Consider the following 70,455-nt stretch of genomic DNA (forward strand, 5'->3'; position numbering starts at 1 on the left):
GTGTAGATCAGGCTGCTTTAGCTCTTCAGGAAGCAGCATTTCTGGGGGAAAGGGAAGAAGCATAAATCACATATTTAGAAGCAGTGAATGAGCAGCATGACTTTGGTTCGTCAAGTCAAGCTTCGTGTGCTCCTTCTGTTCGTGCTTATGATTTTGAACCTTTAATGCAGATGTATTTCTAAACTGTATTTAGTGATGTGCCATTCAGTGAGGCTTCTTTGCTTTTGTTATTTTCCTTGGAAAACTCTCAGCATTTAGTACTTCAGAAGACAGTAACAGTCCTGCTGACTCATAGGAAGCTCTATGGGGTATCAGAGATGTGGCTGGACCTGTAATTTCTTCTGGTTTTCCAGGGCTTTTTGGCTGGTGTTTACAGCTAAAAGTGCAATGGGGAGGATAAAAGTAAGTGAGAGAGAGCGAGCATACCCACAACAGCAGTGTGCCTGATGACATTTCGTTTCCTTCTTTTATTTTATGACCCATGCTGTGAGTTGGCAATCACTTTCTTTTTATTCTACAGCCATCAGGAGCAAGATTTCCCTGAGGGGAAAGGCGGACATAGCGATACCTGTCTTAAAGTTAAGAGATGCCCATGTGCTGCTAAGTGTTTTAGAATCAGCCTCTGTGATGAAGTTAGTTTGTTAGTCTGGTAAAGTGGGTCTGTAGTGTGCTCATGTGAGGATAAATGGAATTCAGAGCTGTAAAGTTACAAGTGTAATCCTTGTGGGTTTGCAGGTCAGTTACAGTATCAGGCCTGGAATATTTGATGTCTCTGGCAATCAAAATATGAACTTTAAACTAAAATCAGTTTATAAAGTACATCTGGGGGTATTTTCTATGCTATCTTCAACTGGCAGCGAGCTGCAGAGTAGCAGTTGTGTCTGCATGCTGTTACCTGACGTGCTCAAGCTTCTTGGAACACTTGAGCCTTTTCTGCCTCTGGTGTTGGGTCTTTGCTTTGTCTTCTGCTTGTGTCCTGATGTTCAAAAGACAAATGAGAGGCAGAGCCTGGCCCATATAGCGAAGTTTCCTGCATTGCAATGTTTAGTTTTGTCTTTTCTTGAGGGCTGCTGCTGTTTCCCTCTGTATGAAATAATTATGAACGCTTTTTCCTTCCCTCAGCAGTAAAGCAGGTGTATTGGAAGGGAATCATCCCCCCCGATGGATTGCATTAATGATAAACCCATTGGTCTCAGGAGGATCTCCCTTTTGCTCGCTCTTCTCCCCTCTTCCAAACCATATATATGCTGTGCTCCTGTATCTTCTGCAAGATGCTCTTTCTCCATATGGTAGACTCTGGCTTTTCCACCAGGCTTGAAGTGAACTTCTTCCTTCTCCAGACCTGTCATTTTCTAGCATTGTTCATCAAGTATTCTGAGTCCTGCTCTTAGCTGAGCCAGGGCCAGCCTGCAGACTCAGACATTGCTGTTTTCAAAAGCTTTCTGTGTCATGAAAAGCCTTTGTTACACTCAGGGAACAGTAAGTTTCTGAAGTGCCATGGAAAGAAGTGTGTAATTTGCATGTTGTGCCAGGTGAGCAAGGTTCTTCTGAGGATGTCCAGTGAGGCAAGAATAGAAACCCATTTCAATAGGCTTATGTCCTAAGTACTCAGCTCAGTAGCTTAAGAGTTGGGAGAGGGATTATGCCACTTTAACCTTTTGTTATTTCCTGTTGCTTTCCCACACTGTTGCCTACTATCCAGCACAATCAGGGAATAGAGGGGCTTTTGGAAAGATTCTCTTTGTGATCATTCTTAGGAGGCCTGGAGGATGGATTGATAGTGCTAAGTAAAAGGACTTAAATTAACCTTCTCTAGGTGGGATTTGGGTTACAGATCTATGTTTAACTTGAACACTGAACTAGTTCTTCTTTTCTGGTGCTATAAATCACTGACATTTCTCCTTCCTTGAATAAAACCAAATCCACATTCAAAGTCCTCCTTATGCAGAATTCTAGTTCTGAACTGTGAAATTAATACCTTGGGCAGTGCTGTAATAGGAGTTAGATTTCACTCTTTTTCTCCTCCTTCCCTTTATCCCCAGGTTGGCAGCACATAAATGGTTAATGCAGAATCTAGGATGTCTTCACAGAATCCATTTTTGAATTGTAAAAGGAGTGCCTTTGGTGCCCAGCACACAGCGTGCCAGCTGCTGAGATTTTGGTGCATGTACAACCTGGGAGACTGCAAGTAATTGTCCTGATTAGTGTTTCAAGAGGAAACAAAAGGGAGCTAAACCACCACAATACTTCTGGTTTATTGCAAACCTCTGCCTTAACTCTGTTGCCTTTAAGTTTAGTGGTATCTCCTCCCTTATCAGGTATAACAATGTCATCCTTCCCATTTAAGATGTTCTTTCTATAGCATGGCAATTACCCATAAAGAAGTTTACTGATGTATCTAAGAAATCCAGAGCATGCAGTAGAGCAGGCAATGAAGCTCACGTTTCTCAGGTCTCGTTCTGGCCCATGCTAGGTCTTGCTTCACCAGACAGAAGGATTAGGATTTTCAGAACAGTACTCAATGGGTTCTTGCCTTCTGTGGAGCAGTTTTGTGTTGTACGAATATGTGTTTCTTTACAGAAGAAGTTGTTCCTTCTCTGATGACAATTAGTTTGCGGTCATCTCAGTAAATTACTCTGCCTTAGGACAGGGGAAGGCTACTCCTGAACTGTTTGAATAAATAGCAAAATGCGACAAGAGTGCACGCAGCATTATTGCCACCACTGACCCTTAGCACAGACCCAGTTTGGGTTTGCTTTGGAAAATTGGTTCAGTTCTGAGTCCAGCCTAACAGAAGAACTCTGGGCAGAGGTGGTGAAATAAACAACACTGAGAGTGCATCATCTCTAGAATTAACTACTCTAAAGCTTTTTCAAACTGAAAGGAGGAGTAGGAAGCACTTAATGAATGTGTTCTTAAACGGGCAATTTGCGTTTAGCTCATCAAGCTAGAAGCATATTAGGCTCCTTGTATGGATCACAGATGGCAAAAGCAATTGTATATTGTACTTGCAACTTGATGTAGATTAAGAGTTGCGATAACATAAATGACAGATTTCTGTGTTTGAAGTTTAATGGATGCATTTCAAATGGAATGAGGCAGTGACTTACAGCTTTTTAAAGATTAATCCTTGCCTGCTTTTATCTCTGTCATATTTTGAGCACCCTCTGCACTCCCGGTCTCTGTGTGCAGTATTTGTTCTGTACAGGGAGTTGCCTGGATGTGTCCTAAGCAAGCATCTTCTGTGGGGTTGTGTCAGTTTGCAAAGACCTTCCTAAATGGGCTGAGAGATGGAAAGATGCTGCCAACAGAGGTGAAGAAGAAAGCACTTTTTTTAAACCTCCTTTTTTTTCCCTACAGCTGTAACATGTCACTTAAATCCCTTGACTGGATAGGGCAGAACCCCAGCTTTAGGATTAGTGCGTATGATGGATTTAGGATTTGAAGCAAACATGTGTTGCTGTGTTTGCATCGTATCTAGTTTTTACTGCCTAGAGAGAAAGATTCTGTCTTTTAGCAGGCATGTCCATTAAAATACTGAGGAGAACCTTATGAGAGAAGATGAAGACTGATACAGGGAGATTTTGAAGAGCTGTAAGGGAAGAAAATGTGATTCTTTTTATTCAGACCTGGAAAGAGACTGAAGAACTTCAGCCCCCAGACAGATTCACAGTGAAAGGCAAGGGTGGCTTAGGAGGGCAGGGAGAGGAATGGATTGTGCTACTAACTTTGCACTTCCTTACTGCAGTGGATATTGTTGCTTGGTTTTGACGAGCAAGCAGAGCCCTCAGCAAGAGTGGGACTTGCAAATCTGTTAGTAATCGTGTAAAAGAGGTACTTCTATGTTGGAAGGAGGAAGCAGCATGGAAAAGCCAACAACTGTAAATTGGTGTGATGTCTTGGTGGATGCTCAGCAGCTGGTAAAGTAGCAACAGACAAAGGATATCATGGGGCAGCCTTTCTGTCCAGAAATGGATTCATTTACCTGTCAGACTGCCTCATGTGCCATCACGTGTCTTCTTGAAAATACTGAACTGAAACCCACCGAGTCCTCGAAAATAAACACATAGAGAATAAAAAGGACTTTGTTAGGATTTTAATATTCTAACTCTGGACCTAAATCTGGAAGAAGACCTAAATTTACTGTGAAACATCTCTTTAACAAGCTGAAAATACCACTGGATTTTGGAAATCACCGATTAGCTTGGATTTTCCTGCTAATATTTTTATGCTGTTACACTGAAAATGTGTCCTGAAGAATCTTAATATCTACTAAGGCCGTCGGTGCTTGCATGCATTCAGTTCTGAAGCTGCTCTTTGTCTCAGATATGGATGCCTCAAAAACTCCCTTGCTTCAGAATAAGTTCTCAGTGGCACGCCTGGCTGAAGAGTTTTTCTGGGTTGGTGGCAGCATCGTAGCTTCTCCAAGATGGAAAATGGGCCATATTGGTAAGATGCAGGCTGGATACCTGCCACTGCACTGAGCGTGATGCTATCACCTTGAAAGCTGTTGTGTTGAACCCTTATTTAGTGACAGCTTTGTCCAGCAGTAGTGTGGGGGGCAGAAAAGAAGGAAGAACTTGAGCCACAGCCCTAGTCCTTGGTCTTCAAGAGCTTCTCAGTTATTACTGATTTCTTTACATTATTCTGGAAAAGCAAATGCAAAGCTGTACACTTTGACATGTACAGATCTTTAGACATGTTCTATTGCAGAAATAGAATCAATCTCCCTCTCCGTGCCATCAGTAAGAAAGCCTTGCTATCTGCCTGGACTTGTACACCTCTTACCTTTTTGATTTTTCATGCAGTATTTGTAGTTTTCACTCTGAAATGAGCATATAGAAGCATCTCTGATGTCTTCTTCCACAACAGGTCACTGGACTCTTGAGAGGTTGTTTTCTAAATAATGATATACAATGGCAAAGTTCTAAAGCTTCACCAGCCAGCTGAGCAGGGTCCCTTTTTGCTTTGTAGCAGGCTTGTTTTTAAGCAGGTAATAAGCCCAACAAACCTAGTTGGAGTTTGCTATAAAAATGAGATGTTTCCTGTTCTATTAACTGCATTTTAATAGCAGGCTTCCTGAGCCACTCATGTCCAGTGAGGAAACCTGCAGCGGCCTTGGCCAGAATCACCTGCTGCCTTGTAAGGACTTTTTTGTCCTATTCACATTATCTTTTGGGTGCCATTGCTGGCAGAATTAAACAGACATTTTCTTTTTCAAAGAACAAGGAACAAACCCAAGGTGCTGTAGCCAGCAGTTAATGTAAAAGCTTTGTAATAAGACCCTTACTTGAGTGGATGTCTTCAGGGTCAGAAGTGGCACTTTGGGAGCCCTTATTAAGTGCTCCCATGAGCTGCTGTGGAGATTCCCTGAGCTCCCAGGCATCAGCTGAATTTTCAGAATATCTTCTGATTTCAAGACCTCTCATTTGAACAGGATTCCCACAACTCTACTGGATGGATTGTAGAGAGGCAACGTGTTGTGTATGCTGTTGTTATATGTTGATTTTTAAAAGGATTTGATGCCTCCTCTCTAAACTGAAATTGATCTTTAAGGCTTCTTCCAACCTAAACCATTCTATGAGTCTATGATATTCCATGTACAAACCATTCTATGATTCATAATGTTCCCGGCAGGAATACTTGGAGCCAGTCAGTTCTTTGCTTTACCTATTGATGAGCCACTTATAGCCACAAAACCATTTCCAGTGAGACTTTTAAAACCCGTAGCAAGTATTTCTCTTCAATGGATTGGCAGTGCTGGATGCAGGATAAGTGTGGGAGTCCTGGTCTGCATGGGGGAAAGCTGTTGTGGTTTGGTGGTATTTTAAGGGAACAGCTTGCCCTTACAGCGCACATGTGCTGGAGGGCTTTCAACAAACATGTTGTGTCTTCTGGAGGCCCTGGAGAGAAATAAGCCTCTGAAATCTCTTTCTCTCTCCTCACAGTGTTTGAAGAGGGGTTGTTTTGAAGTGCACAGTCAGGATGCATCTTTGTCAGGGTCTGTTATCAGTTCAGAGCTGAGCCTGACTTCTCCAAAGAGGCTGGGGAGGGTCAGTGTGGTACAACATAACCTGGAGCTGTGCTGAACCTAGGACGTGAAGCTTTTGACAAAGCTGGTCCCTGTATAAAAATACTCTGTGACTCAGTCCTTCTAACTTCTTCTCATCCCCGCATGCTAAAATACTCCCACTCCTTCACACATATACATCAATCCCAGAAACTCCTAAAGGACAATAGTGCTGCTGAGCCAGAAATCATTAATTAACAGGCACTAGAACATCTTTCTAACAATGAGCAGGAAATTGGGCTCTTATTTTTCATTCCTGTAGCAGGACAAGTTGTAGGGATTTATGATTCGCATAGTTTTGTTATTTATCGTTACTTTCAAACTTTTAATAGAAACTGTAAATGTTACTATGAGCCGTGAAACATCACTTTGAGCCTTTTCACTGTGGCAGTCCAGTGTCACTTTGTAAGAACACAAGCGCAGAACTGAGTGTTCTTTGCTCCTCTCTCCTGCTCTGCTCTGACACTGCTTTTTGCCGCAGTACAGAGATCCATCTGCTCTCCATGACTCTGTTTTGTCCAGATGCAGATTGAGGCGACTCATTAGATCAGAAGAGAGCTGAACTTCAGCTGAATTCTGCAAAAAGGTTCTGTTGAAGTGCAAAATGTTATGTAAGCACGAAGAAAACTCCAGCCTGAAGTTAGCAGCTATTTCTTCAAAAACATGATTCATTGTAAGATTGAGGGGTTTTTGTTTGATGTATAGAAATGAATCCTTAAAGCAGGTACCTGAACAATGGTAGGTAGCAGTTAGGCTTGTCTTCCCATCAGTGTGCTCTGCTCATTTCCATGCGGTGAAAAACCTCAGAACCAAAAGGTTTACTTTTTTCTTTGATGGAAGTACCACTGAGTTCTTCCTGCAGGTTTTCCTGCCCCTCTCTAGTGCTGTAAGCCTCCAGTCACACAGACAAGCCAGGGTGCGTGTTTCAGCGCACATACATGTGCAGACATTGTGCCCAAATCTGGTTTCCTTTTGCAGGAGTACTGCCGATCAACTAAGGTGTTACCAATCAACTAAGGTGTTACCAATCAACTTAGGAATATTGTCTGAATTTCCTTGTGCTTATACTGGTAACTGATACTTGACAGTAGCTTGATTTAGAGTGTGATCAGAAGGTGGATCTTACTCATTCAGCTAAATCCCCCCAAATAAGTGTGTTGCTAATAGTTTGACTTACTGATATCACTTTATTTCTCTCTTCAGTGGAAAGATGTATGAGTTCCATGCAAACTGGTACCCAAATGATCAAACTCCGTGGCAGTTCCAAAGGGTTGGTCCGCTTCTATTACCTGGATGAGCACAAGTCGTGTATTCGCTGGAGACCCTCTCGGAAGAATGAGAAAGCCAAAAGTGAGTTTGAGCCCCAGAACTTCTGATTCCTCCTAGGGTCTTGCCCTCCTACAACCAAACAAGCATGAAGGATTTAGCTCATTGATAGATGACCAAGAAGAATGTTGTATTTGAATTTAAAGGGTAGTAAATGATTTTATGATTAATACTTTATGAAGATGAAGTGGTTGTTGTCAGCTCTGGGGGTTGCGATACTGTAATAGTAGTAGTACTGAGTTGCAGGCAAAGCCTGTGTGAGTTGAGGACTTTGCAGTGTGTGGTTTGGGCCCTTTCTCTGCAGGATTTCTCTACAGGATGAACACACCCTGTGGCCTAGGGCTGGCACACAGTCATTGATGAAATACACGCTTTTGTCATTCTAGTTTCCATCGACTCTATTCAGGAGGTTTGCGAGGGGAAGCAGTCAGAGATCTTTCAGCGCTATGCCGATGGCAGTTTTGATCCCAACTGCTGCTTCAGTATCTACTATGGAGACCATATGGAATCTCTTGACCTGGTATCTTCTAGTGGAGAGGAAGCACGCACCTGGATCACAGGGCTAAAATACCTGATGGCAGGGATCAGTGATGAAGACAGCCTCTCAAAACGCCAAAGGACCAGAGACCAATATCCTTCTTAATGCTATCTGAGAGCAATTCCTGGAGGTGTAGAGTTATCAATAGCATAGGAATTCCTTCAAGTATTTGTTTTGCTAAAAGTAAGTACTAGGCTCAAAGCTTCAAAGTGGTTCCCATTATATTCCCTGTTTCCAGAGACAGAGGAGTCCTTGAAGAGGATTGTTCTGGGCAAGACTTGGAAGTGAATGACTGGAGCGGACTGAAAACCCTACAGGTATATTCTTTCATCCGTTACTCCCTGTGTAAAGGTGTCTGTTTCATTTGGTTCTACAGGACAAAGTGTGATGCAGCTTTGCAGCTCTCTCAGAAGTTAGTTCTTCTGTGCTATATAGTATGGGTAAATAGCATGTGTTGCGTGTTGAGCATAGCAAGTCTAGAAACTTACTGAAATAGCATGAGTAGAGTTCTGTATTACTGTAAACTCTTTCATCCCCAATATAATACCCAGTCTTTCCTAACATGGAAAATATCATATATACATAATATCCTTTACTATTATTATATCAGTAATGGCCGTTACTATTCCATGCTGTTCCTTAACTCCTGTTCAATGTGGTTGAAGCAGACATTTGATGAGGCAGATAAGAATGGTGATGGCAGTCTGAGTATTAATGAAGTGCTTCAGCTAATGCACAAACTGAATGTGAACCTACCCCGACAGAAAGTCAAGCAAATGTTTAAGGTAAGAAATAAAAATGTATTGTTTTCTAAAAGAACAAGGATGCAGTTGCTGGAGATTTCACGTTGAACCTAATAGGAGAGATTGTAAATACTTCAGCAGCTGTTTTGTTTCCACTCTGCTGAAAGATACTACACTAGTCCATTTAGTAAATTGAAAAGAGCTCAAGAAACACATCATAGATAAATGTTATTCATATAAAAAGTCATTACACCAGGTACCTTCTGGTGTTGCATAACATTGAGACGCACAGTACAGAGATTGGTTCTTTGCTAAACTTCTTGATCTGAATCTCAGTCATGTTTCCTCCTCTGATTACCTTCTCTCTAGTAAATATCATCTAATAAAGTATCTAGAATCCTCCAGTAACTGGCACCTGTAAAATATCCAGCATGGAGACTTCTGTATTTATCATGGGGTTTGCCCTGCTATCAGCTGTTTGATTGCCATTGCATTCTGCTGACCTTTACTGGGCAGCTGAACCATGGAGATGTGTGTGCTTTTGTAACCCAAAAGTCTGTTGTGTGAAGAACCTAAGCAGAAGTTGAATCAACAGTTCTGAGCGTAGGGTTAAGCCTTGAGTTTTGCACTACCCTGAGTCAGGGACATCTCAGCACTGCTTCATGTTTTCTGTAAAGTCATGCCTGGGAATCACTGGATTTTCAGTAATTCAGTTCTGGGACAGATTCCAGGCTCAAACCCCTTGGGGAATCGTGCATGTACAGCCAGAGAATTCTGAGGGGTTCACTCATCACTTCTTTTTCTCTTTATCTTTTTCTTTCATACCAGAAAACACTGAACTTATGAATGCTCAGTAATTCAGTGAAGAACTGAATTTAAAAACTCATTAAAATGAGTAGATTAAAGTGACTCTTTCCAGGATGAGCCATTAGGTTTGATGCAAACTGGATAAAAGAGACTGGGGAAGTATTTCCTGGGGAAAAAAATTGCACTTACTGTATGCTGTGTTCTGGTTTTACTGCTTGTAATCAACTACCATTACTACACATAGGGGTGCTTTAGAAATGCTATTAACAGAGAAGAATAGGTTTCTTTTTTCCACATGCAATCCATAATTGAAACTGAGCTGGCCTCAACTGAAAATACAATTGCTATTTGATAGCTTAGAATATTAAGCAGCCTTGAAATTAAAAATCAAATCTCTTGGTTAATGAAACAGCTACACCAAGTATTTTAAGATATAATAGAGTAGATTAGATGTAGGTCTTGAAGAAAGTTTCCTTGACTGTTAATTAAAGTAGGGAGCAATCGTGGGGAACAAGGGAAGAGGAGGCTGTTTGTGTAAGGCTTTAACAATCCCTGAGGTTGCGTTAGACTACATTGGAGAGTTGGGGCAGTACTTTGGTCTTGGGCAAGTAACTGAATGGATGTCAGCTTGCCAGATCAGAAGTACTTTGTGAAGGCAGTTCATGCTGTCCATGGTTAGGGGAGTTTATTTTCCTCAGCTGATACAAGTGCATGTGCATGGCAGTATGCGAAGGAAATTCAGTGGTGAAAACTTGTCTAATTTATTTATTTTTCAATGTGTGGCCTTAAATGTGCTTAAACTTGTTCACAGTGAAGGTGAGCAAAGCAATAAACTGACCACTCTTTTACTCAGAACAAAGTAGGGAGTGCTGGATAAGCTTTTTTACATGAAACAGTGCAGCTTTCCTTTTTCGTACTTCCCCCTGGCCGAATTTTTCATTCATTTTTTCATGGTTTTAGGAACAGGGTTTTAGGAAACACAGTAATTCCATAATCTCTTCTCCAGATAGTTGTATCATTGAGTAGAGCTCATCGTGATCAGACAATCACAAGATTTTGTGGAAGAAATTCTTTCTCCACCGTGTGCAAACACAGTAGCACTAAGTAACACTGCTGATACAACTGAGAGTGGTTCAGGTCACAGGCTGAGGCACCTAGCTCAAAAAGTAAAGAACCAAGAAACATGCATATTATAGGGGGTAGATATACTAGAGGATATTGTGTCATTCACTGATGATTATTTCTTTACTTGCAAACTTAGTATTCTTGCAGATCTTACTAGTTTATGGCCATGGATTTAAGAGGGAGCCTCCCAAATCCTGGATATAAAATTAATTTCAAGATGACTTGAGTTGTAATGATCTTTTCAAGAAAATATGAGTGGGTAATTCTGCCAGGCGTATGCACATTCTTTCTATGCTGTCTTACTTTGTTGCCATAGGTAGAAGAAATCTTTCAAGCAGAGTTCCCAGTGGAACAATAAAAGTTGTTTCTTGGCTCATGCACTAATGCATACATTCAAGAGGTTCAAAGGAGAAAGCTGTGCAAAGCATTCACATGGCAAAGCATCAGCCTGGTAAATCAGTCTGTTCTAGGAGGTCATACAGAGAGTGGCTGGGTCAGGTGCTATCATCCTGCATTTAATTTCCATGTTGCTTTATTCCCGTGCAGGAGTTTGTTTATTTAAGGTTTGTTCTGGCTATTGCTGGGATCTCATTGCCTTACTGTTGTGCAATGCAGGAGGCTGACACAGATGATAACCAGGGCACTCTGGGTTTCGATGAGTTCTGCGCCTTCTATAAGATGATGTCGACGCGCCGTGATCTCTACCTGCTGATGCTCACCTACAGTAACCACAAGGACCACCTAGATGCAGATGACCTGAGACGCTTTCTGGAGACTGAACAGAAGGTAGGGCCAAGCCAGGAGAACCCCTGCAGCCCTTATGCCTTCCTGCTTGCCCTTGCGGATGCATCACCTTCTAAAGGGTGGGAGCTTTGTTGTCATCCATGTGACAAATAGACAGCTGGATGCCTCTTGATTTTCATCTTGCAGGCTGGCATGACTACTTCTTGAATCTGCTTGCTCTCACTACCTCTTCTTTTCTGTAGGCTCTTTTGTTGTGCTACTGAATATAGTCTCTACAGTTTCTTTCTTTTTCATGTGTTATTTTAGGACAATTCTATCCATATCTGTTTTTTCCCAGTATTCAGTACTTTGGTGTTTCTGGCTCTGCTTTTGACTCACTGCAGTCCATGATAAGACATTGAATTGCTTTGTCACACTACCTCAGTTTGTAAAGTGTAAGATTATTTTTTAAATAGCTGTTGGGAGGATTATTAATGTCTGGGACAGTTTTCTGGGGATCTGTAGTAGCACATGTTCCCTTGTCTCGTAGTGCTTTAGCTCCATTGCTGGAGAGGGTCTTAAATACTGTTTTTGCTGTAAGCTACCTGATGTGACCTTGTCATTGACCCTGCCTGGGGCAGGATTTTGAGCTGAATGACTTCCTGGGGTCCCTGAATGATCCTAATATCTTTCATCTAGAAACTTGTGGAAGGCTCTGAAGTGAGAAAAAATGATTGGGCAGCAAGATGCAGTCAGTGCAGGAACAAATGCATTGAGTTGTCTTTGCCTTTTTCCTCTCACAACCTCTTTTGAAGCTGCATGTCTCTAAGTCATGAATCTCCATCAGTTTCAAGTTGTCTAAAAAATGAATGAATAAAAAAGCCACCTCTCTGGCAATTATGGTATTAGATTAGTGGGGTATGTTTCCATTTCATTGGTCAAGTGATCCTCCAGATGGTGAGACGAAAATGAACACACCACAGTGGGATTGGCTAATCACTGATGTGGACAACTCAGGCCTGTGGGGCTTCTCTCTCTCATCTAGTGCTGCCGTTACTCATACAATATGTACATGGAAAACAAATGTTCATTCTGTGCTTTGAAGCTCGATGAGAAAGCTTTCTGTTGTTCCAGAGTTTTAACTTCTGCACTCAGCAAACCAATAACGTATGGGCAAAGACAGGGCTAGGATTTTTTCTTCCTCTTATTTCACTTGTATTTATTAGGTTGTAAATGACCCCCAGAAAAGGCATTGATCTGGTAGCAGAGATGCTGGTGGTTTCATTTCCCCCTGGGCAAAGATTCTGTCTTTCCAAAACAGTCATTGACTTGGTCACTTTATTGGCAATCCCCTCTGATGACAAGGGCTGTATTTTCATGTGTCATGTACAGCATTTCACGGAAAAGATTTGCTGGACCACTGAGGATAGGAATATTAAATAATAGCAGGGATAATAATTATAGGATAAATCAACAGTAAATAGGAATATTAAATAATAGTGTTAAAACTGAACTATGGAAAACTTGCAAGGTAAAAAAAGCTACAGTGTATCATAAATGGCCCTTTTTTAATAAGTGACAGCACTTGCAAACATATATTTCCATTTGTACTCTGTCATTTTCAGTTGAGAATGCGAAACAACATTGAAGTTAGCAGATTTCCTCATAGAGCTTTCTGATTCTCTGTTACCCTGCCACTAACTGATTTTTCTGTCTGCTGCATAGAGATGAGCCATTTTCTTGTTTATTTCAAAGTAAAAACCCCTTGATAATGCAAACTAATCCTTTAATCCTACAAGAGAAGAAATCCTATTGGTTTGGGACAAAGCTCATTCTGTTTGGATGCCCTGGGTGCCTAATAATACTGTAACCAGATTTGACCTACAAAGCAGAACTCTGTATTGGCCGAGATCAGGCAGCTGCCAATAGGGTGAAAACATTCCCCAGAGCAGACTAGTTCTTATCTGACCTGACACTGATTGACAGGAGTGAGAATCACACTGGGTAACTGGAAATCCCTACTACCACTGTGTGTAATCTGGTCAGCTGCTGAGCTGTATACATAGACAAGAGCCCAGCGAAGCTGTGATTTCCAGTTAACACCATTTTTGCTACTTTTATAGATGACGAATGTGACTAAAGAGCACTGCCTGGAGATCATCAACAAGTTTGAACCATGCCTGGAGAACAAGAAGGAGGGAGCTCTGGGAATTGATGGTAAGCAGGCTGGCATAGCTTTTATAGGGAAGAGGCAACTGTTTAATGCCTATGAGAATATTGCATCCATTTGCAGAATATATAGTCATAGAATTCTGTCAGGTTGTACAGAGTATGCTGTTCAGTACCTTGTTAAGTGCCTATTGTTTGCTGAGGAACCTAAAGGGAAATGGCTGCTCTTTGAAAGACTTGTTTTTAAAGGTACATATCATGAAGCAGCACAGCAGTCATTAAAGGTGAGCTGGAGCCAGATGTGTCTGTATTTGTGCTTTTGGAAAATACAATAGAATTGAGTTACATCATTCCTGCAGGTATTTTTGGAAACCCTTTAGGTTTTAATCAGAGCAGTGATCTGATCCAGAATAAACATGTGAAGTGAGATGATAGATGAAATTTGTCCTGAAGCATGCTTTCATGACCTCTGCTGCTAGAGCCTTCACTCTGAATACAATGATGCTGTGCCATAGTGATGGTAGCTGTTATTCCGAGCACTGATTCTAAATCCTTTCCCCTAAGTAGCAAACCATCTGCTAGATCTTATCGACTCCAAGGGCAGAGTACATGCCTCAGGAATTTCATACTGTGCAAAAGTTGTCTTATCCATTTCTGTGAGTGTGTGGTCACAGAGAAAGGTGGCAAAATATAAGTTCAGTTTGGTTTACTGCATAAGGAAGTGGATAGTTTCTCTTACACTGTGTGAGAGTATAAGAACTGTCATGCAATGAGGGTTGCTTAGGATGGGTTCAGGTCTTTTCTACTTTCAGACTAAATTTTCTATTTATTTTAAAGCTTATTCCAATGTCAAGTGAGTGTAGCAGTTGACATATTCATGCTTTTATTTTCTGGTGCTCTACACTCAGTGGCAGTCACATAAATAATGAATAGTCAGGTTCATTATCTTGCCTTCCTCATAGCTGGAAAAGCAAGGCTAGGCTTCAAACAGTTGTAGCTTCCCATACTGGAAAGAAAACCTTTTAAAAACTAGCCTGATCTAAGAATGGGTAATAAAACAGGGGAGAGTTTATGAGTTAGGATTAGAGAGCAGCCCAGCTCTCTAACGGATGACATTCTGCTGGGTGTCAGCTACAGGTCTCTTGGTCAGGAGGAGGTAGGAGATGAGGTTGTTTTGAGACAGCTGGAAAAAGCTTCCCGTTAACAGGCTCTGCTCCTTGCATGGAAGACTTTAACCACTTCAGTATCTTGCGGAAGCGCAACAGAACAGAACATACCTAGTCTAGAGCTCAACTAATGCAGTGTATGATGACAACATCTGAACAGAGGTGACTGGGGAGCTGACTTTAGATGCCTCTGGTGTTCTAAATCAAGTGTTACCTGGGGAGGCTGAAATACAACAGCTATGGAAACTGAAGCTCTGTGTTTATTCCTTACATTAGTAGAGCCCAGACAGGAGCATCCTGGCCACACATAGCAGCACTTCACTAGTAGTAAAGTAATAGTACAGTGTTCTTGACCCATTCGTATCTATTCATGTGTCTGTATTGCCTTGCTTCCTCGCCTATGATGGCTTTTGTCATGAAGCGCCTTGGACTGGCCTGTGTCAATTCACTCACTCAACATAGTCCTGCAAAACCCCTCTTACCTTCCTCTGTTGATCAGAACAGACCACTGTGTCTGTGTGCTTTTCCTGAGTGTGGGAATACCAGAGATCTACAGTTCACACTGCCAAGAATACCTTGATTCATTCATGTTTCTTCATCCAAAGTCTGATAGATCCAGTTACTGTGAACTCAAATATCAATTTTGGTATTATATCTTCACAAGTGCTTAAAGCAAACACTGGTGTTGTTTCAGGGGCATTAACAGTGCTGTGTGGAATTAGTCTTGTAGCAGCTGATGGTTTGTAGTGAGATGAAATGACTAATTTGCCAAGAGTGATCAGCCATATGTGTGCTGCCACACACTGTGCTGCGTCCATTTTTCATGGTGTCTGCTCTGACTTGGTTACTCTTGTTTCTATTCTAGCTATATAACAGGTTTGCTAGTTGATATGTGCCTCCAGAGACCCAAATACTGTTCAAAAAGTTTTGGCTGCTCTTTGTATTTATCATCTCTTTTCCTTTAATAAAACTTTCATCACCATGAAATATAAAGCCTGTAAGAACCATCATAAAGGACATTTTATCTTAGACTCTACTGAAGCTCAATTTCCCTTTGCTCTGTAGACCAGACTGATTTTGAGGACTGGAGTTCTTTTGCCTTTAGTGAAACAAAGCACCAGTCTGTCACAGTCACAGAAAGGGCGTTAAGACCTTTAGAAGTTTGGCAGAATTTTTATAAAGGCACTGTTATTTATGGAATAATGAGTGAAATGTCAGGAGAATTAGAAGTCTTGAAGCAAAGACCTTTTGAATAAGGTATCATCACTGTCAGTAGCTGTTACAGCCAGGATCTGGGTGGAAATCTTAGTCTTTCATTGGTGGCAAGTTAAAAGGATTTTAGGCAGACTTGAAATGGAAGTTACAGTTTTTAATGTTTGTCTTGTGAAGGTGTCTGTGAATATGTGCACAAATGTATGCTGGTGATCCGAGAGCAGCAATTTCATACAAAGATAAAAACCAGTACTTGCTAACACTTTCCTTCCGAACAAGGGCAATGATTGCAATACAGAAGTACAGGGGATGTTGTCTGCATTCCACTACTTCAGCAAACAAATTCTTCTGGTAGCATCACTCAAGTACTACGGAAAATTTATCTTTTGGTGTAAGTCTGGAGTGAACCTCAGCCTCACAGAGTGGCAGGGATGCAGCACTGCAGATCTCTGCCATCCATGTACATGTTTGTGCATGTGGTGTCATATCAGCAGTAGAAACTGTTGCTTGCACAAGCCGGTGTGTGTTGACATTCTTCTGATATTTTCAGGAGAAATAGAGGAGAGGAAAGTATCTCCCTTGCTTCAGACTGTATTGTGCCACTAGAAAGTATCTCTAGGCAGTGCAACACCGTGTATCTTCCAACTCATTTCACTGAGGAGCAATGGCAGGATGTGACTGCAGCTCTCTGGAGGCTTTTATATACCATGCGACTTAATGTCCCAGCAGAGTCTTTTGACAAAAATTATAAGCCTCAAATGTCAGCTTTGGATTAAACAGACATATTTATTTCAGGGAAGGCAGAGGAGGGAAAGGTACAAAGCAACTAGAAGTTTCTTGAAAGCAATAATTGCAATTGGTCGTTGTGACAGTGGGGATGTTTTATTTATTTATCTTACATGTTCATGACTGTGTTGGTGAATGTAGGATGTGTTTTTTGGCTGTTTTCAGGAAGGCCATAGCAACAAAAAGGACAAAACTGTATTATTTATAGTATTGTTTGTTTACAGGTTTCACCAATTACATGCGGAGTCCATCAGGGGACATATTCAACCCGGAACACTACCAAGTGAATCAGGACATGAGTTATCCATTGAGTCACTATTTCATTACCTCTTCACATAATACCTACCTCATGGGAGATCAGCTGATGTCCCAGTCTAGGGTGGACATGTATGCATGGGTGCTGCAGTCTGGCTGTCGGTGTGTAGAGGGTAAGTATCAAAAAGGAATCATCAGTAGCCTCCATAGTTTTGTTTCTTCTCTGTAAAGGAAGACTCATGACTTCTGCAGAAGACGTGGTAATTGGGTAGAAGAAAAAGCCAAGTAAAATGGAACAACAAAATAATTTTACCATATAATCAACAAATTTTCTTGATTGTGGCATATTTTGTAGACTGAGTACTAACGTTCAGGAGACTCTCTTGGTGTCTGTACTTTCTAGGCAAGTGTATGACAACCAAACTGGTAAACACAGCAGAATTCCTGCTACACATGAGAGGAAAGCTGATATTTCTGATTGGGAAAGTAAAGAAAGTGTCTGATGGGTGTCATTGTTTCTGTTCTACAGTTGACTGCTGGGATGGGCCAGATGGTGAACCAATTGTCCACCATGGATACACTTTGACTTCCAAAATTCTCTTCAAAGATGTGATTGAAACTATCAACAAATATGCCTTTATCAAGAATGAGTATGTATACAGTGTGCCAACTTGAGAGTCTGAGAACTGTGAACTGAAGTGTTCCCTGGCATCCTCCTAAAGGCAGATGGCGAAAGTCTGACCTGTTCCTGCATGTGCCAGGCAGAATTCTGAGTAGTTTATTGTGGGGAGAAGGCTTTCAGAAAGGAGTAACCAAGGCGCAACTGACTGAGTAGGGACATTCTGTACGCAGGTGTAGGGCTGTCTTTATCCCGTTTGTAGACCGGAGGATCAACAGGTTTTGACAGTGAATGATGCAGTGAATGGCTGACAGTTTAACCGCATCTCTCTCTGCATGTGCACCGAAATGATGCCAAGGTTACACTAGGTTGCTTCAGGGACAGGGAGTAAGTCGGAGAGTAAATGAATACAAAGGGACAGGAGCCCAACTGTGGAGAAAGCAGACTGTTCAACAGAAATAGGTTATTTTCCCTACCTGTATATTGCTGAAGAAATCAGAGAATTATGCAATGGGAAGCTTGATGTACCTTGGCAGTACTGCCCTCCTCCTCCTCAGAGTCAAAATAGGGATGTCAAACTAGTTGGTTATAATTTTTTAAGATAAATGAATTTATGTGTGTAAAAGCTTCCCCAGAGCAGAGCAGCCCATCTGTCTTCATTAATAAAGCTGAGCTTGCTCTGAAATTTCACCCTGGGTAAACTTCATGTGAGCCTGAAATTTTTGGAGTTTGCCTGGACAGATGGTAAAAAAAGGGCAGGAAAGCTGGCGAGTGGAACACATGAACTTCTGGAATGGTTGCAGTTCTGAAAAGCTTTACAGAAAGGTCCAATGGGAAGATGTTACAACTTAACTATTTGTGGTGGGATTTTTTCTGTATGGGTATTGATGCTCAGTCAGAGTTTAGTACTGAATGAAATATACACGAGACCTGCAGATGTTTGCTTTCCCAGGCTAGGCTGGGGGCATAGCCGTTGGTAGGCTGCACGTTCAGCTCAGGAGCTGTCTTCAGGCAGAGCTAGGAATTTAACCATAGTCATCAGCTGGGAAGCTGTGTCCTGCAGGCGTTGTCTGGCTGGAAGCCTCTTTCTTCCTGATGAGGAGCTAATGGGAGGCAGATGTCAGGACAGACATCTTTTATTCGTAATCAGTTTTTGGTTAATGAATCCCTCATAATTCAGCCCTACAAGCTGCAGTGTATGCTGACTTTTGTGCTCATCCTAGAAGTACATCATCTCTAAACAGAAATCCATCTTCAGTGTGCTTTTATATGACACCAACCACACTGGAATCAATGTTCAACAATTCCTATCTTGATGCCTTTCAAACAACCAGGCATTGTTATTTTTTAGCCTCAGGCTTGGAGAATCAATAATAAATGGCAATGATAAAACTAGACCTAGAAATAATACTTCCTGTCTTTTAGAAGAGGCTTTATTGCAGGCTTGTTTGTATGGCACTGCTCTGCTGCCAGCTAGAGAAGTTTTCAGGCAAGAGCTAACAGAGGGTTTATCACTTGGTTTTTGGAAGTGGGAAGGGAAGGACAAAGCCCCTTTGGGTTCAGTCCTTGGGGTCTTTATTTACTTTTACCTGTGAGAGTACAAAAGGGCTGAAGCGTGGATGGGAAGGGGAGTTGAAGGCACTGGCTGTTTAGGTTTTCCTCATGAATGGCATAATTGGTGGTGATGCCTGTTACAGAAATGGCTCAGACAGTAATAACCCTTATCATTTTAATGCTATAAAAGCTAAATTTGCAGTTGATGATACTTGCTTATGTCTCTGCCAGGTACCCTGTTATTTTGTCAATTGAGAACCATTGCAGTGTCATTCAGCAGAAGAAGATGGCTCAGTATCTTACAGAAATCCTCGGAGACAAACTGGATCTGTCTTCTGTGCATAATGATGATTCTACCACTCTCCCTTCACCAGCAAGTCTTAAAGGAAAGATACTGGTTAAGGTAAAAACCTGCTTCATTTGTTCCATCCCTCTTTTTGTTTGTGATGATTATTGTTTCTGCTTGCTTTTGCTTATACCCTAACATAAATCAGTTTACAAAAAGCAGTCTTTAAGGACCTGGTGCTTAAGGTCCTGAACAAATGCTTTCTCAATCAATAAGAGCCTGGTTGCATGCTTGGAATACTTTTTCTTTTCTTGTGTGCTAGCAAGAGCTGCACACTAACCTGCCTGTGTAATCACTATCTTGTAGGGGAAGAAACTTCCAGCCAGCATCAGTGATGATGCAGAGGAGGGTGAAGTTTCTGATGAGGACAGTGCTGATGAGATTGACGATGACTGTAAACTGATGAATGGAGATGTAAGTTAAGTGACCCTTTGAATGTAAATATAAGTCAGGTTTTCCCATCGCAATGAGGAGAAACCTTGTATGAACTCCATGGAATGTGGATGTGGTCTAATCCTTGGGATTCATTGCCAAGTCTTTTAGGTTCTAAACCTTCATGAGGTTCTTCTTCCACTTAAATGCAAAAAACAGAGGAAAAAGTTCTTCTTACGCCAAATTATGGTCATTGTTGCAGAGCACCCCTTTGCTTTGCTGAATGCTGGGTTTGATTGATTTTCACTGCAAGGAGATAAAAAGGAGAACGTTAATCTCTGCTTGCCTCCATCTGAAAATGCCTTCTTTTTCATCCATTTAACAGGTTAAATATTTTGTCACTTTAATCTTCTGGCAAGTGACATTGCATCTCACAGAAACAATATCAAATGCACAACAAAACCATTTAATAGCTGAACCAGATTGCCTTGGAGCAAGATTGCTTTTTCAGTCCGTAGGGCCTTCCCTCATTTTGTATTATGGATTTTCATCTAAAACTGAAAAAGAAACTTCTTTGTGAATAAGTCTACCAAAGGGGAAAACTAATTTGTTTGGGGTTTTTAAAATGTTAGATTAGAACTGTACTAATTAGTCTTACTCTCTCATCACTTCAGATAATCTGTTTAGATCTAACATCTACTTCAGGGCCTCCTATGCTTCCATACCTTGCATTAAGTCTGATACCAACCTGCAGGTACCTGCTTCACGTTATGCATGTGAAGAACCCCTTTTTTTAATCCTCTTTTTTTTCTTGTGTGCAACATTTTAGCTTGCATTAATCCTGGCTGGAATTGCGAAGACTTTCTTCATCACTACTTAATTTTATGATTCTGTTTTGTTTATAGGCATCTACTAACAGGAAAAGAGTGGAGAATATAGCAAAGAAAAAGCTTGACTCGCTGATAAAAGAATCCAAAATCCGTGACTGTGAAGACCCAAACAATTTTACAGTTACCACTCTACCATCGGGAAAGACTGGCCTAAAATCAGACAGTAAGAAGGTGAACATGTTTTATTGTACTTCAGTGGACCTGATCATTGTTCTGTTTGTCTCTGTAGCTATATGGTGTTATTATTTCATAACAATAATGCTTGTTCTTTCATAGGTGAATGTCTGCAGTTGGGCTTTAAATCTGTTTTGGGACTCCCTGGTAAAGATAGCTCAGTTTACCTATCTGCAGCTCTGAACTAGAACTAATGAAACTAAAGAATGCTCAGCATTTCCCTGAATGCATGATAGTGTGAGTCCCACAATGATTTTTGTGGAGTCTGTTTGCCGTTAGGACCCCTTTAGGTCAACTCGGATAATGCAACATGACCAGATGGCCAAAATGTTTTCCAGGGATGTGGGAAATCCAGGTCCATGTCCCCAGTCAGACTTACGCAGAACTGGGATTTTGAAGCTATGTTTTCCATTCTTGGATGCCTGCCCTGACCATAGCTTGTTTGGCTATTTCAATATGTGAGAAAACACGTTCCCTTCTTTAATATTTTCTGTAATATTTTGTCCTGACATCTTATTAACACCTTGTGTTGCTTACAGAAGCTATGGTATAAGGAAGAATACTTTTTACACTTATGTCCACATAGCGGAAGCTTCTTTTTCATTTGCTGATCATGAGATTTTAATTTCAGCTGGTTTTATGATTCACACTTGATGCAAAGGGGTACTCTGTTGTTGCAGATGAATAATGGAATATGGCAGTCGTTCAAGATACAAACTAAAATCCAAACTGCAATAACTTTCAGTAGTGACTTGAGAGAAAGAGGTGTTTAACATTTCCATTTGTTGTGTTTTATTAGCTTACTAAATAAATCCTATATTGCTGACTTGGGATTCACAGCTGAATTCATTCTGTTACTGCTGATGCCAGGTGAACATCACTGTCAGATACACAAAGCTTTTTTTCTTGCTCACACAGCAATTGAAGCATGAAATGTGCACATGAAATGACTTCTCAACAGGAAGAGGTTTATTTTCCATTACAAAAAGTGCACAGGGAAGTTGGGCTTTCCCCCCTCAGTTCTCTATGTTCTGTGCATTTACATGTGCATTTTAATTTTACACTAATGCTTATTTACAAAAATGTGCTCAGCCCACAGGTCCACTTCAGGAACTTGAGGCTTTGTCATCTTAGAATTTGTAATGAGCCCTAAAAAGCTTAGGAAAAATGTTGCATGCAAATGAAAAACATTGGAGATCTGTCAAAAATAAGCAGAGGTACTAACTAGGGATTAAAACTAGATGAGAACTAAAACCAGCCTCCTAAAACTTTCTATGGCATGAGTTCTGTAGCTACTTTCAAGCATAATGATTCACATGAGGCTGTTATTCGTGTAAGACGCACTTCAAGAATCCTTTTGTGTAGGTGTTAACCAGAACAGTCTGTGTTGTATTAGTCTAGAAAGCAATGAAACTGCCAGGTTGTATTAAAAACTAGGGGCACCAGGGACGTATATACATTTTTAGGGATTATGAGAGTATTTCTTATTTCTTACCATGGAGTATCCTACTGAAACTGTAATTGGCAGCAGTAAGTCCTGTTAAACTATGCTTTCCAAATGTTAAGCTACAAACCAGTTGGCTGTCAGTGGTTGTATGTGATATGGGGGCATTCAGGCTCTGCCTGGATGAAAATGAATTTGTGTGATTTCTGTCTGCTCTGGAAGTTCTCATGGATGAAAATGATGGCAGTTATTGCTGGGATAAAAAGTCCTGTACTCAGCTTGTGTTCAAAACTAAAGGCTGCATCAGCCTGATCCAGTTCTGTTGTTCAGATATGCTGTCTGTGGCACTCTCTTTGTTCTGCTGTGCTATTCTTTCTGTTTGATTGCTTTAGACTAAACTTGAGGATGATGTGGAATCTGGGGAAGATTTTAGCATCAGTAAGAGGCATGGCCGGTCGTTGATGGGCAGCTTTTCCAAGCGCAAGGTGAGCCACTTGGTACTTTTGGTCTGCACTAAATGTTATATTCTTGGATGGGTTTTTTCTTTGCACACAGGGGTAGAAAGCAGCATTGTAATTGCGTTGTCCGGGGAGGCTTGCTATCAGACTGTTCACTGAATAGAGAGGCTGGATAACTGCCTCTGGTTATAACTCTGCATAGCAGATTCTTCAGACAGTTATGACATGATGGTTTTATTTCCTTGTGGCACAGAAAAAAGGAAGCAAATTGAAAAAGGCAGCAAGTCTGGAAGAGGGGGAAGATGATTTGGATTCTCAAGGAACTGTAGCCAGGAGCTCTGTACATTACAGCAGGTTTGTTAACAAGTGATTTGACAATTTTGCGTCTAAAGAAGATAACTACATAATTGTACCCACTAAATAGATATCGTGCCTAGAAGCCAGCTTGCTGAAGGCTGAAGGCACATGAAGGGAATCTGGTATAAAGATGGCTGCCACTAGATCATCAGTATGATCTCCTGATGCCATTCAGACTAATTAACAAAGTACACTGGACCTTGTATATGTTTTGAGCTCTTACCATCTCATCCAGTTGACATACATGCCACTTGACTGGTGGCCCAGTGCATCCATTAAGATGATTTGGATTTGCAGAGTATCTGGTCCCCACCTGAAGTTTTTAGTTGTTTTAGAATTTGCTAAATGAAGTTGCACCAACATTCAGGTGATTATTTTGATTTTTCTTTTGAAATTGCCTCTTCAAAACCCTGACATCAAAGATCCTTTGCAGAATGATTGCTTAAGCTTTAGGCTTTAAAAGTATGAAATTAGATCAAGCAGTTCTCTAGGATACTTTGGAGTTTTCTTTGGGAGGCTAGTAGATATGCTGTTAGTGAAGACCTGAAGCAAATGAGGAGCAGAGCATGAGATTCATATTGTTTCTTTGGGATTTAAAAAGTTTCTTTGCTAGCACTTGACAAGTAAATGTATACGTGAATAGCTATTCCACCCTTTGGTCAAAGCAACTGAGAGTAATCCCCATCAGATTTCGGTAGTGTCTCCCACCTTCTTGTATGTCTTTATGCTGACTGATTTTTAAGTAGGAAAGATAAAATTTACTCCTTAATTAATGGGAAATGAATTTGTTTTATCTTTCTAGGATAAACCGACAGAAGAAAACAATGAAGTTGTCCAGGGCACTCTCTGACCTGGTGAAATACACAAAGTCTGTTGGCATCCACGATGTTGAAACTGAAAGTAGGTTGAACTGAAAGTCTGCTGAAAATAATTGTTATACAAAGAAAAGGAAAGGTTTCTGTTCCTACCTCTCTTCTTATGTCCCAAAAACCTTGGATCATTTTTCAAAACTTTTTAATGAAATTCAGGTCATTCCAGGTCATTCATTGTATCCAGCTTCGTTCCCAGCCATAACTCCTCCAATAAGAACAGTGATTTTGCTGTACTATTAGAAAAGTGTAGTTCCTTCTGGGTGGGTTCTATTCAAATGATGCTTGATACTTATAAGGAACTGGTGCTCTGTAGGCTTGAATGCTTTATCTAAATAATAAGGAGATTACTTCTAATCTCTTCTTTGTAGTCTCTTCCAGCTGGCAGGTTTCATCTTTCAGTGAAACAAAAGCCCACCAGATACTGCAGCAAAAGCCAGCACAGTATCTGCATTTCAACCAGCATCAGTTGTCCCGCATCTATCCATCTTCCTACCGTGTGGACTCTAGTAACTACAACCCCCAGCCATTCTGGAATGCTGGCTGCCAACTTGGTGAGCAGAAAGGAAACCTGTTTATTTTTGTTATATTTTGGGAGGGATGTTTTAGTTGGAGCTCTGGAATCACCCCTTAGAACACTGAGTTCTCTGCTCATCCAACTTTACTGATAATTGAGTTCTCCTCGTTACTGTCTATGTTATTACCTAGACAGATAACCTCAAACATGTGTCTTGCATGCAGGTAGTTGTCTGATAAATGGAAATAAATGAACTTCTGAAATGCAAGAGGACTTCAGAGTTCAGGCTCTTTCGGAGAGCCGCTCTCCCTGAAGCTATGGTATATAGAAGAATTCTTTTTCATAAAATACTTGAGGTTTTGCATCCAAGAAGTCAAACGTGGAAGTGTGTCTAGGTGTCCTTCCTTTAACTTGGTTCTACAAAACAGAACGTTGTTGTACTCAGTAAGTAATATCACCAGGTTTTGTGTTGTTTTTTTTAACTAGTTGCACTAAACTACCAGTCAGAGGGGAGAATGCTGCAACTGAACCGGGCCAAATTTAGTGCCAATGGGAATTGTGGCTATGTCCTCAAACCAAGCTGCATGTGTCAAGGTAAGAAAAATGAGCAAAATGAGTGGATCACTTATTGCATGAGAAGAGTGGGTATGGATCCTTACTACAGTTTGTTTAAAAATGCATTTCTGATGCTCAAAGCAAACAGACCAGAAGGTATCTACAGCTGAAGACATGCCCCAGATTGCACTTCTTTCACATTATGTGACTTCTCCTTACAGGTGTGTTTAATCCAAATTCTGAAGACCCGCTGCCTGGTCAATTGAAGAAACAGCTAGTTCTAAGAATTATCAGTGGTCAACAACTCCCTAAACCACGTGATTCTATGTTGGGAGACAGAGGAGAGGTATGGCACAATCCGTGATTGTTCTTGCATGTTGGAGAAGGTTTATTTCCATATTGGCTGGGCTAAGGATGAGGATTTAACTTCCTGCAGTTAATCTGTCAGGAGACATAGTGTATGACTAAATCAGGTCATTAATATCCTGGACCTTTAGGTGATTTTCTTCACTTCTAAGCATCACATGATGTGATGCTTTTCCTCCAGTTGTCAATACAGTGCCTCCAGCAGGAGCAAAAAGGGGCCACTAAGCTCATCATAGTGAGCTTCTACTCACCATGGCATTCTAAATTTCCTCCTTCCTCCAGAACACCGTTGCCAACAGAGCCAGATGTGGTACCCTGTGGCAACTTTTTAGAGGCTTTCTTCTTCATTTCTTGTGCTGTTTGTTGGTGTCATGATGTCACCCACATGACTTTATTGAAGAATATTCTTTAATGAATGCTAGGATGAAGTTGCACCAGAATTAAAATTCCCTTTTAGCCTTTTGCAACTAGAATCAAACCTCTCAAGCAAGTTCTTACAAGCCTGATTCTTATATGAATGTTGCAATCATCTTCTAGTTACTCTTTCTGTACAGAAAGAACAGAGAAATGATCCATAGAATAGAACAGAAAAATGATCACAAATGCATACAATGTGACAATTCCAAATTATGCTTTACATGATTTAGCCATAGATCATCATATCATAGATCATAGATCATCAGCATAATAATGCTTTACAGAAAGGCTCAGGACCAATAATTATTAAGACAATAACATACAATGCCCACACTATAAAAACCACTTGCTGGAATTTCAGCTTTGTCACTCTTTCTTTTCAGTATTTGCTACTTTCTGTTTTCCAGATCATTGATCCATTTGTGGAAGTAGAAGTCATAGGCTTACCTGTCGACTGCTTCAAAGAACAAACTAGAGTAGTTGATGATAATGGTAAGATTATGTGGGGCTTAGTTTTCTTATGGCTGAAACATCCTCCTTCTAGATGAAATTTGATGCCTATTATGACAAAGCACTGAAAAATTGATTTGAGCATTCTTGATGTTCATCAGACTTGGGTCTTGAATTGTTCTCCTGAGTTGGTATAATGTTGTGAAGGTCTTGGTGTGAAACAAGGCATTTGTCTGACTTCTCATTGTGTACGAGAAGGGTGTTTTGAGCTTGCTGTGGTCAAAAGCAAGCAGCTTGTCCAAACACCTGCTGAAAGCATGGCCAAATGTAAGTCAGATCCAACTCTGTTTCTTGCAGATTCTTGTGCTGTTGTGTCTCCTGCTGAAGTCAGTGGGAGTACTGGATTTTCCAAGAACAATGATCACAGTATTAGGAAAACCAGAATGGCGTTGCACTTTAGGCATTCCTTATGTAGGCAGTCCTGTTTCGGTTTGCATCTTGTGAAAGAAATATCTAAAAGCTGATTCCTTCATTCCAAGGTTTTAACCCCATGTGGGAGGAGACGTTGGTGTTCACAGTGCACATGCCAGAGATCGCACTGATTCGGTTCCTCGTGTGGGATCATGATCCAATTGGGCGTGATTTCATTGGACAGAGGACAATAGCTTTCAGCAGCATGATGCCAGGTAAGACTGAAGTGGTGAAATCCTCTTCTGTGATAACTGAAACTGCAAAATGCTGGGTTCATGTGTGCGCTGTGGGAATTTCTAGTTCGAACAAGAGACTGGGAATTTGGACCCTGAGTTCTCTCCCTTGGTTCAATCCTGACTTACATAATGCTCAAGAGTAAATCAACTCTATAGGACTAGGTTTACAAAAAATGGGTAAGATCGTTAAGCAGGATGGCTGAATCTTGTGCATTTGGAAGACTATCATAGAGAATCTTTACCACTGTTACCACATACTGCTTTTTCCCTCCATTTTCTGTACACGAGTGTTTGAGAGTCACTGGACCTTTGACTGGCCTTATTACAATCAGTAATATTTTAACATAGAACCACTAGTTACCCATTCTAATGATGGGATCCAGGTTATTAAAAGCCATTTTCTGCCAGTTTCCTAGTTCTGTTTTCAATTCAATCTTCTTTCACATTAAAGCTTCTTCTATGTATATTTTGCTTTTCTTTCAAAGTAAAGAAAATAGTTTCTGTTTAAGATTGAAAACAAACAGCCAAAAAATCAAACATCTCAAGGAAATGAACTTGGTTGAAATGTTTGCAGTATTAATGATAGACTGTAAGTCCCCAAGATAGTTTGTCACACACTGTAAGTCCCTGTAGTCCAGTTTAAGTCAGGATCTGACAGCAGCAATAATGGACACTGGAGAACACAGGACATGGCTTTTTCTAAACATACAGGGAGAAGAAGAGGTGGCAGTGAGGTTTGTGAGTGCTGTGGCTCCTGGGTAACTGAGTGTGGCTGGGTGATGCACAAGACTGGATGCTTATTGCATGGAGGAACTGGGAATAAAATGGTGCATTTCTTTTACTCTTTACAAAAGCAGAGTCTCTAGATCCTATCATCTGTTTCAGGTTACCGGCATGTGTACTTGGAGGGTATAGAAGAAGCATCCATCTTTGTTCATGTGGCAATTAATGACATCTGTGGTAAGGTGAGTGCCTTCAGTGGGATAGAATATGTACATAAGTGAACTGACAGGATTTTGTATCACAGTGGGGAAGCCCAGTGATTGAAGGTCCAAGCTAGTTTGTTCAACCAGAGTAAACTCCGTCTCTGTGATTATCAGGGTAGCCTGAGATCTTTCTGAATATACATGGAGATAAAGGCAAATCATAGGGGAAGCTGTAAAAAGAGATTTTTGCAGTGCATTTTGTGGGAGCCAGGGGGGAAGGTTATTTCATTGCAGCTTGCACACGTTTGTATGATGATTGTATCCAACACAATAAGTGCACCTTGCTGAACAAAGGGTTACACACCTGAACCCTGACTGCTTGTTGCATGGAAAGCTTATTCTGTAAAGGCTCTGCCTGCCTAGTGCTTTCACACTTCAATTAACTTCTCAAGGGTTAAACTATCTGGGTGCTGTATCTAAATTCACATGAATAACTCCAAGCTGAAAGTAAAGTCCTAACTTCAGACTTTTCCTAGGCCACCTGAGAATGAGCTAGCTTCTTTCCTCGCAGTGCACTAGATTTAGTTTCTTTCGTGGTATTAATTTCAATAAAATTCGGGAAGCTGAGTATCTCACAGTGCTGTGGCAGTTTGTATCCACGCCTAAGGACAGGCTGTTTTGTGGTACCACACTGCAATATCAGCATTCTGACAGCAGAGGGCAGCATTGAACAGGCCGGGAATCCCGAGTTCCTGTTCTAGTGCTGCTGTTCAAGTGAGAGGAATGAAAACAATTCTTTAAAAGGAAAGCAGCTTTTTAAACTGCTCGATTTTAATCCAGACTTTTGTGGGATGAAACAGAGATAAATACCGGGAAAGCCTCGGTTTGTATTTATGGGAAGAAGGGCTGTTTCAGGAAAGAATGTCTCCTTAGACATTTTAGCTCAGTTCCTGCTTTTTTTATTTGATGTCTAATGCCAAACCTTTAGGCAGGTGTAGCTTCATCTTGACAGGATAGGAGTCCTGCCTGGAACTCCCTGTGGTGGCACCATGGATCAGTTTGAGTTTAGCTCTGTTCAGTGAAGAGACATTAGGAGATTAAGGTGAAAGAGAGGTAGTTGGTGTTGGTATGAGCAGGACAATGCAGATGAGCAGTGTTTAATTCTGGGCTGTAGGGCCTGTCACAGGCACCCAGGTCATGGACAATGGTCATTTAGTCCCAGGCTTCAGGGAAAAGTGGTGCAGGCTGAACATTTCAATGCTAAGATCTTTCCTGACTGTATTTTGGGGTTGAAGGGAGCTGTATAGGATGTAAGTTGTGCCTGTTTTGATGTGGGTGGGGATGCCATTGTCTCAGGAGCCTTACAGACACTTGCTGAGTGCTTCCATCAGCACCCATTCAACCAGCTTTAAATTTTGTCATGAACTTCTTTGGAGTTCCTGTGAGACAGCTCAGCCTTGGGCATGAGGCCAGAGGGATGAAATTCGTCTGATCCGTGCCTGCATCCCTCACCTATGTTCTTTAATGAAAGCAGGCATCGATTTGCTGTATGCATCCATCAGGGAAGGTGGCTGCCCTGGCCAGCCCTACTCATCCTTTTGTCAATTCTTCCTTTCTGTTCTGTTCTTATTCAAAATTATGCAGAATAAGCAGATTTTCCTCCTTCTCCCTGTGTTGTGTGCATTCATGATCCTCCAGTTGTTTGCTACTTTCAGGTGATGTCCTTTGCACTGCTCTTGCAGTACTATTGTAAGGATAGCAAATGTTTCAGGATCCTTCATTGGAAGTCCAGTTCTTTAACTCAGTACCCACTGCAAATGGGATTTTTAACTGAAAGCTGAGCTGAGCCTGCCTGCCTTAATCACAGACTAGTAACTTCATCAGCTGCCAAGTCACTGCTCTCGATAGCAGGGTTTCATGAAGAGACAATGTTCACAGTCTGTGTGAATGTTTTAAGAGTTTTCACCTCAAATCTTCTTTGGCAACATTGCACAGCATTATCTCCCTTTAAATCCTTACTTTACCCAGCCTTTCATAAGCATTTGCTCTTATTGGCTGTTTCATGAGTAACTGCCTGGTGACAGTTATAATTTGCCATAGTGCAATGTCCATTTAAACTTTGGCAGCTATTTTGAGGACTTCAGATTTTCTTGGTAAGTGTTTATCCAACTGAAGGACCCCTGTGTCCATCCTTTGTGTCCTTATCCGCTGGCTTCAATCCTGATTTGCTTTTTTGATTGCTTTATTCCCTTTTCATGTTCTACGTCTATCAAACACCCCTTATTGCGTCTCATTATCACTGCAATCTCTTTGGATTTACTGGTGTTAAGATGCTGGTGCTGTGCACCGATGGGATTGAAGTACAAGGAATTGGAAGGAAAGCTTGTATGTGTGTTTGAATTAATCATTTTTAATAAAAACTACTGAAAATATGGAGCAAATATTACACAGCCCTTCCTCGGCTGGTGTCTCGGAATCATGCTCTGCTTTGGTTTCTTAGTTAACAGAGTTCTGTTGAAGCGAGGATTATTTCTCTGCTTCCCCTCTGTTAATTATGGGCAGAAAAATCATTATGGTTATCAGCCTGACTTTACCTTTTATAAACCCAGATATTCTAATCCAAGCATTAACCTTTAGGGGCTTTTTTCTATGTGTAGATATTGCACCTGCTCTGTAGCTTGATATTACTGAAGCAGAGTCTTGGATTTTTTTCACCTTAACTTGTATTTAACTGAAATCTCTCCTAGATTGCTTTGTTTACTAGAGGTGCTTTTCTTTGTCCCTGTCTCTCCTGTAGTTTATTCATGTATTGTAGAATGTGGTTTTCTAGACGTGCATATCTCTGAGATCCTCCCTCACTGTTGTTTTGCCTTTACTCTGTCTGTTTGTGATTGCAGTGGGCTTCTCTATGTCAAAAAGTCTACTTTTAGAAGCAGAGCGTTTTTAGACGCCTTGAAGGTACCCCCTCCTGCCTCAGGGAGGCGCAGTGACCACCACCACACACCTGCATGCCTCTGACTAGCTGCTTCATTAGCATCAGTGTTTCCTTAGTAATATTTTGAAGCTCCTCAACTCATGTAATGTGAATGGCGACATTTGACTTGGTCAGTTCTGTGGGGTCATTGATCAGAGAGCCCTCCATGAATGAAGCAGATCCAGGATACAAGCCCTTCCATACCCTCCTTTCCTATCATCTTTGAGGCTCTACCTCTACTGTTGTTTTTCTGGTGTCATTCAAACGACTCTTTCACGTGGAAGTGAACAGTAAGAGGCCAGGTTGGACGGGGCTTTGGGCAACCTGGTTTAGTGGAAGGTGTCCGTTCCACTAGGACCCAAACCAGTCTGTGATTCTATGATTAACAGTGAGCTGTTCGCTAAATTGTGGGAAAGCCTCTTGTGCTGTTTCCCAAGTCTGCTTTAAAGAATGCTGTAGTCCTGTCAAAGCTGGACTGGAGCTGAAAGCCCAAGTTCTGGATCTCCGTCAAAATGGCTCTCCTCTTTCTTTCTTTTTTTCCTTTTTTCCCCTTTTTTCAAATTTTTTTTTCCCCTGAGTTTATCAGATTTGAGTTTGGGTTCTTGAATCACTCCGCTGATTCAAGCAGTAGTAGCTAGCTTGACAAAGATGCACCAAGTAAGCTAGACTGATACCTGGAGCCCTGCACTGCTATCACCCATTCCATCAGTGCTTTCCTTTTGTTGGATATTACTGGGGGGGTGTATGACAATTTTTCTGGGTTTTGCAAATCCTTACGTTGTCTGTTTCTTAGAGCACTAAATCCATGTACTTGCCAACTTGTCTCCATTGGAGCAGAATGCTTTTTTCCTTTCACTCCTCAACAGCTGCACGAACTCAATTTGAAGTGAAATTCAAAATGATGCAGGCAGCCTGTTCATTAGTCTGGCTCTTGCAGAGCTTTATCAATATGTAAATTTCATTTTCTTTGCCTTGTATAGGAAAAATCAATCCCTACCTTCTTTATCTTATCCTGTATATACTTTTAAAGGCCACTTCAGGTCTCCTTAATCATCTTCTCCTTATACTGGGTCTTGGCATGTGGTAACTATTCTTCAGTCAGTTATAAAAATTGTGGCAGACAAATAAACCTTGATCCCATATGGACGATTGCACAGAACACTTAGGAATAAAAGCAGCTTTTAACCCAGGCTTAGTGTACAGCGCAGCTCCTATCTATCCATGAAGTGCTACAAAGCAAAGTCTGAAATGCATGAGCATGCACTTGAACAGTTTGAGGTGAAAGAGAGAGCACTGTAATTTAAATGAGACATTTCTGTGCTGTTGGCTGGCACTGCAGGAATGTGACCTCACATGGCATCACAGGATACAACTTGAACTGACAGCAAGTGCCAACAAGCACGGACACTGCTCACATTTTATCATGGGCTTCTTATCATGCATTTCAGTCACAGGCTTGTGTACTCTGGTTTTATTCATTCTTTGTGCTACAGCTGCTAAAGAGTCTGATCTAACTGGGACATCAAGAAAACAAATAGAAGAAAAATACCGTGTCTCTGCTTTAAGTGATTTATGTGTACGAGGCTCTTTGTACAGAGCACACCCAACATGGTCCTTATCAGGCATCAGCCTGTTGCTTTAAAAGTTGGCAAATACACCCGGAATGTTTACAGGAATGCTGAACCTCTCTGTTTCACTGACATGTAAATCAGCTGTATGATGGTGGGAGATTTATGATGGTGGATATATATGTTTGATGCTTAAATAATACTGAAGTTTACAAAGTACTGTATTATCACCCTGACTAACTTGGCTTGTTTATAGTGTGTTTCTTCAGTGATGCAAACATACCTGAGTGTCTTTGGATAAGTGTTGTATGGTAGGAACTTATCAAAATGCAATCACACAGGTGGAAATTGAAGTATTTGATGATCATTTGTCATGCAGGTAGTTCAACTGCTGTTCATAGGAGAGCTCAATTCAATTGAAGTGTAAATCTTTTTTTTTATGGAAAAAATTTGATATTCTTAGTCCACAGTTTATTTCCCAACAGTTCCTAAAGAATGTAAATCTTCATTTGAACATCCAATTTATTATTACCTGTTTTAAGTCAAGAATATTCTTTAGCTTAAGAGGTCACTATCAACTAAATTCTGTAACCACATCATGCTGCAGGACAAGTAAAATGATTTTAAAGTAACTTTTGAAAATTGCCATCATTTCTACAGTAAGAAAATGATGACAGATACAAAGATAAGCCTGATTGGAAAAGTTTCTTGTAAAAACATAGTTGAGCAAAGAAAGACACAATGTTTTGCAAAGCTGCTGTTACTGATTTATTTCATTTTTTATCTCTGTCCTGTTTCTGGTTCTCATTCAGTTCTCATGCTGATGGTAAGAATACAGCAGGAGACTCTGTACATGGGTGCATATGTGACCTGATCATTTGTACGTGAGTTCCTGTGGCCAAAGGAAGAGACTTGCTTTTTCCATTAAGGACATGTTGTTTTGTTTTGTTTTAATTTTCCAGGCCAAACAGGCTCTAGGTCTAAAAGGTCTGTTTCTCAGAAATCCAAAGCAGGCCTCTCTGGACAGTCATGCTGCTGGTCAGCTCCATCGCAAACATTCCTTTAGCAGCCACATCTTGAGGAGGACAGCCAGTGCGCCCACCAAGAGCCAGAAGAAGAACAAGAAGGGCTTTCCTGAAATTGCTTTTGACACAAAAGACAACAGCTCTGAAGGGGTCAGTGAAGACCATGAAGTGGATGCTGCCTCACAGCCTCGCTTTGAGCAAGAGCCAGAAAGTGCTCCTCTGACACCAGCTCCCCGAGATGGTGCCAGTGGGGAGGTACATGGCAAGGGGTTGAAAGGTAAGGCCCATGGTTCTCATAAAGCCAAAAGCCAAAGTTGTGCTCGAGGGGGTGCTGCTTTCAGTGAACCCATCCAGAGGTCTGACAGGGTCCGGCTTCAGGAGCACCAGAGCGAGAAGCAAAGTGTCTTTGCACGCTGTGCCATCAACAGCTCTGGTAGGATTGGAGTGGCCACCAATTGCATGAAATGCATGATTGGTTCCCAGGAAAGCCCAGATCTAGAATGCCAGTGGAGTGACCATCCTACCAGGCCTATTGCTAAAGGTACACTTCACCATGACCAGTATAGCAGTATAACTGGAGAAGAGAGGTTAGAGCTAAAAACCTGGGGTGTTAAACCTGTGAAAGCTCAGCCCAGGCGGCAAGCAGCGGAATTGCAGTCTTGCAGCAGCCCTGGAACTGGTGATGATCTAACAAGGAGCACCCAGTCTTTTGTGACCTCAGGGAAGAAAACTGTTGAATCTAAATGTCATGGAATAAAGGCTCATTCCCAGCAGCGGTGGCAGTGCCTATCAGGTGGCAAGTATGGAAGCACTGTCAACTTGGTTGCAGCCAGCAATGGCTCTATATCCTCCAACTCCAGCAGTCTAGAAAGCCTTGGAAGCCCAGAATTCCCCAAGCGTTGTTCTGAAACTTCTCGAAGGCAAGTGGGCACCCTACAGAGGGAAATGAATGCCTTGTTCGTTCAAAAGTTGGAGGAAATTCGAAGTAAATCCCCTATATTCTTTACTGGTAAGACCAGATTTGCTTCACCCTTCTCCACCGTAGATCACATCATTGTCTCAGCTTCTGCTTAGCAGCTTTACCTAGCAGCTCCTGTCTGTTGTTTTGTTACCAAGAGCTCTTTTTCTTTATTGTTGGCAATGACTGAAAAAAAGTCTGCATAAATGTTTGTATTTTATTTTGTTTCCTAGAGGTGTCTGGTCTAGATTAGTCCTTCCCATGCCTAGCTGAGCATCTGCAGTGGTGGAACTGTCAATGGCCCATCAATGCTTGGATTGCTTGTTTCGGATGTTTTGTTTCCTCGTGTGTTTTGGGTTTTTAGTGAACATGGTATGATACTAAATGAATTTTAAGATCCAAACCAGAGCATTAAGTAGAGATTGACCATTGGAAATCTGTATTAACAAACAATATTCATTATCAGTATTTGTGTTTCACTGAGGGATAACCACACCAGAAATGATGCACTCTGCTCACAGTAACACTAGTTCCTTCCTCAAAGAACTGCAAACTTACTGCCATCAGTTCAGGGATTCCTGGATGGAATTCTCTTCTCTGGGTTATTCTGGAGATCACATTTAATGAACACAGCAGACCATTCTGGTCCTAAGTGTCTAAATCCCCATTTATAGATGTGCTTAATGTTATGTATGTGATTTGACTGTGACCTGAGGGCACAGTTGCACCATATAAAGGAGTGAGGTATGTGATGTGATGTTGCTTGACATCAGCCAAGCTAAGTGAACTGTTGGCATTTCTAGGTTGCAAAGTAAAATGTGTCAGTTTAAAGGACAGCTGCTTAAGCTACAGCATTTTATAGCTGTGCCCATCCAGAAATATGCACATGGTCCCTGGGATTGCGCGGCTGGGTCTGTACTCAGGAACTGGATGTTTGGAGGGATGGAGAATAGAAACAGAGGTGATCAAGGTTTACATTTTAATAAGGAAACTGGCACTTTTTTTCCCCTCCTGATCTGTCAAAGAGGGGAGGTAGGGAAGAGATTTTGGCAAGATTTTCTATTTCATACAATTATGAAGAGGAAGTAAAGAAACACAGCTTTTGCCTCTGACTACAGAGCGTCTCTTCCAGTCTCTCCCCCTTAATTGTCCAAGGAATTTGGACAAGGTTATATTTTTGGGAACATTAAGGGTCTTTGGTGCTTCTTGGGATGTAATCCCTTTTTTAGTAACAGATTCTGGCTTCTTCAAGAGCCACATACAGGAACGTAAAATGTCCCATTTGTTTGATCAGTTAAATCTGGTTCAGTGCCTACAATTTTTCTATTTCTCTTTCTTAATTCTACTTTTTATGTATTTTTTCCAGTATCTGCTTTGAGGCTTTTAGGAAACTCCCAGGGCAATGGGAGCAGAGGGGAGAAGTTTGCCCATTCCCATGCCTTGAAATGAATCCAAAGAAGCAAAACTCTTTCTATGCCTAGATTATTGATATTAGGTTTTTCATGAGCTCTGAGTAGTGTGCTGTATGAAACCATTTCCCATTACCAGTGCCAGCTCCCCTGCCAGCCCCCCAAGTCACTAAATAAATACTATGATATGCTTGAAATTTGATTAAATCCATCTGACTTCCCAAGCATGGAATTAGCAAACCTTTAAAATGGTGAAACAGTTACTTGGAGTGGCTGCTGCTGATCCGGTAACAAACACTGTGCTTGCACAGTGTGCTCTCCCCATCCGCCCTCCGTTTAGTGCCTTGTGCCAAGAAACCAGGGAAACCAGTAACATCAGCCTAATATGGGTGCATTTCATAATTAACAGTCTGTTGGTGGAAAGTGCCACTGGGATAAGACAGGAAACTATAGTCTCTCATTGTCCCCTTTGTGGCAGCAGCATTGCGGTTCCCATAATTGTCCCATAATCTATGCTGATGGCCCAAGATTTTCCCCATGCTGATGGATGAAGAGCAGAGCTCGTTGGTCTGATCAGCTCCAAACTCTTCCCAATACTCCTCCAGATCCTGACAAGTTCTGTCGTGTTGTGAATGGTGGGGTTTGCTTATGGGGACACGTGCTGCCTTCCCTTTGAACGCTCCCAGCTGATCTCACATGGGCCATTGAGCAGCTTTCTCCATCATTAAGCGTCCTGTCACTGTGCTGGAGTGGGAATACTGGTGTTGAAGGGAAAGGCCCAATATTTTCTTGGAATTTTTTGGTAATGCAGGTGATCTTTTCCCTTAGCATTAGGAAAGGGCTTTGGAGAAGAGGAGGCTGGATTTCATTCTCCAGCCCAGCGAAGTGCATTTCTTGAACAATAACAAAAATTGCTCTTTATTTTTCTATCACTAAAAAATGGATTTAAAATCCATCCATTTATGGATCCCACTGAGTGCTCTGGTTGGTCAGAAATTCTTAGGATCCTACAAGAATGCATGAATATTTCTGTCTGTTTCCCTTCCCTCCCTTAGCACTAATTTAACCTGTTACCTGCACCTGCCTTCCCTACATTAACTGGATTTTTCCTCTGTTCTGTCCTATTATTCCACGTGCACACTCTCTCTTTCTAGTTAAGAACTGAAAGGACAAGCAAGCCAAAGGTAACTGTCTCCTGACTGTCACTGATTCAAGCACCTTGTTGCCTGTAGTCCCAGTTTTTGTTTGTTTCCTGACATATTATTATCTGCTCCTATGTTCTTAAGGTTGTTGTCTGGCTCAGTGGTGCTTTGCTAGTTCCCAAGTGCATGTTTGCATTGTGGTTTGGAGATGTGGGAAATAGTCTGTTGGGCGTGATTGCTTTGGCTCCTGGGATACAGGTTATAAACACTGCAGGCAGATGGAGAGTTCTCTTCAGGTAGTTGGTGGCCATAGGGATCCTATGGATTCTGCTGTCACCTGGTGCTCGTGAGCCACGTGTCTGTGCAAAAGAAATTACAAACTTCAATAGGAAAGCCAAGTTACCCTGTTTAAAGTTTAGTTTTGGTTTCAAAAGGCACACTGACTATGCTCTGTTGTATGTGTATAGCTTGTGCTGTTTGTCATCTGCTCCGGAAATCCAGCGCTGCTTCTCTTCCAGGTAGTTGATCCCTGGGATTATGTCTGTTGTTTGGGCAGTGATGTTCTGATTATTGTACATAGTCTGCTGATGCTCTGATACATTGACACGTTTGAATGCTGGAAGGAAGGAAAAGAGCAATTCAAGTGGTGCTGGGAGGTGGAGGAAGAAAAGTTATTTTATGAGAAGGGGCACAAAGGACACAAAGAAATGGATGGGTAGTTTGAATACGATAATCAGAAAAGCAGTGTGGTGCTACCATGCATGGACTGAGATTTTCTGAAAGCAACGGGGCTTTTGGGGAGGTCAAACTGAATGGGCAGAAGATTTTGCTGCCTTTAGCCAGATGATTGAAATCATACGTTATTATAAAAATCATTATTAATATCTGCAGCTACTACCTGAAAACAAAATAACACAAGAAGAACGAATCTTCATCTGAAGCACCATTTGTAATAGGTATTAACTCATGTCTCTGTTTTTCTTGTTTCTTTCTTTTTTCTGTCTCTTCATGTCTCCCAAGTAGATGTCTGCCATTTCTCGATACAGAGGTCAGTCACTTCTTTATGCAGCCTAGAAACTATCACTGAGGAGCCTGTTATTGCCAGTGAAAACCATCACACCAGCTTTTTCTTCCCTTTGCCCGTTGCTCCTTACAGTGATTCTGAAGAAGCATCTGTGTCTGATCATTCCACTGAATCTCGATCAGAAGCAAGCAGCACATCCAACCAGCCTCAAGAATCTCTACTCACTAGAGAGCAAAGAACAAATCTGGCTGCAGAAGACCAAGTGCAGGTAGTCACAAGAGCAGCTGACACAAGTTTAGTAGTTCAAGAGGATGAGAGGACAAGCATGGCAGGATGTCTCAAAGAAGAGAATGGTTGGACACAGGCATGCATTAAAGCTGAAGACCAGTATGGACTGGCAGTACACCATCAGAAAGCCTGGCTGGTGCTGGCAGCAGGTAAGACTGATGGACAGCCTGCTGAGAACTGCCAGAACCAAAATGGCCAACCAGGCATGAGAAGCACCATTGAATCCAAAGGGCAAACACTTGGTGCAGCAGCTGTTGTACGGCAGGAAAACAATGTGATTCACAGCACGCAGACAACTTTGCCTCCAGACACACTCCAGAAAGCCCAGGCTGCACAGGCTCTAACTGTTTCTCAGACAGGCTCTTACATGTTAGCGCGAAGGTCAAAGAGTGAAGGCCTGAAGATGTCAGACTCCTCAGCCTTAATAAAAATTCCAAGTAGCCTGTCTCCAGCAGCAGAGGTATACTTCGATGCCACTGTTAATGACCGGATCTGGAGCAAGCTAGATTGCAGCAATCATCGTGACAGCATGTCTTCCTCTTCCAGCATGTCCTCCAATGACACTGTGATAGATCTCTCTCTCCCCAATCTAGCTCGCAAAAGCCTCCCAGATCTTGGCATCCATCATGAGAATTTTGAGCCCCTTGCCATAAGGAAGGGTATGCGTCCACGATCAGCCACAGTCTCCAGTAACGAGATGCCAATGGTGAGCAAGAGCAAGTCCAACCCTAACCTGAGGTCCGACCAGCTGCCAGCAGATGAACTGTGCCCCCGTCCTCTTGCCAGAGGTCCTCAAGATGCATTCTCATCCATCCCTAGAAGGCATACCTGGAGCAGGCTCTACATAGAAAGTCTCAGACAGTCTTCTAACAAATCCAAAGTACATGACATGATCGGGAATAACCAGGCAAAGTCCAAAAGTCTTGGAGACCTTACCTCTGATGATATTGTGTGCACTTTTGAAAGCAAATACCGTAGCATCAGCAGGAGCTTTGTCACTCGGTCGATGCGGGAGCAGCGTCGCTCTTCAGGCCTGAGATCCTCAGTCAAATCCCAGGATGAACTGACAGAGCAGCTGAAGAAGCTGACAGCCTTTCAGCAGGAAAATGATATCACTTCCCCTATCAGCCTTGACCCAAGTGAATCTGAGGAGGAAGGGGAGAGCGTGGGGCTCCTGCGCCGCTCGTCGTCACGCAGCCAGAGCCGGGTGAGGTACATCGCCAACAGGGCTAAACAGGCCCAGGAGAGGCAGCGACTGCAGAGCCTGGGCCAGCTCGGTGCCAGCCCCATTGAAGAGAGAGGGAATCCCGAGGGAGCCTGCAGCGTTGCAAAAGCAGTTTGTACGGATACAGCTTCTCCTGCCATGTTTACATCCCAGCCCAAGAACCAAACTGATTATAACACTGACACAGAAGTCTTCTTTATGCTGAAACTGTAGTTCTGGGGAGCACTGAAGAAGGTGATGTTTACATTCCTAGCAAGCAAACCTCAGTGACCTGAGAGGCACAAAACACCCTCATCTGGCTTAGCGCTTCCTGCCCTGCCCTTCAGTGTAAGGGGCCTTAATATTATGACTCCAAAAGAACAGATGAGTGTTGAATTTGTCAGCTTGTAGAAATAGAACCTAATGACCTGACCTCCTTTTTTCTAAATACACTTTCCTAGCCTCAAATTTGGCCTCCGTTGTGTGTAACCACTTCTTGCATTTGCAATTTGCTCCATTCAAATCTCATGTTCTTTACAAATTTCAGTAACTGCTTCTTAAAATACCTAAAGCTGATGTTTAATGGGTAAATGTGATGCTAATGACAGCTAAAGGTTAATTTTTTGGATCCACAAAAAGAGGCTGGGTTGCAAGTCATGCTCCCAGCCCTGGTTTATTTTTTGAGGCCTCTGAGGGTGTCTTCTCTGGGAAATATTCCAAGTTGCAGTGAAATTGTTTCATGAATTAGTAATGTGGTAGATAAAGTCCATCTTCCATCGTGGACCTGTTTATTGCAGATTATCTCACTCTGAAGAGCTCTTGCTCTGTTCCAAAGCAATGCTTTTTTAAACCAAGCTTGTTTATATATATATAAATATATATACACACATCTGTGTGTATGCAAATTGATGTCTGCGCATAGCTGTGCACATGCACACACTTTAACTGAACTGTGACTGTTCCTTGTCTCAAAGCATCATCTGTGGGAATGAGACAGGAAAGAAAAGGGAATTACTGAAAATAGACTGAATTCTGACTTTGATTCAGAAATGGCTCAAAAGCAGGCTGGTCTTTGCTTGGAAACAGACCATCCCTTCCTCCCGGTACTTTAACAATGCTGCTGTACATAGCACTTTTTGGATGAATTTTACTATTTCTGTATTGCACTGCCATGCAAAATTTTCAAGGATATGTTTTAAAAAGAGCTATTTAATTTTTTGTAGATGAACATGTTCAGAATGAAAACCAACCGAAACACGACAATAATTTTTCCTCCCCAGTTTTTTTATGTTTTATTTTTAGGGATGTCATCATTGTCTTCCTGTCTGTCCCCCCCAGTTATTATGTTGTTTATTATAGATGCACATTTTACCAGTGATGGAGAAGAATGTTTACTGAGATGTGTTTTAAAGAGAAGCAGAGATTTAATTTTATTTCAGGCTGCATAGGGGCTGCATTGTTGAGAGGATATTTTGCTTTTTGTTTTTACTGATTCCTTTGTGTATATTGCAAAATCTAAAGATCTGTTTGTAAAACCACCTTACACTACTAAAATAAACATATTTAACCCTCCAGCTGTGACTCTTTAGCTGTAACGTAACACTTGTTCTATGCTCTCTAGGAGTCTGTGCTATGCAAACATGGTGAATCCCATCTGCCTTGTTTTATCTTCAGTGGGTAACATTTAATTTTACTCTTCATTCCGTTTCAGATCCAGCTCAAGTTTTCTCAGGTCCACCAAATCATGTGCAAGTACTGGTAGAGACTGGCATTCTGTTGTGCTGTGATGCACAGCACATGGGTTGTCTCAACGTGATGTCTTGCTTGGCACCCAATGATGCCTGTGTATATGAACATTCTAAGGGAGCTCATGTAATTAGTAGCCAAACAGACACAATCCAAGGACCTAAGCTGTTCTGTTACACCTCTCCAAGGAACATAGTCAGCCCTTTTCCATCACTGAGGTTGTTTGAAGTCTGGCTGACAATATTGCAGCAAAACTTTGCTCTTCACCTGTCTCATTTGAAAATCTCTTGTCTTCCAGTCCCCACAGATTGCACGGTAGGAGTGTGTTATTTCATGCTCACTCCTGGAAGGTCCTCAGCTTACTTGTGGCTTTCAGGGCTAGAAAGTTCTTGGTTCCTAATTTTAGTATCATTTGGCCACAAGCAGTTAACCTCTGAGGTATCAAACTGTAAGGCTACCTATAGGTAATGATATCATCATGGCATGGGCTGTGAGGGGTTAAATTCTCCAATTAAATCTTTTTAAATTGTCTTCATTATGTTTGGTCTAAAAATATTCTCTCAGTTTTCCATCCTGGCTCAGATCTTCATTGTCTGACTTCATAATTTGGATGAGAAGCCCTTGAGGTTTGCGCAGCAGAGCCCTGAAGTAACCCTACAAAATCATTTCTGAAGGAAAAAAGGTAAATCTGCCAAGATTAGTCTCACATTGTGTCTCAACACAAAGCAGATGTCATTAGCATTCTCTGGATGAAAAGTCATTCTGTAATACTTTGGTTTTGGGCTGAAAAGCTGCAGGGAGTTGCTGCTTTTTTATATTTAAAGCAGGAAAGCACCCAAAACTTCATAACTTCAGAAAGTTAATGCTTAAAAGGCCTATTTATATCTTTTCAAAGACCAAGTTTAACAATCAGATTATCTTTGATTGATACTTGTTAAATTAACGCACCTCCCAGAAGGCAGTGCCTTGTAGCACTTCCAAACATTTATCTTTGTTCAAGGTTTTAAAAAGCAGTGTCTGGATTTAACTTGGTGGGGTACAGTTGAATTTTGCCCTCCTGCTTCTAAACTAAGAGTAGCCACCTTTATAGCTCGTTTTGTTACACTACACATGACCGTTAATGATGTGTCCGTTTATTCCTAGGAACGGAATTCATTTAGTGGTACCCACACTGTTGTGCAGTCACCTTCAAACTACCAAAGACAGTATCTGGAGATGAACCTGTGAGTAGGCCAGAGCCTCCGAGAGGAATCCAAGGTGAAGAGTTCTTTCTGGATTCCTTTTCTGTTTTGTCCTACAGGGAGGAGGTAATTATCATTTGTAATGGATTGTAGCATCTTGCCATAACTTATATTGCAAGAATGATTTACATCATCTGGGGTCTGAAGTGCACTAAAAGCGATCTAAGGACTCCCCTTAATTGCAGTGAGCTATGAGGCAAGCCTTTGAACTCTGTTAGGGGCCAGCTTCACCAGCTGCAGCCTTTTGAATTGAAGTGTAAGCAATTTTTGACTGCACAGATCAAGCTGTGTTGATATTTACTAATTGATTTCCTCAGTGGCACGTATACAGAATGCTCAGGGAAGAAGGCCAGGACGTGCACGCTGCTGGAAAATTTTCCATCTTCAGTTTTTCATCATCTTAAAATCAAGTAGGGAGTAAATTGTTGTTTCTTCCTCAAGTGTGGTCATGTTCCAAGTCCCCTGCAGGATGAGTTGTAGTAGTTTACTCTGCTGAATTCCTGTGAAGGCACTTCTTTGTTGTTACAGTGCCTTGATGTGTGTATTTGTAACTGACCTGGCGCAGCAGGGCGGCCGCTTGGCAGTGTAGTGCTCCAGCTCACTTCTGAAGTGAAACTAGTAAATGGGAGGATGGAGGGGATAGGGCATTAATTCCTGTGCCTGTGTGTTAAACAGAGCTTTACAATCCAGAGAGGAATGTAATGGTTTACCTTGAAAGCTCAGGCCTTCCTTCAGCTGTCCAGGCATTGTGAGGAAACCCTAAATGTATGTAATGGTTTGGGGGGTTTTTTGGTGTTATACATGAATCCCCAGCTGATCTTCTGAGATAGCCACAGAGTGGAGAAAGTCTGGAGCAGCTCACACTAGCCAAAGACAGGAGAGATGGGCACAGCTTGACAGGACACTATTGTAAACAGAGAGGACTTTCACAGGACCACCCAGCAGGGCAGTAATAGGATTTTCTGAGCTTCAATGTAGCATTCAGCTGCTGCACCAGACTGCTTCCAACCATTGCCTTCTTGCTGGGTTTAGTCTCCTCTTTCCCATCCCCAGGTGCCCGGGGGTGTGTGGTGGCCCCCTCATGCTCTGCAGAAGCCCCTCAGCCTGGCTCCTCCCTCTCTTCTCTCCTTATAACAGCATTGGCTGCAAGCGCAGCGTCCCAGCAGTTCCTTGGTGCCTGCTCATCGAGTTGCTGCTCCAGTGCCCCGTCAGGAAATGGACTAGGAGAGGAGAAAGGAATCACTGTAAGTGAGCTACTGTCTCCAGTCACTGCTCTTGCTGTAGATGGCAAGGACCAATGCCTGTGTGCAGCAGGCTGTTTCCTTCCTAGCTCATGGCTGTTCACCTTTCCCGCTGCTGTGTTCATACATGATGCCTGCTGGCAGCACTGCAGACAGAAGACTGGCTGAGGAGTAATGATGTCTTCTTTGGTTCACAGACTGAAAACCTTCTGAGGAGTGAGAGCTGATTCTAGCAAAGCAACTGTTTAAATCTTCAGTTTGTTTTGCTGTAAAGCCAGCATGAGGAAACTTTGTAGTATCTCCTCAGGTGGATGGTGACTGGATGTTGCAGTGGTTAATCTAAACAGTACCTAAGGAACTCTGCACACGGGGAGGCACTAAACCGCTCTGCTCTCTGTTTATTCTAAGGGATTCTGTTTGTCCCTAAATGACTCCAGTATAAATCAGAGCCAGGGAAGTGTGTCAGCCTTTGCCAAAAGCCTGTGGATTTTATTTTTGCACATATTTACACTGTATTTGTTCTTTCAGACAGCAGCAGCAGCAGTGTGTTACAGCACTCTCTTTTCAGGGGATGCAAGCAATACATTACCAGCTCTAATTAGCTTTTCTATGAAGGAGACTACTTGAAATAAAGCTCATTTTGTAGTTTGTACTGAGCTGTGTGGAGAAAGTAGCAGTAATTCACAGGTGAAATCTACTAGGAAACAAGCAGGCTGATACATAACTCAAATGTCAGTCTCCTCATTTGGTGCTTTTGCAAGGATCAAAACATTCCCATTTGAAGTATTTTTCACATCAAAGACAGGATTTAAATTAAACCCAGAAAGAATCTTCTGTGTTCATTTTATTCACTCCTTGTTAGGTGAAAAATGTAGAGAAACTGAGGGAGGGAAACTCCTGAGCTGTAATGCCAGGAGTTTTCCAGGAGGGGAGGTTTGGGGAAACGTTCATGATGAGGTAAGATGAACTGAAGCCGGTGTTTCTGAGCAGCAACAGAAGCAGCTAACACTGTATGTAGTGTAGGATTTTTTTTGTCTACAGTCTCCTAAAAGGTAAGTTTTCATTTTTTTAATATGGTTTTTATTGTTTCTGGGATAACGGTGTCCTGAACCTTGGTTGACGCTATGGCAACACGTACAATCCAAAATATCGCTGCAGCTGAAGACTTACTATAACCTGGCCTTGGTGGTTTGTCATAGTTCTCTTGCTGTTTTACACTGACAAATGTACAACTGTTTCAAGCCCTGCAGAAATTTCATTGCAGAGTTTGAATTGAAAAAAGTTAATTGAAAATATGCTGGTTCTGCCCTCCTCTGCCTGTCCCTTTTCCCTTGTTCAGTTACAAGCAGGAGATTGAGATGAAAGAGGGCTTCAGAAGCAATTTCTCTTGTCTCTAGATTTCTTTTATTAGTGCCTCTTCATACTCTAAAATTTCTGTGACAGCATCTTCCATTTCCCAGAGCACAAGGGCCTGGCTCTCAGGGGCACTTCAGCTGCTTCCCCCTGGGAGCACATGGATGTGTATCCCTTCCTTTCCCACATCCATGGGTTTGTGTTCCCTGTCAGAGCACACATCTATGTCTGCCCCTCTCCAGAGCCTGCACGCTCATGGTGGCAAACCTCTCCTTTGTGGAGAGCTGACCAGCAGAGGCACAGCACAACATCTGTGATAAATCCACTCTGCAGGTTGGTCACATCCTTTTTGAGGCACTAAGCTGCTCAGCAGACTCTTTCCTTTAATACTTGTATGGCTGGGCTCAGAGGTGACTCTGTTTTCACCTGGAGACCTTTGCTTGATCTGGGACCCTTCAGAATGAGTTGCAGAAAACCAGGATATACTGATTTTAACCCAGCAGTGAGGATCTCTAAACCTAGCTGTAACTGCTTGCCTTTCAGCTCCAGCAGGAAGTTTCCTTTAGACAGAAGATATTTCTGCTACAATGGACAAAGGTCTTTCCTTCCTTCTCTGTGTGATTACAACCACGCTGCTCTTGGGAGAATCAAGCCGAACAGGTGAGGAAAATGGTCCAAACCTGCTGCCTGCATCCAAATCTGGGTTTCTTGTTCTTTAGAGTCAATTCGTTCAGTCTTTAAGTGCTAGTGCTTATTTTGCCTCATCTTCTTACTCTTCAGCAGCTTATTTTACTGGTTATATCAGCATAGGATTTTGTTTTTGAATTGGTCATTAAGATATCACCAGGGCATAGCTTGTTGTTGCAGCTTGTGATTGTGTTCTTCGTACCTTTGCTGCTGTAGCTGTAAATCAGATGACAGAGATGAGGGCAGGTTAAAAAGCCTAGAAAAAGGGTGTCTAGGTGTCCTTGAACACCATCATTGTGGTTAAAGCTGTTTCTTCTGGTCACAACCTGCAGGAGGGGAGACAAATGCTGGCAAAGGATGCAAAGGCAAGGCTCCCAGCCTAGAGAGAGGATGGGGTAGAAAACTGAGGTGAGGTGGCCAGTGCTTAACAGTGCTACGAGCTTTTCCACAGAAAGCTGAGCAGGCAGCCAGCTCCCATTGGAAGGCTGGGCATGTCAGAGGAGAAGGGGTAAGGATGAGGCTGACTTTTGCCACTGCAGTTGTTTCCTGCAGCCACCAGCCTGCGGGGAACAAGAGCGGAGGGATGAGCCTCTTCTTTGTTTTCCGGTTTTCATAGAATCTCACAGTGAGGACTTGGCTTCTGAAGTGTCACTGCCATGAACTGTGAGCAAGTGCTGCGACTTGGTTACTTATGGTCCTTTCAGGAGTTCTTACAATGGGGCTTTGAACAGCTGCATCCAGTGCCACTGTGGGGGAGCTGAGGACCTCAGTACAGGCTGTTTTCTTCCAGGAAACCCTAGCAGGTCTTCAAAAAGAAGCCTCAAAAAGCTTTTAGTGGCTTTAATGAGTTTCTAGAGGGAGACAAGAGAACTCCTTTGTGAAGATTTCCAGCTCCCATGGAGAACTGTAGTGGAGAGGGAAAAAACAGGTTTTGTTTCACCATAACGTTCAAAAGTTCAGCACAAGGCCAGAAACTGCAAAACCAAAGGATGAATAATACATAATGAATGAATATGTTGTTATATTTAATGAAAAACTCACAGCTTTTGCTTGAAAGAGTGAAAACGCTCTTAATTTTTGGTGTTATCTTGAGGGATTTTTGGCTTTTCCACTGTGAATTGTTTGATTCCCAGGAGCAAAGCTGTGCGTGTTCTAGAGGAAGCATACTGGGCAATTAGTGAGTCGTACATTGACACAGCTGTGGGGTCAGTTCTGCATCTCAGACACTGTAGTTTTGCTCTTTTGCAGCTGGGGTGAAATTGGGGGATTCTCCTAAGGATTAAGGAAGGAGAAGCTGTGGATCAAATAATTGAACAGGACTTGGAAGTCACACAGCAGAGCAGAGTAGAACCCAGCAGCAAGACTGATCCCAGTAAAAACACATGGTGTTTTTACCAAAGAGGGGAGTATCATTACCTTGGTTTTACGGATGGGAAACTAAGGCATGGGAAGGAGAAGTAATACCCAAAAGGTCAATAGTGGTTTGACTTTTGATCTTCACTCTGCTGTTCACAGATTTGTTCCTGGCTCCCATCACGCTTAAACCCTGTCAGTTTTATGGACTTCCCTTGCTCTCTATTCCTTAATGAGACACAGAGAGCAGGCAACCCCAGAGAGGCTTCCTGGCCCCTCTTGCTGTTGATTCCTGGTTTTGGATGTGGCCCTTTTGGGGGCTTTAGTTTTCAGAGGAATGAAAAGTCAGGGTGCTTGGAAATTGAGGGGGGAACAGAGCCAGACATAGTGGAGAAAGGTTTGTATCCTGGTGGGTGCAGCCCCTCATGTCTTGGAACTTGATAGTGATGGGCTGTTTACAGGGCTTTTCCTTAGGGATATTGCCAGGGGTTTGCTGAAGTTAGAGGGAAATCTCAGTTGAGTGAAGCAGCAGAACTGGCTTTTCACCTCGCTGGGGAGAACAATCAGGAAATAAGCCAGCTGCTTCTGCAGAATCAGTGCGTGAGTGACAGCCCTCATCACTGAGTTACAGTCAGAACCTTTTTGTAGTCTGAATCTGGCTGTGGCTGTTCCTGCTCCTGTTTCACACTGACACTGTGCTGTGAATGAGCAAACTTGAACTGCGGCAGCCATGAGCTGGTGAGGCCAGGACAGTCATTCTGCTGTTGAAGTGCAGTATGAATGAGGGTGTGAAGCGTCACTTTTGAGGAGCTGTAAATAAAAGCCCTGCAAGAAGCTGATGATGTTGTGTTTTTCAGGAACCTCAAGGAATGACGATGCTCTGAGTCAGGTACGTTTGAGTTCCCTGAAGCAGAGCTGCCAATGAAGGTGTGTGTGCAAAAGACCAGAAATAGATGTGGTCACAGCGTGCAATGCTTTTAATCCGTGAAGTTATCATTTTGAATACATTTCCATGGCTGGTGCTGGCCATGTCTGAGTCTGTGTGCGTCTGTGCTGGGGTTTTGCTTTCCTTTAGTCCAGAATTCAAAACTCAGCCATGCCCCAGGGCAGAACCTGCCTCCAGCCACTGACTGTTTTGTCTGCAACAGGCACTGATCTCTTTGGGAGCCTGTGTGCACTGTGTGCCTTGTGACAACATTTAAAGTGACTTTTATTCAGGCAACGAATCCTCACAATAGGTGGTGAAGGGAGATGGTTGTGATGGCTCAGTTCCTGTTGGGGAGCCACAGTGGTGGGCTTGCTGCAGCTCACAGGGGCAGATTTACAGCTGGTTTAGCACTGGAGACCCCCTGACACCGGCCCCCCCAGCTGAGGGCCCTGCCTGGGACTTGGCAATCCAGTCATTCCTGCTCCATTTCTCAATCTGCAGGGCATTGACTCGAGGGGACCAGAAGAGGCTCTTCCAACTCTGACCGTCACAACGATCCTGGTGAGGCAGCGGCACGGCTCTGGGGTGGCTGGGACGTGGCTGGGGTCTTGCTTTGCCTTTTCTTTCCACCCGTATATTTGCAAATGATTTTTTTGTGCCAGCGCCTCAGCACCCTCACAGGGAAGAGCTTCTGCCTAAGAGCTCATCTCAGTCTCCCCTCAGGCAGGTTAAAGCCATTCCCCTTGGCCTGTCCCTACAGGCCCTTGTCCAAAGCCCCTCTCCAGGTTTCCTGTAGCCCCTTTAGGTGCTGGGAGCCTGTTCCAAGGTCCCTGCAGGCTCTGGGAGCCTGGAACTCTGTGTTTTCCCCCAATATGCAGGAAGATCCCTACGTCATGGTGAGGAGCGCGGAGCTGGAGGGGTACTGCATCGACCTGCTGAAGGCTCTGGCTGCAATGCTCCGGTTCCGCTACAGGGTGAAGGTGGTGGGCGATGGGCAGTACGGAGCTGTGGCTCCCGGCGGGAACTGGACCGGAATGATCGGTGAAGTTCTGAGACGGGTAATTTTCTATTTGTGCTGTTCCAAAGTGGGCTCCAGGAGGGCAGAGCAGTGCCGGGATCTGCCGGGGTCTGCTCAGGGGCTGAGCAGCTCGGGGTCATCCTGCCTGTGGCATAGAACTCGTGAGTAGCAAGACTTGTGGTTGGGTTTGGCCTATGTGTATGGAAACCAAGGAACAAGGAGGTGATGGCCGCAGCAGGGACTCACTGTTAGAAAGAGACACTCCTGGGCTTGTCTCAGAGGCCACCCAGGGTTTCTTTGAGCTCTGAGGGACTGCACAGACACCTCAGCTCAGTAGTGAAACAAAGATAACTGCTGTCAGGAAAACTTGCCTTGCACGTGATCCCTGAGGGCACCGGAGCCTCAGCCGGTCTGTGATGCTGTAGCAGGGAACCGGAAGGCCCAGACTGCAGCCCGCAGCCTGCAGCGATCAGTGCAAAGCTGTCCTGTTTGTCAGAGCTGTCTGTGGCACAGGGCAGCAGCCGGTGCTGCAGATCTGCCTCAGCCTGGGGAGGTCTCTGCTTGCGTGCAGGATCTTCAGGCAGGTTGAGGGCCGGTTGGTTTCCTCCCCACCTCGCAGGAAGCAGACATTGCCGTGGCGCCGCTGACGGTCACGTCAGCGAGGGAAGAGGTGGTCTCCTTCACCACCCCATTCCTGCAGACCGGGATTGGAATCTTGCTCCGCAAAGAAACCCTCTCTCAGGAGATGTCGTTCTTCCACTTCCTGGCTCCTTTCAGCAAGGAGACCTGGACCGGCCTCTTGTTTGCCTACGTGCTGACGTGCTTCTGCCTCTTCCTTGTTGCCAGGTACGAATGAATCTGTTTCCCAGGTTTTGGTCAAGTCAGCTCCTTTTTCAGCTATGGAGAGATCTCAGTTCTAAAGGAAGCACCTGGGTGCATTTTGCTTTCAGGAACCTTCTGTAGAGGTCCAGAACCAGGGCCAGCAAAGCTTAAGTAATGTCAGGTTAAGACAGCATGAAGAGCACGAGATCTCTGGATGTGGCCTACCTAGGGTTGCTGAGAGCACTGGGTGCTTGTACTTGAGATGTTCTTTCTCACCCTTATCAGAGTTTGCTTTGAACCATGACCATGTTCCCATGAGCAGGTCTCTCTCCTGTATTTTTATGCACTGTGTCCTGCATTGACTGATGGAAGATTCTCTCTGCCACTCCTCCACTCTTTCCCAAGAGATTCCGCTTCCCCTGCTTTCTTAGGCTGCACTAATGCTCTCTGCAGCTGCAGTCTTGAACAAAAGCTCTACTGCTGGCGCCCTGTCCTCCTCAGGTGAAAGAGGAGCTGCCATGCACAGAAGAGGCATTTTCAGTCTAATCTGCACTGCTGCACTCGCAGTGCAGGATGGTTTGGGTCTATTTTCCCCCTGAATGTCTTGTTTTATCCTGTCATTTTCCCACAGGCTGAGCCCCTGTGAATGGAATGAGCCAAAGAACGAAGAGAACCACTTCAGCTTCTTAAACAGCCTCTGGTTTGGAGCAGGAGCCCTTGCCCTGCAAGGTGAGCTGGAGAACAGCAACAGGGGGACTCTGGTGGGGGTATGGGGTTTGTATACCCAGCTCTGGTGTGTCTGTAACTGCTCTGGGGAATGTGAAGGTAACCACTGCACTGGTGCTTGGTAGAGGGGAGTGTTTTGTTGTTGCTTTTGGCCGCTGACACTGCTCCAGCTCTGCTCTGCAGGTTGGTCAGGTCAAAGCAGCCATCGCAGCTCTCCTCAGGCTCCTGCAGTCAGTAGCTGCAGGGCAAGTTTTGCAGTTTGGCCTTTACATAGAGGGAAGCCTCGAACTCAGGCTCATGGTCTAAAGCTCTTTGTGTCTCTGTGCATCCCTCCCATGTGTTTTCTCGGCCCCGGTCATGCAGGTGTCACCCCTCGGCCCAAGGCTCTCTCTGTACGGGTCGTTGCTGCTGTCTGGTGGCTCTTCACCATCGCGCTGCTGGCTGCCTACATCGCCAACTTCACTGCCCTGCTGAGCTCCGGCAGTGAGCAGCTCCCCATCCAGACCTTTGAGGATCTTGTGAAGCAAAGGAAGCTGGAGTTCGGGACGCTGGAGGGCTCTTCTACCTTCTACTTCTTCAAGGTATCTGTTGTTTTGTTCATCTCTTCCTCCAGGGAGAAAAGCCTGTAGAGGACCTTTTGTGCTTTTATAGTGCATTCCTTTACAAGCCAGCAGTCCAGCCTGCAGGGGCTGTCCCTGTGTGCCTTGAACACGTTATTTTGCAGCCACTGCACATATGGGCAGATTTTATGTGATGATTTTGCACTTCAGTTGACACTGGGATTTTTGGGCTGCAGAACTCCAAGAATCCCATCCATCAGATGATCTATGAGTACATGGACAAGAGACGAGACCACGTTTTAGTCAAGACCTACCAGGAGGCAGTTCAGCGGGTGATGGAGTCCAACTACGCCTTCATCGGGGAATCCATCTCCCAGGACCTTGCTGCCGCCCGGCACTGCAACCTCATCAGGGCCCCTGAAGTTATCGGAGCCAGAGGATTTGGCATTGCCACCACCCAGGGTTAGTCTGTGTCCTGCTCCTGCCCCACTCTCCACTTGGAATCATGGAATGGTTTGGGTTGGAAGGGACCTTCATAGCTCATCCAGCCCCGTGCAATGAGCAGGGACATCTTCAACTAGAGCAGGTTGCTCAGAACCACATCCAGCCTGGCCTGGAATGTCTCCAGGGAGGGGGCAGCCACCACCTCTCTGGGCAGCCTGTGCCAGGGTTTTAGCACCCTCAGTGTAAAACGTTTCTTCCTCACATCCAGCTTGAATCTCCCCTCTTTTAGCTTTAAACCATGCCCCTCGTCCCGTCAGCCTCCTGCTTCTGACCCCAGCGTTTCTTGCTCAGACGTGCTCTGGGCTGTCGTGGGCTCTCCTCAAGCTCTCATTCTCCCCACTCCAGCGTCCCCATGGACGAAGCAGCTCTCCGTGGCCGTCCTCAAGCTGCGCGAGTCTGGGGACCTCGACTACCTGCGCAACAAGTGGTGGGAGAGCAGCTGCCTCCACAGGAGCCGCGAGCGGTGGAGCCCTCTGCAGCCCCAGGCACTGGGGGGGCTCTTCCTCACCCTGGCCGTCGGCCTGGCCCTGGGCGTGATCGCAGCCGTGGCTGAGCTCTCAAACAAGAGCAGACGCGCTGCTGGCCATGCCAAGGTGGGTGATGGTTTATCTCCTGCCGATTCCCTGTATCCCACCGGATTAGCAGGAACAAGCTCGGTACCAGCCTGATCCTGCTTTTTCTGAGGAAAGCAGTGCAGTGACAGGGGAAGCCACCGTATCCATTTACTCTTTAAAGAGCTGGGGTCTCATGGCTTAGGCTGAGTGACAGTTTTCTAGCCTGGACAAGGCAACAATCATAAAAGAACCTCCCACCCTGCCAAAATACTAAGTAGAAACATCTGCTCGGTTCCTTGGCAGCCCAAGTGCATTCTGGTGTGCTCAGTGTGTACAGAGGACAGTAGATCACCAGTAACAAGTTTATTCTGAAGTATGGCTCCTCTCAAGTCACTTGACAAGCAGGAAAACACATGTAAATGAAACTGCACTAGAATCTGAGTGTGTGTCCCTGTTCCCTGCCTGTTCCAGGGGCGGGTTGTGCACCCTTTCCCAGGACACCGAAACACCCACCCCTGTGTTTCCTCCCTTTTGTCTTCCAGAAATCTTGCTGTGCTGTTTTCACAGAGGAAATCTGCACTCGTCTGCACATAAAGAAAAACACGAGACAGAGCCAGGAGACTTCAGGGAGGGCCAATGCTTAACAGTTCTGCCCTGAAGGAATGGGCCTGTGTTAGGTTTATACCACATGTATTTCATAGGAACTACATCGATGTAGAAAGATGTTTCTCTGCAAGTCTAGAGTGTTAGTTTTCTAATTACAAACACACACAGAGCACTTCTGGATTGGTGGAGCTGGATGCAGATGACTTGGAAGAACTTAAATCCATGAGGGACAGAGGGAAACTTTAACAGTAAGGGAGGTTAACGACATGGTGAGATAGAGCTGAGGTGGCTGCAGTGGTGGGTCTGTATTTAGTTTAGAAGTTCACTGTGTAAGTACATGAACACCTGTAGGAGTAACTGACTTGGGACAGTTAATGCAGAACCTCTGCTTACTACCGACAGCCTGAGGTACAGCCTCGGAAACGGAAAGCTCTCTCTTAGCTGCCTGTTCTCATCAAGAGCTGCTGCTGAAACGTGCCAGTTACAACTGCTCCATTCTGAGCAGATGCTTCTCGCTGGGAGGATTGGTTCTGATCAGGAATGACAGAGCTGAGGCATAACCCCCAACGGTGGGACTTAACTGAGTCCCTTGCAGTGCCCTGAGGGTGCCCACGCAACTGAGGAACTACTGGACATAAGAAATGCCAGAGGTGGACTTGTCCTTGCCCGGTTCCCATCAGGGACAGGTTTCGCTGCTCAGCCATAGAAGGTTAACAGTTTACCTGGTCAAGAACTACTGAGGAAGAGTGAAGGCTGAAATCCAGCAGTACCAGAGTGTGAAGCCTGGTTATGGGTCAACTGAAGTACAAGTTCCCCAGGCAAGGGTGAGGCTGTGGGCACTGGGCATTAGCCTCTTGCTTGCAAAGAAGAATCTTCGGGCCTCAAGGGGAGCAGCTGGCTCAGCTGTGTATTAAACAGGTCTCCCATTCAGAGCTGGAATGGCTGATGCAAAGTTCATGGTTAAATTACGCCATTAAGTTACTTCACAGCCCACAGAGGGGGAAAGAAGGCAAATTCAGTTACTTGGGAATGGCTTTAACTGCACTGCAGGAACCAAGAGACTAACTCCTACGCATCCCAGCATTAAATAACTGAAGGCAACAGAACCTAACGTGCCTGCAACAGGAGGATAGCTGGGTGCTCCTCACCAGAGCACTTCACGTTCACTTTGAGGGTAACTTAGTAAGACTAAACTTCATCAAACTATGGCTGAGTAATTTCATGTAGTTGCAGAATTCCCCTCCCAACCCAACTGGTAACGAGAACAAACAGGGAAAGCAACAGGAGCTACGGGTTCTTCCAACTGATGGTAAACCAGTGCTGTCCAGTTAGCCCAGATCAGGACAGTTCTGTTTTAAACACAGCTTAAGTGATGCTTCTTAGGTTAGAAGGTGGCTCAGTCCTTCAGTCCAATTAACTGCAAAGAGCATGAAACACTTTAGGTAAGTTTAACAGCTGACATGGGAAACACAGTGTCAGACTGACTTAGCACTTTAGAACTGCTTGGTGTGTGCCATGTCCTTGATGGCAGAGTAGGCAGAGATGTATAAAAAAAGGTTTCGTTGACATTTAAATATATTTCTATATGAATGTCTCACAGAACAAAAAAATAAAGTCTTTCCATCACAAATACTGCAGCATGAAAATAAACACTTACCAAAATAAACAATGAGTGATATACATATATATATTTGGGGATGTATACTATAGAGTGAATCATATTGTTGCTTTTTAAGTCACAAAAGCACAATATAAATACGGAATTTCCTATGAACTCTTTTCCCTGTTGTAATAAAAATACATTCTTTACAGTTAAAGTAGAACTAGTGCAAGTCCGTGCTGCTGCCGCCGCTCCCCTGCGGGCCAGCCCCCATCATTGACACGGCACTTCGTACTTAAAGATGACGCTGAAGATCTTCCCCCCAAGGCGGTCAGCGAGCCACGAGTTCTTGATCACTGCCAGCTTGAGGCTCTCGCACTTGAAAGCCGCGTAGTAGTTGGTGTGGATGGCGCGGCCCATGCCCTCGATGATGACCAGGTCTGTCTTGCGCTCCCGCACCAGCACAGCCAAGCCTTTGTCCAGACGGCTGGAAGGAGAGCTCTGGTTGGAAACAGACCTTACATGTGCCGCAAGTGAGAGACGGGTGGTTCTAAGGGCTCTGGACATAAACTGTGGTGGGATTCAACTTTTCAGCTGGAATTACTGATGCCAATAAACAGGAACACTTAAAGGAAATGAGATTGAATCGTAGTTTTAAAGCTCCGTCCCGAGCACACTTGGGATTTCCCAGGAAACACACAGGAAAGTTCTGTTCTCCCAGAGAACTGAATTAAGAATAACCAGGTTAACACCATGGAACACTGCCTGTGCTCAAGGGGATTTCCTGATCATGTGCAGGATTTAACTGAGCTGCTCCTGACCACGGCCACGTGTCACTGCTCAGCACACCATGATAAGGCAGATACCCAGCAATGAGGAAGGGCTGATCAGTATCACAAGTCTGTAAATCCAGACTAAGCAACATTACTGGTTGTGTGTAAGTGATTCCTATCAGGAAGCGTGGCTGAGATCCTCCAGTGCTAAGTCTCAGAACATTCTGCAGCTGATGGAGACAAAGAGCAGATGGGGACTTTGCTAACATACCTGAGATCTAGACACGGAGAACTTGAACCCGTCTGAACCAAGAGCAGCTTCTCTTCCTTCAGGGCAGATCTTGAAGAAGAAAGAAAAAGACAAAACCACGAAATGTCACGGAAATCTGGTACTAAAGCAAGGACGACAACTGAGTCTGCTCTGCAAAGGCTTCTTTCCCCACCAGGATTCCAGAAGAGAACACAACGCTTCCTTCAATAAAAGGCTTCTTTGGTCAGCTGCGTATACTCCACAGGGCTAGTCTCTATGTGACATCGCTGTATTTGCCTCTATTCTTTCTAACATAGCTTCATGTTTTAGTAGCTCGAGGGCTCATCAGGGAAGACACAGAAAAGAAATACCATTATGGGTTGTTAATAAAGGTCTGATCTGTAAATTGTTCACCTTAATGAAAGTACTTGTTCTGCCCTGGCTTCCAGATTTCAGACACAAATAAACACAGTTAAATATGTAACAAGGAACTTGCTTTTTCCTTCTCTGTACTGTACAATACACAATGAAGGCTGGGAATGTGCTTACTGAATGATGGGATCCATTGCTGCTATCCGCTCAGTCACGATCAGGGATTCGCTGTAGGTGACATCGTTCAGGGCAGGGCCAGAGTTACAGGCCAGTATAACCTGAGGTAAAGGTCCAGAAGAGTCCACAGGTTAATGCAGTGCATGTGTGGTGGCAGAGCTGCTTGTTTGTTTAGATCATCGTGCCCTGACCTACTGTACAGAACAGGAAATGAAAGGGGAAGGCAGGAGGCCCAGAGCTCACTCTCCCTCAGTTAACTGCTATTTTGGGACTTACAACCCTCAGCACCCTCACAGGGAAGAGCTTCTGCCTAAGAGCTCATCTCAGTCTCCTCTCTGGCAGGTTCAAGCCATTCCCCTTGCCCTGTCCCTACAGGCCCTTCTAAAGAGACCCTCTCCAGCTTTCTTGTAGGCTTTGGAGTTTCAGGGGTTGGGATTAGTCCCAGTTTTGATGCCAGGATCCAGTCTGGTCAAGAGTACTGCAGGTGGATAGTTAGCAATTACCAAAGCTCTGTTACATGGTGAATTCACAATGAAACCCACTTACCTCTGTCCCTCTAGAAAGGAGCTCTCTGACAAAAGGAAAGACTCCTAAAATTATGTCTATTCCACTGTTATCTGCGAAAATTAAGGCACATTTATGAGGGGGACCCTCCTGAAAGAGAAAACCAGCGTATTCAGGATTGAGTTCACAGCTCATCTCAGTGCACAGTCTGTGTTATTTACAACTACTCGCTTTAAGACCCCACATTTTATAGCCTCAAACACTTGGCCATTTTGGTTCTCTAGCAGCAGCACAACTCATCAGACCACCACCTACCCTCAGTCTTAGGGGAAATTAAGTTCCCTGACGGTGTCTTTGCACAGGAATTTAAAGCAGCCTTCAGTAACTTTGATTTCTTTGAGAGGCCTTCAAACTCCATTAATATAACCTGCACTGGAATTAAAGACAGCAGCTCTGAACAGGAGCATCCTTGGAGGCTGGAGGAGAAGCAGCAGCATGGGTGGCTGCTGGTATAAGTGTGGTGGTCATTGGGGTGCACCTACCTCGGTGGCTGTTTTAAGCTATCCTGCCATAGGGTGACAGGATTCCCTCTGCCAGGAAATGGCAGGATGAGCTATTGGGAGCAGTGACATCCTAAAATGCAGACTCCTTCTCTTCCATTAACCATTTCATTTGTTCTAAATCTGATGTTATAAACTCGGCTCCCTCCAGTTCACATCAACAGCAGAAATTTCATAGTGAACAGTGCTTAATTCTTAATAAAACACTGTCAGGACAGTGCCTGGCATTCCTCAGTTGTCACTGTTTCTTACACAGGATGAGCTGACAGGTTCTGGTTTAAGATGTAATGAGTTCGAGTGATCCACTCACACCAAAGCTTTGGCTCCCATTGCCCACAGGGATTTACACAAAGACACAAAAGCTTTTCAATTAACCCTAACGAAGCAGCAATAGAGATCACACAGGGCAGAAAGGGCTTTGCTAACTGGCAAGTTAATTGCCTTCAGCAAGCTCCTACATTACTGTTGGCTTTAGGCTGGCTACTTAGCCAGAGTAACAAGCCAAATGTTACCTTTGGGCCCAGTGTTCAAAGTTTTGGGTCTAGGTGTATAGAAATAAATGTCTTTATAAAGCAGGGGCACAATGTGGTTCCTGTGGAACAGCTCTGGGAGCAACTGGGTTCCAAACGCTGTAGGTCCTGAAGGAATTCAGCTAAGAAATGATGAAGTGTCAGCCTAATCCCTTTTATTCCTCTCTTTATGGTATGGCTGCTGAGTTACTGGCACTGCATTACCAGAATGTATTCTGAGTGGTCTGAAGAGGGTTCTGTTAAAGTCCAAGATTAATGAGGTGGGTTTATGATGAATGTATTTAATTACTCATGGTTAGTAATGATTGTGGGTCATACCTTCAGTCGCTCCAGCCACTGGTTGTAGGAATCCTGTAGCCAGGGCCGTTCTGTGTCATAGACAAGATCATGTTAGTGTGGCTTTCAGTCAAAGAAGAATTCTGTATGCTACAAAAAGGAGGTGGCTCTTTCCAGGTGTCTAAACATTAAAGTATTTGAGCTCAGGCTTCTGAATGTTAAACAAAGAGTTCCAGAGCTCTGAATTAAGGGAAGAACTCAACTGGAGCAGTCTTGAAAGGGAATTTTCATAACAAAGCAATGAAGGCAGGCAGGTTGGCTATGTGAGGATTCCTCCCAGATAGACAGTGTTGTGCCCCCCAGGACACTGTCTCCTCGGGTGGGTTAGAACAGTTATGAAAATAGCAAAGACATTCTGAGTATTGGTGCAGCTCAGGCCTTGGTTCAAGGAGAGCTTTTCAGATTGCAATTCCTTTGGAACACAGACAGAAACGTTCCACTCAAACTCTGCAGCCACCACTTCAGGTTGCCTCAGCGAGTGCTGATGGTTTCCTGCCACCTGGGCAGCAGAACTGCCACAGTAAACCCGGTCACACAACATCCAGTCCCAGCCACCACCACACATCTCCCTTTACCTTGTAGTTTTGACTTGGCTTCTTCAAATCCAAACTGTGGCTCAGATTCCAGAACGCTGTATCAGAGGGGAAGTAAAGGGTACACAGTTAAGCAGCTTCATCTCAAATACAGCTCAAATGTTTCCTTAGCAGGTGGTCAGCAATCTTACTGGTTATAATGGGGAGTGTAGACAGGTCCAGTGAGTGAGAAGCAGATACTTTGTGCTTGGGTTAAAAACAAAGGGCTCAGATGTATATTACTGAAGCTGGTTTCTTTTGGCATAAGAACTCTAATTTAACACACAGATGTCTGCAGGCACTAGACTACAGGTACAGAAGACACCTTTTGGTCTGCAGCCCACCATAAAATGGAGTCATGGTCTAACGTGTCAGTGGAACAGTCTCCTCTGAAGGCTGAACTACAAGAGTTTTTGAGGTTGTACCTGGGTGGCACGAAAAGGGATTAAAATAACCAGATACAGGTTTTCAAAGTTACTGCCAGGAACTGATAGTAAAGTAGCCCCTCACATGTGGGTGGTGAGGAGGATTTCCACAAGTGAGGTGACTTGGTTCTAAGCTGTCAGTACAAATATTACAGCATGTGGGCATTGCTTGTCAGTTCAGTCTCACGAAGTTCCTTAAATCCAGCCCTGACATTTAACTCGGTATCTCTCAGTTCCTTCCTTAAAGGCTCTTGGATCTATAGTATCAGCCCCCCCAAAAGAAAGTTCTAGAATTGTGATTCCTTGCACAACAACACTTGTAAAGACAGCCAACACTTGATGCAGGTGTAATACAAGCTACAATTAGATCAGTGCACTTCATTCTCTAGAGAAAAAAGAACAATTGGATATTCTGAATCTTAAAGGGTGCTTTTAAAACATTTTGAAACATTGAACACCTACTCTGAGACTGCTTTTGCTCCCCAGTCAAAGACATTCCCCGCAAGAAGTCCTTTCACCAGAGCAAACTGCCTCTCCTCCCAGTCTAATGAATCCAAAGACTCGATTACGCTGTGGAAACATTTTAAGGCTATGCCATTTTCTTTCTGCTTTACCTGTAAGAAAGACATGAAACACTGGATTTATAGACAAGAACTTCTTACCCATCACTGGTCATCTCAGTGCCAAGACCACGCTCAAGCATTCTCCTCTATGTTCATGGCCTCTAATGGACCAACAAATTACTGTTATCAGCATGCTTAGTATCAAGAAAAAAGTTTCCTGGGATTCTAACAAAAAGCTTTGTTAGTGCTAGGATATGATCTGCAGCCCAAGAATTACTTTGCTTAAGAAGTTCAGGTGCAATAGATCTTGAGCAGGTTGGGGACTGGAGAGTGGGCACACAAAGGGACTTTTGCAGTGCCATGACCCATCAAACCGAGGTAGTTACCACCAGCAGGCTCAGCACTGCCTGGTTCACAAACACTGGAGATCTCTCTGATTTCTGCATCAAGAGTTTCATCATCCCAGATGTTAAGAAGCTCTTGAATTTTTCCTCCAGTGGGATCAGGGTTACACAGCCAGTTGCCTTCCCAGCTTTCCCAGCTCTAAACTGATGGGAACACCTCCTCAGGGAGGAGCTGGTTACACTGGTAGCTTACACAGACACCACACACTCATCAGAATAGGATCAACACCAATTCTCTTCTCAGAAGCATCAGACAATGGAAGCTGGCAATTTTCATGGTTAGTGTTACCCTCCCTATGCACATGTTGGAAGTCCAGGGTATTATATCCCATTATCATTGCTTCTCCTCAGTGACAACCACCAACTGATTAAAGCTGTTGCAAGGTAGCCAGTTACTGACCCCCCCCACCCCAAGCCATGACTTACACAAAGTTTCAGAGTACGGAAAAAGTGTCTTGAACTCGGATGTTGTCCACCTTGTAAAGCAGGAACAACTTACCTTTGAATAGGGATCCGGAAAATTGAACTCGTTTAAACAGTGTTCCCTTGTATCCAAAAGGCTTCTAACTGTTAAGGTACCATACGCGCTTTAAAAGGGGAGAAGGGGGGAAAAAAGAGATCAACTGCTTGTACAGAAAGAAGTTATTTTCTCTTCTCTTTCCTCCATAAGTCACTGCGCATCACACAAGCACTTGAAAGTCTCTACATTCCACGCGTGCTAAACACTGCCTCTAAGTGACAAATCTGCTGTACAGTTTCCTTAAATACAGAGAGGGAAGACGTTCAGAGCAAAGCTGGGCACTTCCATTAACATGCTGCCATGTTCAATAAGCAGGTAGCAATTTTAAATAATAAAATTTTAAATATAAAACCATATCATTTTCCCATTACATTCCAATATACGAGACCCAAAAGTTCTGTACAGAGAACCTGATGTTTGGCACATCGCCTAATTAAAGCCTTCAGCCTACCCAGCTTTCAGCCTGCTCTGCTTTGTAACCTAAGCAGCTTTTAGTTAGTTTTTAGTTAGCTTTTAGTTTGCTCTGCTCGAAACAAGCAGCAAGTGATGAAAAGGGAACACAGAGACGCTTACAAGGGCTGCTGCCTGAGTGTCTGCAGCTTGTTCCAGTACTTCTGCTGGAACTTTTCGGCTCTCTCCAGAGCATCCATGGAGTCTGGCTGGCTGGCTGCAGCGCGCTTTGCCACCTGGCAGGGAAACGAGGCAAGACACAAGTTACCACATGAATTCTTCCTCCATGTAACTGATCTGAAGTTTAGCCTGAGAAATAACCCCTCCATCTGCTCTTCAGTGCCTGCATATATCTAGTCCCTCCCACACAGCATCTTCCAGCTTTCCTTTAGTCAAACCACCAAAGAATAGTTAATTTTAAATACCTCCTGTCTTCCCAAAGGATTTCAGCTTCAAGAATGTACTTTCAGAAATTAAACACAACTTAGTTACATGAGTGGGAAAAAAATAACGTGCACACACATAAAAGGAGAAACAGGCAGGAATTTAACAGTCTGCATTATCCCACTGTGTTCTTTCTCTTTACTGCAGTATGGGTTTTTCCCAGCCATTTTTCTCCTGACACTCACTCATGAAGTTTCTGATTTGGATTTGTTTATTAACCGTAAACAGCTCTTAAATACTAGCAGGCACTAACTGAATTGGTTTTACAATGCAGAAGCAATACCTCATGCCTGATTAGGGCCAAGGCGCTTGGCCTTTCTGGCTTCTGATGGTCTGACCATCCTGCTTGCTAGCTCTGTATGAAGAGGTGGTGTCATTTAAGAGAGATGTTTTAAAAGCACCACCAGAGAATACAAACCTTTACACAATAGGTTTGACGCAGCAGGTGTATTTTGCAGGGTTAACATGTTGGTCCAGAGAAGATTTATGTACTAAATATTTGTGTCACTCACACATATGACTGTTTGTGATATTTACCCCATCCAGAGACTCCTCAAAGCATGTGAGCCAATATTTTCTGGCCATGGCATCATCTGTGAGGTCAACAGTGTCTGGAATATAGGTTGATGGGTCTTTCAACAGCGGCAGGTTCACAAGCGGTCTCTCCAACCTATCCATTTCAAGCATGTCAAACTAGGTGAAAAAACAAAAGAGATTTGTTAGGACTTACTCAAAAATAGACTCGTAACAGATTTATTTGTACAAGGGCTACAGAAGTCCATCCACAGCTGAGAGTGCCAAGTTTGCAGATAACTTTATGTCACCACAAATAATCCACTCCCCTGCATGGATTATTTATCTGTGCCCATCCTGCAGATGGAGATTATCAAAGCTTCATGCTGAAAACTTACTATAGGCCCTCTAGTTTATTATTTTCCTTCCCTTCCTCCCGAGATCTGCTGGGCTACCAAGTTCAAGGAGCACAAAGAGCTGAGCACAGGATTATTTGTGAAGGAATGCTGCTATGTTGCTTCATAACTTCCCTTTCAGAGTCCTGATCAAGTCCCCAAATCTTTTTCTCATGTCTTGTGAAAACAATGCTTGGGATCAGATTTCTAAGGACAGAGATTAATTTAATGTGCAATATGCGTAGTTACACAGCTCTGTACAGAAAGTGTGCCTTATTTCTTGCGTCTCAAAAAACCTGAGCACGTTTATCTGTACTTTATACAACTACCTAATCACATTGCATCTGCCAACAGAAACACTCGGCCTAAGTAAAGATTAAAGCCCACAAAGTGACAGGTCTTTGTGCACACACACTAAAGTGGCTGTTATAGAACAAGTGTCTTCAGTATTAATTCAACTGCTGGAAAGTGGACTTTTCTGAACTGTAACTGTTGCAAAGAGATCCCACTTTATGTGAACAAAGTGAGCGCCAAGCAATAGAAGAATTCAAAATGGGGCAGCTGTGGACAGCACATTACAGCTGGTTTGACACTCTTGTACCATTGCCAGCATGAAAAAATATCATCTCTCACAGAGTAAAGGCTTGACAAAAAACAGATCACTACATCTGCATAAATGCTTTTAAAATCTGTAATACATTTTCTCATTAAGAAGGATGGGGGTGTTATTTTTTGGTCACACTTGTAATCCACAAATTTATTAACCCAATTTTAGTTATGGCAGAGCTGAAAAACTAGACTTTTTTACATATAGGCACAACCCACAAAATCCATCTTCTGCAGCTCATAGTGGACTTATATGGGAAACCATTCAGTAAGAGCTCTGCACCTCATCTTCAGGCCTAAAAAAGCTGAGCAACTAACAGAAAACAATGAACCAAAGCCAAGACCTGCTTCTCCCACCCCATTCCCTATAGCAAGGAAACCAATTCCTGAAAACTGAAAAGAGATAAATCATTGATGGAGGAGATATAAGCAAACTTGACATGAAAAACACTGACATGCAGACTGGTAACACAGTAAAACAATGAGCTCCACTATTCTAGCTCCTTTCAAAAGCACTTCAGTAGATGAAGTATTAGAATAGTTTAAGAACCTGAAGGTATTTTCTGGGTGCTTACTGGATGCCAGTTTCACTGTGCAATCGGAATTACTGTATTGTCAGTGTGTTTAAGAGATGACTGGGCTCATGCTCTTCTGTCCAATTATATATTTCTCTTCTCATAGGAAGTAAATAAAAGCTGCTTAAAGACAGGGGAACATCGGATTCAAAATTCTGAAGCACAATATTTCAGCTACCTCAGAGAAACAGTAAGAGATGAATGTTCCCCCCCTACCCCACTTTGGCGAAGGACACTAAGACAAAGTAGCAGCCACCATCTGTTTTTATGAGACATCACAACAAACCATCACACAAGACACAAGACAAAAGACAACATCACACAACACAAGACACCATATTAATCACTTCTTTTGGTAAGAAGGAGCCCCAGTGGCAGGAAGCAATCAGCTTGAGAATAACCATCTGTTTTCAGATAACCATTACTAAAAGAAAGCACTTAGTTCTAGAAAAGACAACCACATACTGTACCACTCCTTGTTCTCTGCATAGGGTAAACATCAGGGGATGTGCTCATAAGACCAGAACTCCCAGCGTAATTCTCTCCCCAGCTATACTGATTTGGATCTAGAAAAAAGAAAGACAGAGACACACATAATCTGAAAATAAAACTGAGAATACTCCCATGAGCGAGTCTAGAGCCAGCATCCCTTCAGAGAAGGTGCTTCACTACCAAAGCCATCTTCCTTTGTCTTTGTAAGTAAACAATTTCCCCTCCAACCCTCAAAAGAAACATTTCAACCACTCAGTGAATTACCTAGCTCTGAACAGCTTCAACCTGAATGAGACATAAGACAATAGTTGTAAAATCATTCTTTTTTTAAACCCCCTTCCCTTGCCATTAAAGGCTATAACCAGCATGCCTTCAAAGCCCTATTGCTGATCATGATTTCTTGCTTCTAAATCTAGATCCAATATTAACAAAATATAATCACTAAAACACAATGTAACTTCCAAACAAACACTGAAGTTACTTCTAAAATGTTTTTAGAAATGAGAAGAAGTTTAATCAAGTTGAGATGTACAGTATATGCTGCAAATGCAACATCTGTAATTCCTCAGTAGCTGCTTCCTTGCCCATATCTACAAAACGGGTATGAAAATTATTCCACATCCATTATTCTAAGGTATATTTGATACTTACTAAGTAACATGAACAACCCCTCTGTGTACCACTCTAACTAATATACTTACTGGTTTGCTTGTACATTAGCAAGAAATAAAGAAAAGACAAATGGCAGAATTCAACCAAAGCACCCTACACCCAAAGAATGCTGGACAGAAGTGTCTCATCCTTCATAAATGCGTGAGGCTTTTCTCTCTCAAAGGAACACAGTCTTCTTCAGTACATTAACTGAATTCAGAAGCTGGCCTCTTAAAGAGGAGGAAAGTTCTCAGAAACAACATTTCCCCAACTTGATTTAATTATGAGTGCTCTCTGCAGAAATCCTGCTGGCTTCTCAAAGCTGAGCAGGAGAAACGGTGAGAAATTAAGATGTCCCTGCCAGAATATATAAAACCAAAGCCCAGCATCTGTGTTTATTAGTGCCAAATGTATTTATTTGGGCAACAACTTACATGCAGCCTCTTAAGAGAAACTTGGACATTACACTGACATTTCAGAACACAGCATATACAGAACAGAGCAGTGCTGTACTTACTGTCTTGTTCAGCTCCTTTTAAAAATGCCCCAATGGCTCCCAGGTAGCCTTCATGTCTCAGGAACAATGCCTGAACCTCTCCCTGCCACAATATGAAACATTGCAATTGGATGGTCCCTGCTGGCTAATATGTACTTCTTTGTCACTAGTTTTACACTTAAATTTAATAGAAACAACTAGAAGATGGTAATATTAATTTGTGCTACATTCTAATACATTCAGTAACTTTAATGGTGCTTCTGAAACACAGCTTCAGGAGGAACTGCTTACAAACATCATTCCACAGTTATTAAACAGCTGGGAAAAAAATACATGCAGAAGTGGTGTGTATTTTAAGCCTGCACAATCACAAAAGCAGAGGGAAACCAGTGCCTTCACTAGAAAAGACCACTGCATCACTCCGTGAATATTCAAATCCTCTTGCTTGAACAGGCTGGCAATATCAGGTCATCTGATTTCTAGGTCACCAACCTAAGTGTGTGCCACTGTACACATTTGAGACATTGTTCATTACCTTGGTTTCATTACACTGCTGTTCAACAACATGCAGACACTCTGTATATTATCCATAGGCAAGAATTCCCCCATCAAATTCATTTAATTGTTAATATAATACGTGAATGCTAGGGAGAATAAGAACACTCTCCATCCTAGCAGCAGGGTCCCTTAGCTTTCCTAGCCAGTGCTGGGTGAGACATTGCCTTCTCTACAGGAGAGCCAGCTACATCTGCAGCAGCTGCTGTAACAACAACGAACACTGAGGTCAGCTACAATTCATGGAGAGATTGCAATTTGAATCACTGAATAGATGAAGCTATTCTTACAAGAATCTAAAGCTGCAGTTTCGCAATAGTTTTCTTGAAACCCAACAGTTTTACAGAAAGAGACCACAATGGTAAAAAAAGGGGGGGAAAAAGCAGCATACAGGAGTCTCTTGCCCAAAGCACTGAGAAAAGAGAAAAAATGGTGTTGCCTATTCTATCAAATTACAAAAGTGCAGAACTAATCTCCCTGTAAGAACCACTAAGTGAGCTTTTGGACTTGACAGTTTTTCTAGTGAAAAATCTTCAGCATTTTCCACAACTTCAAAACCTGTAAAGAACTACAACTCAGCTGTTCTGGGGGGTTTGGGGTATTTTTGAACAACAAACAACAAACCCCCCACACTGATACTAACTATCTCAGCAGAACTATCCCACATTGTATAGCCTAGGGGGTGAAAAGAAATAGATGCAAGTCAGCAAGAGGAATTGAATAACAATGGTAGCTATGAAGAGAAGAGTGAAAACTCATTACTGGGCAGCTACAAGACAGACTGTCAATCAAAAACTAATAATAAAGAGAGAGAGGGAGGGAGGGAGAGAGAAAGAGGGGCCAGACAGAACTCCCAGACATTTCACATTGATTTTACCCCTCCCACAACAGATCTTTATAGCCCTACTTGCCTACCTAACCAGCAGCCCTCTAAGCTTACTTTATGTGCAATTCCATTTATTAAAGTCCCCCAACAACCTAGAAAGATAACTAAAATTGTGACTCTGCTATCAGGAAAATCTCTGCTTCATTACCTTGGAGAAGAAGTTGATACTGTAGGTTATTGTGCGCATAGTAACAGGGTGACCTCGAATAAAGAATCCTCCAAAATATATCTTCTCTAAGTTATGGAGTTTGGCGTAGAGGCAGGCGAGCTGACCGATGTCATTGCTGATCATATGTAGTAAACTTTTTGCCATATCTTCTTTGGAAAATTCTTAAAGGAAAGAAATAGTAAATCAATTGAAACACAGATGAAGAATCTTCAGGTAGACTGTGCTTCTCTAACAGACAGCCTACAGCTGGAGGAAAAAGTATCCAGTGTATCCAGTCTCTACGTGTATGGAAAGGTGTTCACGTCCCCAAAACATCTCTTATTAAAAAGTACTTCAAAGAAGGAGTTTGTATTTGAGTGAAGATATCATGAAAAAGACTCTAAGCCTCTGTTAAACATTGCTTGAAAGAAACCTGCTTGAAAGGCCAACAGCAATGGCAAGAACTCAATTTCTTCTCTCTAGGAACCACAGATGGTGGTTCATCCATCCAGCTTGACCTGAGATGCATTGCAGCAAATAATAATGCAAATAAAATTGCAAATGACAGTAAATCACTGCCATGGGTCCTTTTCTGGACCAAGAAAGCCACATGTATTTCCCACAGGAAGGAATTCACAGTAGGCTAACTAGAGAACTACTTTTCTTGTTTGCCTAAAATTATGCAATCCCAAACTGAAATGTGAATGCCTGCATTATATAATATTTTTAGCCAATAAAATACTGTGCAGACAAAACACATGTAGGCAAGATGATGAAAAGGAGTGGTGGTTATTTTCCAGCTTTACTTGTTAGATCATTATGAACAGCAGATTCCCAAGGGCCAGAGGAGATGGTGGCATTTCTTCTCCTTATTAGTTCTGAACGATGACTCCAAGTAACTGAGCAACTCAAGCAGTGCTCCAAGTCCCCTCTCAGCCCAGCATGGGGAAATGGCTAAGGCAAGATATGTTTACGCTGATGAAGCTGGCAACTATTTTTCCATCCATTTAAGTGCTGAACCTAGCACAAGCAGCAAATCCAGGAAATATAAAGTAATAAATCTATACCAAATCTTGGGTAGATCTTGTATACACTGATACCTTTATCGGCTGTAGTAGATTTCCCGAAGCTGCTAGCAATCAGATTTCCACTTAAGCCCAGGGTCTGGTAGGCTCCTCCATACACATCTTTCACCAGCATGTCTACATTTGTGTGCTGTCCCTTGGAAGCAAGTTGCAGCAATTCATCAAATTTCTAAGGATGAAAGGCAGAGTTACTCCAGCTTTCCTGGACAGACAGAGAACCTTGCCCATAAACCCAGAGTTCTGCAGCATCTTTACTGACCAAAACTGGGGGTTTGGGCTTGTCTTAGGACCAGTAGGGCAGCAAAAGATACCTTATTTCTAATAATAATTAAGTCCATATCTTATCAGACAGACTGGTCTTAAGTGAAGCTCCTTTAATGATGGAAAGCGTAACTGTCCTCCTCTTCTACAAAATCAGGAAGCATTAAGAGCACACATTATCATGTTCTAAGATAAACTTTTAAACGCACCAGACAAATTATTGCAAGTATGGGTCTTCCCTTTGACATTTTCTTATTTGATGCATATGTAACTCTAGCTTTCTGTAAACTGCTGACATTTAGGAACACCTATTTAAACCACACGGATCTTTGAAACAGGAGAAAGCAGCATGATTTAAGAGACGAGTTAGGCAGAGCAGTACTAAACCAGGCCTTATTCTGGCAGATCACCAAGCTGGGATTTAAGTGATGAACCCCTGAAACCATAGTGTGGAAGAGAGAGTTGGAATTCCTCCTCCCTATTCCCAGACATTTTGCAATAATTGGGTGCTCTCTGCTTTTCTTCTGCAGATCACGTGGAAGGAACTAGGTGGGCATTTCATGTTGAACAAGAGCACAGAAAATTGACAGGCCACTTTGAGGAGGCTACTCTCTGCACTTCAAACAGCGTTCATTCTTGCAGACAAGCTCCCTGAGTCCCAAGCAGGATAATTATTTTGCCACTAATGATCATCTTATCATTTTTGGCCCTACATTCTACTAGTATCTTTTTGCATTTAAAGGTTCCTTTGAAAGTATGAACATAAGTCAAGGACTCAGCCTTGTTCTCTAACAGTGAGGGACCACAAGCACCTCTGGAGAGTATTGAAACTGTCCTGAGCATTGCAGAGCTGCCTGCTCTGTTTCTGCACCAGGACTACAAATCTTTGAATAAAAAGTGAAACACCCCAAGAGACAGACATAATTTTTTAAATTTTTTAGTACACCGATGTTAGACTTCTGGTTTCCCACAGAAACAGAATTTAAAATAATTATTTCTCCCTATTCAGAGTTTGTCATTTCAACATTTCCAGCTTCCTCTTAGCATCTCATTTAATCCCACACCCCTTAAAACTGACACTTCGATACCTTTGTTTTTGTCAGCAGTGCTCCAAGACCCCAGAAGGTTCCACCTCCAATTGAGCTCCCTCCAATCCATTCAAATTTGTCTTCTGTTTCTACCTGTCAATAAAACAAGGCAGATTTTCTAGAAAGTCCTATTTTAACTATAAACACAGTTACATATGAGAACACACGGGGTTTTTTGAACAGTGGAATTCGTGTAGGTGGAACTCTTTAACTGTGTAACTATCAGGTGAGAAGTGCAAGTTCCTCGTACCCCAAGCAGTTCCTGAAATATTTGTATTTAATTCTTGGCCAATAACCCTACATACAGACATAAAACTTGGTTCTCTCCATAGTGTATCAAACCAAACCAATATTAAAAATCACTTTGATCTGACAGCCTTTGCCCTCATCAGTTAATATAACAACTTCTTTAAACACCAAATTACATGTGATTAAAAAGAAACTACGGGAGTGAGCGAAAAAGCATTCGTAACTCTGTAAGAAAGGGAAATTGAGAAATATTCTTCCTAAGCATTATTAGAAACAACTACTGCTGTAAAAAAGCAAGATGTTTCAGATCACCTTTATCAAATTCTACAATAAAACATTTTAGCAACTACTCACCTTCACTATAGAAACCCCAGAGCCAATATTCACCAGTAAATAAGGAAAAATGTTTGGGTCATTCGTCTGAAATCGGAATTCTGTATCTGAATCTTTCTGGTATGCAAACACTTCATGGGGTATGTTCCTTAGCACAAAGTTGCATCCTTTAATTAGACAGGTCATTACATCTTCTTTATCTACTCTGAGGGGAAAGGGAAGAAAAAACCCCTTACATAAATGTCACAGCCCTACTGACAAGGAAGCTTGCTTTTAGAACAATAGTTTTTAAAGGCTTTATGAAGAGGAGATAGTAACCCACACTGCATGGCAAGTCCAGCTCTCTTAAAACATGAAACCCACTTCTGCATATGTTCTGATGTTCATCCTCCATGCCAGAACACACAGGCCAAAGTTAGACTGGAGTTACACAGTAACTTTAATCTTACATTAATCATGCTGTCATTAAAAATAATCCTGTTTTATTAATTAATAATTAATTTTTATTTTTATCAATAAAATAATTAAAAAAAAATCCTCCCCTGTTTGCCTGTTTACACTGTCTCTTTAGTGCCCTGGTGCTAGCACAAGCATATGTGCACCCCTGCAACAAAGTAGGTCAGGAAACTAATCTGGAAAGTAGCCTAACAAAACAACTTCCTAACACGAAATACTTTTCTATCACTCTTCCTCTTCCTTCTCAATAGAGGAAAAAACATTTCAGCACTTGTCTGTGACAGACTGAAGTGACTGTGATGGGCCTACTATTG

The 70,455-nt window shown here is 42.9% G+C and overlaps 4 protein-coding genes across 7 annotated transcripts in view; 3 read left to right on the forward strand and 1 right to left on the reverse strand.

Annotated features, from left to right (window-relative positions):
- Window positions 1-4,328: 4,328 nt before the first annotated feature.
- LOC308228248 (1-phosphatidylinositol 4,5-bisphosphate phosphodiesterase eta-2-like) lies at window positions 4,329-8,039 on the forward strand (the record flags this gene model as incomplete). Its single annotated transcript, XM_080631501.1, has 3 exons — window positions 4,329-4,449; window positions 7,274-7,420; window positions 7,783-8,039. 3 exons carry the CDS (start codon window positions 4,329-4,331, stop codon window positions 8,037-8,039), a joined length of 525 nt encoding a protein of 174 aa, XP_080487627.1.
- A 611-nt stretch (window positions 8,040-8,650) lies between these two features.
- Window positions 8,651-39,767, forward strand: LOC308228077 (1-phosphatidylinositol 4,5-bisphosphate phosphodiesterase eta-2-like; the record flags this gene model as incomplete). The annotated part of the gene is made up of 19 exons (XM_080631182.1): window positions 8,651-8,719; window positions 11,225-11,395; window positions 13,456-13,549; window positions 16,890-17,093; window positions 17,450-17,570; window positions 19,325-19,496; window positions 19,746-19,853; window positions 20,717-20,872; window positions 22,712-22,804; window positions 23,031-23,131; window positions 23,937-24,034; window positions 24,375-24,557; window positions 25,007-25,114; window positions 25,297-25,421; window positions 26,266-26,350; window positions 26,848-26,994; window positions 27,901-27,980; window positions 33,446-33,785; window positions 38,041-39,767. Exons 1-19 carry the CDS (start codon window positions 8,666-8,668, stop codon window positions 39,765-39,767), a joined length of 4,167 nt encoding a protein of 1,388 aa, XP_080487308.1. The 5' UTR covers window positions 8,651-8,665.
- A 5,934-nt stretch (window positions 39,768-45,701) lies between these two features.
- Window positions 45,702-53,314, forward strand: LOC308228087 (putative glutamate receptor; the record flags this gene model as incomplete). Its single annotated transcript, XM_080631193.1, has 10 exons — window positions 45,702-45,774; window positions 48,012-48,043; window positions 48,584-48,643; window positions 48,961-49,140; window positions 49,720-49,946; window positions 50,554-50,651; window positions 51,012-51,229; window positions 51,445-51,670; window positions 52,058-52,305; window positions 52,809-53,314. The coding sequence occupies 10 exons, from the start codon at window positions 45,702-45,704 to the stop codon at window positions 52,908-52,910; spliced, it is 1,464 nt and encodes a 487-aa protein (XP_080487319.1). The 3' UTR covers window positions 52,911-53,314.
- A 1,159-nt stretch (window positions 53,315-54,473) lies between these two features.
- PANK4 (pantothenate kinase 4 (inactive)) overlaps window positions 54,474-70,455 on the reverse strand; it is a 20,560-nt gene continuing 4,578 nt past the window's right edge. The window contains exons 4-19 of one of the 4 annotated variants that reach the window (XM_080631398.1): window positions 69,707-69,890; window positions 69,104-69,196; window positions 67,770-67,923; window positions 66,670-66,851; window positions 65,102-65,183; window positions 63,907-64,007; window positions 61,890-62,045; window positions 61,032-61,144; window positions 60,438-60,525; window positions 59,434-59,585; window positions 58,550-58,605; window positions 57,957-58,006; window positions 56,591-56,698; window positions 56,045-56,145; window positions 55,517-55,585; window positions 54,474-54,959 (exon numbers count right to left, since the gene is read on the reverse strand). In XM_080631398.1, the coding sequence (XP_080487524.1) occupies window positions 54,746-54,959; window positions 55,517-55,585; window positions 56,045-56,145; window positions 56,591-56,698; window positions 57,957-58,006; window positions 58,550-58,605; window positions 59,434-59,585; window positions 60,438-60,525; window positions 61,032-61,144; window positions 61,890-62,045; window positions 63,907-64,007; window positions 65,102-65,183; window positions 66,670-66,851; window positions 67,770-67,923; window positions 69,104-69,196; window positions 69,707-69,890 (1,903 nt within the window). In that variant the 3' untranslated portion in view covers window positions 54,474-54,745. Of the gene's footprint in view, window positions 55,043-55,516; window positions 55,586-56,044; window positions 56,146-56,590; window positions 56,699-57,956; window positions 58,007-58,549; window positions 58,606-59,433; window positions 59,586-60,437; window positions 60,526-61,031; window positions 61,145-61,889; window positions 62,046-63,906; window positions 64,008-65,101; window positions 65,184-66,669; window positions 66,852-67,769; window positions 67,924-69,103; window positions 69,197-69,706; window positions 69,891-70,455 lie in introns of all 4 variants that reach the window. The other 3 variants (XM_080631395.1, XM_080631396.1, XM_080631397.1) reach the window with 3 other exon arrangements.

Source organism: Psittacula echo (genome assembly GCF_963264785.1).
Source record: "Psittacula echo genome assembly, chromosome: 17".
NCBI lineage: Eukaryota > Metazoa > Chordata > Aves > Psittaciformes > Psittacidae > Psittacula > Psittacula echo.